This window comes from Bos javanicus, chromosome 9 (assembly GCF_032452875.1).
Source record: "Bos javanicus breed banteng chromosome 9, ARS-OSU_banteng_1.0, whole genome shotgun sequence".
NCBI lineage: Eukaryota > Metazoa > Chordata > Mammalia > Artiodactyla > Bovidae > Bos > Bos javanicus.
This window is the reverse complement of record NC_083876.1, coordinates 61698597-61770685: the sequence shown is the minus strand read 5'-3', so window position 1 is coordinate 61770685 and position 72089 is coordinate 61698597. Positions and strand designations below refer to the sequence as shown.

General features: G+C 40.1%; 1 protein-coding gene across 1 annotated transcript; it reads right to left on the bottom strand.

Annotated features, from left to right (window-relative positions):
* Positions 1–15710: 15710 nt before the first annotated feature.
* CNR1 (cannabinoid receptor 1) lies at positions 15711–45730 on the bottom strand. Its single transcript, XM_061427848.1, has 2 exons — positions 45224–45730; positions 15711–21277 (listed from the first exon to the last, which is right to left on the bottom strand). Exon 2 carries the CDS (start codon positions 21212–21214, stop codon positions 19796–19798), a length of 1419 nt encoding a protein of 472 aa, XP_061283832.1. The 5' UTR covers positions 21215–21277; positions 45224–45730; the 3' UTR covers positions 15711–19795.
* Between the last annotated feature and the right edge of the window lie 26359 nt (positions 45731–72089).

The window sequence follows — 72089 nt, the reverse complement described above, 5'->3', positions numbered from 1 at the left end:
GAATCTTGGTAAAAATCATAAGAAAGAAATCAATAACTAATTAGAGCCCATTTGATTTTCCCTCTTTAGGACCTCCAGGGAAATAGAGTATGGGTCTCTTTTTTCCAACAGGGGGCTCCACAGTCAGCCAAAAGAACAAGGAGAGGATCCCTACCCAGGATCAGGAATGAGCGCCACCCGTACACAAAGGTTAACTGCCCAGGAGAATTTATTCTGTGGGTCCCGCCCACTGTCTGGCCTCTTGTAAGCTTCCTGAAGTACCTAAGTGGTCGGTCATAAAGTATCTTCTAAAGAAAGTAAGTTCAGTCAATGACAAGACTTTTAATTTGTGACTGGGAATATAAATTGAAACAATACTACCTGTGGGCTTCCTTTTTAACCTTTCTTCTGTAAATAATGCTCACCCTTTATCTTGAACATATGTTGAAGAAATATTTAATGAAATTTCATTCCAAGGGTTGCTGAATGATTCATCTTCCCAGGACTACCCCACATCTAGGTCAGGCTGGAGCAAATGGACAGTTCTATGAAAATTTGCATTTAACCTTATTTATTCTGCAAGTTCAGATATGCATGTAGTGAGATTGACGGAATTTTCAATATATTGGTTTAATTGGAAAAATTCCATTAGACTGTTTCTCTCCCCAGTAGTCTCCATTCATTTTCCCCATCTCACCATTTCTGCATCATTAAAAAAAAAAAAACCACAGTGGCTAAAACACTTTAATTCCCAGATCTACCATGTATTTGCACACGACTTTAAGAGGAAGGAATTCTCCAGTGATTCTCCTATAAACATTTGTAAATGGCAGTATCTTCATGTGTAAATGGAAGGTAATGGCTTTTGCCTGATGGGTTTTTAAAAAGCAGTGTGTTTGTAAATGATTTGTGGCTTCTTTGAGTCAAAGAATTTTATCAATTAAAGCAGAAAGATTCTGACATAACAACACCAGTTATTCCTGAGAAATAGAAGAATGTCCCTATGGGATAAACCATGAAGCTCAAAGGGCAAATGCATTAATTGAGTGAAACTAATAAATTATTGGAAAACACTTTTCTAAAAGAGGAAAATGTCATAAATATGAACAACAGTGTTATTATTAACTCTAAAAAGAAGCAGAATGTCTCACATTGCAGCCTACCAAAGTCCTCTTTCAAGCATCTTTATTCAGAAACAATGACCTACTACAATGTTTATTTAGAAACTAAAATTCCCAGTGTGGAATAAGCACTTATTCATTGTTGGAACTCTAGAAGCTTAAAAGGCTTTATTAGATGGAGGTGGTGAAAGCAGCCTACTGGCCTTCTTACAAATGAGAGTAAGATGTGCCCAGGAGAATTACCAGAAGTGCCGAGGTCTAATCTGAAGAGGGAATTGACAGCAGTAGATCAGAACCTACATAGTTGACATGTATTATTGAAAACCTAGGCTTAATAGTATAGTATCATGTTGATTTTTATCATTTAGAATAGTGAATAGCCCAAGGTAAGAGAAGTAAAAGTGATTATTAAAATATATATATATAGTTGACACTATTATTTTAGAACATTTACATTAAGGTATAGATGATGGTAAGTTCAATGTATCATGAGGACATTTGCAGTCTAATACAAGAGCTTGTTAATCTGAATTCATTTCTAATTGGAGAAATCACAACTTCTCTCTCCCTAGCAGCCACTCACTTGCCTCGTTTCATCTATGAGGTCAATATCCTAAACCTTTTGCTGCCTTGCAAACTAGACCCATACGGTGTAAAATGCAGAGAATCAATACTGTTTCTTAGCTGGAAGTCTTCTATCACGTAGACTTCTCTATCCTAACACCTTTACAAGTGTCTTCGTATCTCATGGGACTTGGTAAAGATAGCCAATTTTGGAGGGAGAAGTGAATGTCAGCACAAACCAAATAGATACTCAAAATCTAAGAAATCCAAAATGACTACAGAGAATGACTTATATACTATAAATTATCATAGAACCCTATAACCTCTAAAGAGCTTTGAGCTGTTTTCCCAGTGTAGGTAAGAGATCTGCACAAGTGTTTCTTAAATGAATAACATATAAATCAACAAATAATCGGATTTTGTTGATTCATGTAAACTATCATTATGGAACAGAGTAAAACAATCTGGTCTTTGCACAGTGCTTTGGTTTGGCTAAAACCTCAAGAACAATGTAGCAGTAAACAATTATTCTAAAATACCATAACAAGACAGTTGAGAAGTAGGAATCATGATATAATCCTGTTTCTGAAAGTCAAACGGACGAGCTAAGTTTTTTGATCTGTATTCTCAAAATTAATTCCCCATATTAAATCTCAAATTGGCACTGAAATAGTGTTATCAATTTCACAGAGTTTCAAGTATAACTCTAAGTCCACTGAGAATCATCTATTTATTTTCAGTGTCTTCAATTTTTTGCATATATATGATCTTTGGGGAAAAAGTAATATCTAATGCAAAGAGTCTGACTTTACATATGAATTCTGTGCACAGAGATTGACTGCTGCTGAGTCACCCGGGAGGCTCTGGGGAGAGCTACATGGCACTGAATTTGATCATAGAAGACAGAATCATATTTTAAAAAGAATTTTCCCAGCAGTTCAGCTACACAGCAGAGATTTGCCATTTTTCTTTTCAGTCTTGGCTGCAAGTGCCACACGTGGGACAGAGTAGGGGGACTCTGGGACTCATGGGAAGGTATCTAGTCACTCTGACATGAATTGCACTACTGTCTTATTTTCTAAATGCTCCCAAATATAATGTGACATGAATGTAGCATTTTATAAACTTAACATGTAGTCAGAGAAACGATCCCATTTCATCACGATTCTAGCCCACTAGATTCTCTTCTAGTTCTGAAGAGCAACCAGGAGAAAAATTGCTGTTGTTCAGTCATGTCTGACTCTCTGTGACACCATGGATTGCTGCACGTCAGGCTTTCCCATCCTTCACTGTATCCCAGAGTTTGCTCAAACTCACGTCCATTGAGTCGGTGACGCCATCCAACCATCTCATGCTCTATCGCCCCCTTCTCCTCTTGCCCTCTATCTTTCCCAGCATGAGGGTCTTTTCCAATGAGTCAGCTCTTTGCAACAGGTGGCCAAAGCATTGGAGCATCAGCTTCAATGTCGGTCCTTCCAATGAATATTTAGGCTTGATTTTGTTTAGGATTGACTGGTTTGATCTCCTTGCAGTCCAAGGGACTCTCGAGAGTCTTCTCCAGCACCACAGTTTTAAAGCATCAAGTCTTCAGTGCTCGGCCATCTTTAGTGGGCTTCCCTAGTAGCTCAACTGTTAAAGAATATGCCTGCAATGCAGGAGACCCTGGTTTGATTTCTGGGTCAGGAAGATCCACTGGAGAAGGGATAGGCTAACCACTCCAGTACTGTTGGGCTTACCTGGTGGCTTAGCTGGTAAAGAATCCACCTGCAATGCAAGAGACCTGGGTTCGATCCCTGGGTTGGTAAGATCCCCTGAAGAAGGGAACGACTACTCACTCCAGTATTCTGGCCTGGATAATTCCATGGCCTGTATAGTCCGTGGGGTCGCAAAGAGGCAGACAAGACCGAGCAACTTTCACTTTCAGCCATCTTTATAGTCCAACTCTCACATTCGTACATGACTACTGGAAAAACCATAGCTTTGCCTATACAGACCTTTGTCAGCAAAGTTTCAGAGAACAATTACCGGGGCCCCATTGATGGGGCAGGAATGAAGTACCGCCAAGCTCAAACTAAGATATTAAGTCAGGCCTTGAACCTGGGCCTGGCATCCTTTCCAGGACAGCACAGTGTCTTCAAAGAGTCTTGGCAGCTTGGGGGAGCCAGGAAGCGGGCTGCTGCTTGATGACGATGGCCTTTCTGGAGAACCTTAGGAGAGGTCCAAAGCTGAGCACTTAGCCTCAGCACCCAGTGGATATGGACAAAATCACTGCTAAATGGATGTAAAGTCCCCTCTGGCTTGCTCCCATCTTGTTTATGTTCTTCTCTCTGCTACTTCGGAGCTAATTATGCGGTGTGCTGAGTGTCTCTGCTCCCAGATCTCATGCTGCCCGTTCTCTGACCGTTCGCCTGCCTATTATTTCTGTCAGTAGATAGAGGTCAGCCAGATAAGGCATCAGACTTTAATCAGCCTCCTCTCCCTCTTGTTAGCATCAGTAGAAAAATCTTTACAGAATGTTTCATATTTAGCTCTCAAGGATTGGGACATCCAGGGATTATTTATGGATTTCATTACTCACTTTATTCCATTCATATTATTGTGAAGAGCTGAGGTTTGCCTATATTCCTAACATAATTTCAAGTTTGCAGAGGGGTCCTATGCCCTAAGGAATTGAACGTACTCAGTTCATTATATCTGTCCACTCAAACAATTCTGCTTTACAGAATACGGAAGGATGCAAGAAATACTTGTGCAGGATTAGAGGGTAGGAAGAGTAAAAAAAAATGAAACTATAAATATCTTCCTTTGAACAATAGAGCTATTTCTTAAAAGTTATTAAGAATTGGATTTATGCAAGCTACAATGAGGTACCACCTCACACTGGTCAGAATGGCCACCATTAAAACATTTACAGAGACTTCCCTGGCCCAGGGGCTGGGATGCCATGTTCCCAATGTAAGGGGCCCAGGTTCGGTCCTTGGCCTGGGAAATAGAAATCACATGCCCAACCTAAGAGTTCACATGCCACAACTAAAGATTCTGAATGCTGCAACTAAGACCCAGCACAGCCAAATAAATAAATAAGTAAAAGTAAATATTTAAAAAATTATCTACAAGTAACAAATTCTGGAGAGGGTGTGGAGAAAAGGGAACCCTCCTACGCTGTTGGTGGGAATGTAAATAGGGAAAACAGTATGGAGGTTTCTCAAAAAGCTAAAAAGAAAGTTGCCATATGATCCAGCAGTCCCAGGGTATATATCCAGACAAAACTATAATTTAAAAAGATATATGCACCCCTATGTTCATAGCAGCACCATTCACAATACCCAAGACACGGAAACAGCCTAAATGTCCACCAACAGATGGCTGGATAAAGAAGATGCAGTACACATATGCAGCGGAATAGCACTCAGCCATGAAAAATGCCATTTACAGCAATGAGAATGGATCTGGAAATTACCATACCACATGAAATACATTAGAAAGAGAAAGTCAATTACCATATGATACCATTTATATGTGAAATCTAAAACGTAATACAACTGATTTGATCTACAAAACAGAACCAGACTCAGACACATAGAGAACAAATTTGTGGTTGCCAGGAGGAAGGAGGATTGGGGGAAGGATGGATTGGGAGTTTGGGATTAGCAGGTGCAAAGTATTATATATATAACGGATAAACATCAAGGTCCTACTGTATAACATGGGGGGTTATATTCAGTATCCTGTGGTAGTCCATAATGGAAAAGAATATGAAGGAGGATGCATATAGATATGTATAACTGAATTACTTTGCTATAGAATATAAACAAATACAACATTGTATATCAACTACACTTCAATAAAATTTTTTATGGGGTTTAGGAACATTTGGTTACATTTGAAATCCAGTAGAGGAGTTGACAATTCAAGGCATACCCTGCTATGAGCTCTTTTGCAGGTGCAAAGTATCTTTGTGAGGAAATAATTCCCTCCCCATTTGTCTTGTTTATGAATTTGAGTTTGAATCTATCAAGCTGTCTTTAAACACCTGTATAGCTAAATCTGCCAAGATGCTTTTCATTGACTACCTGGTAGATGAACAAATGCATTTTCTCGTGGCAACATGAGAAGTTGTTGGCCATTTCCACATTCAAAGGTGAGAAGTGCTTATCATAAATTGGACAAAAGACTTTTAATGGGCCACACCTGACTAGGTTCCAACAATTTGTGAACACTCATTCTCTGCCTAGGGGAGAAAAGTAAAGGGATCAGTTTATACAGCCACGTTTAGAAGCTTCTGCTTTATGTAATGTTAAATCTATTGGTTATTGTGTTTACATATATTTGGGTAGGAAAGACCCATTTGTTTTTAGGTTTCTAAATCTAATATCTTTGCAAATACTTTAATCACTCGCCTATGGAGTTTTCATTAGATTCAAAGGGTTATATAAGCTCATTTTCATTCATAAATTGCATACTCTTTTCTGCTCTTTATACCTCATTTTTACTTTGCTAGCTACAGGGGAAAAAAAACTAGTGTTTTTAGTTCCTGTTGTCCAGATAATTGCTATCTTTGCTGTCCTTGGTGCAAATGTCTTCCAAGTTCCAATACAAACACATCAGTTCAGTTCAGTTCAGTTCAGCCACTCAGTCGTGTCTGACTCTTTGTGACCCCATGAATCGCAGCACGCCAGGCCTCCCTATCACCAACTCCCGGAGTTCACTTAAACACGTCCATCGAGTCGGTGATGCCATCCAGCCATTTCATGCTCTGTTGTCCCCTCTTCCTCCTGCCCCCAATCCCTCCCAGCATCAGAGTCTTTTCCAATGATTCAACTCTTCGCATGAGGTGGCCAAAGTACTGGAGTTTCAGCTTTAGCATCATTCCTTCCAAAGAACACCCAGGGCTGATCTCCTTTAGAATGGACTGGTTGGATCTCCTTGCAGTCCAAGGGACTCTCAAGAGTCTTCTCCAACACCACAGTTCAAAAGCATCAATTCTTCGGCACTCAGCTTTCTTCACAGTCCACCTCTCACATCCATACATGACCATAGGAAAAACCATAGCCTTGACTAGATGGACCTTTGTTGGCAAAGTAATGTTTCTGCTTTTGAATATGCTATCTAGGTTGGTCATAACTTTCCTTCCAAGGAGTAAGCGTCTTTTAATTTCATGGCTGCAGTCACCATCTGCAGTGCTTTTGGAGCCCACAAAAATAAAGTCTGACACTGTTTCCACTGTTTCCCCATCTATTTTCCATGAAGTGATGGGACCAGATGCCATGATCTTCATTTTCTGAATGTTGAGCTTTAAGCCAACTTTTTCACTCTCCACTTTCACCTTCATCAAGAGGCTTTTGAGTTCCTCTTCACTTTCTGCCATAAGGGTGGTGTCATCTGCATATCTGAGGTTATTGATATTTCTCCACTAGACCATTCAGGTATGACCTAAATCAAATCCCTTATGATTATACAGTGGAAGTGAGAAATAGATTTAAGGGACTAGATCTGATAGATAAGAGTGCCTGATGAACTAAGAAATGAGGTTCGTGACATTGTACAGGAGACAGGGAGCAAGACCATCCCCAAGAAAAAGAAATGCAAAACAGCAAAATGGCTGTCTGGGGAGGCCTTACAAATAGCTGTGAAAAGAAGAGAAGTGAAAAGCAAAGGAGAAAAGGAAAGATATAAGCATCCTAATGCAGAGTTCCAAAGAATAGCAAGAAGAGATAAGAAAACCTTCCTCAGCGATCAATGCAAAGAAATAGAGGAAAACAACAGAATGGGAAAGACTAGAGATCTCTTCAAGAAAATCAGAGATACCAAGGGGACACTCCATGCAAGGATGGGCTCGATGAAGGACAGAAGTGATATGGCCCTAACAGAAGCAGAAGACACGAACACATGGTGACATGTAAAACGAGCCGGAAAATTTGTAAGGGTTTCCAGTATAGTAACGCTGGTTTTCCCCAGAGTTTTCATTTCTCTTGGCCCACTGCCTATCATCTGAGTATCCTAGCCCTGGACACATAGGAAAGAACTTCCTTTTTAGACTGGTTCGTTCCATTTATAGTCAGAGACAATAGCAATGAGAGTAATGACATTAAGCTCTGTTGCCAAGTCGCATAGTTCACGACTGTTTCTGGGCATTGGCATTCATTCTCCTCCTTTCAATTAAGATGAGAGGTCATATGTTGGTTACATGCTTAGTCATCCTTAGAAGCAGCCCTGGAAGCATTTTTGGTTGTCCTTCAACCTTAAGAAATCCAAGCCTTCCATAACGAGAACCATGGAAGCCAATTCCATTGGTGGACATAGCATTTTAACCATAGTATTGTCTGTTTCTAGCTTCAAACTATCAAGGGTGGTGTGTGAATATGCACATAAAACCTCAAGAAGCTCCCTGTTCTACTGCAGACATCTCCTGAGGCCACCTTGTTAAAGAATTCACTTTCATAATCAGTTTCTCAGAATCAATATTTCTTTTCTTATTTCCCTCCACTTGGACATAATGTGATTAGAACAAAGAACTCCATGCTTTGGGACTTATCAGAATTCTTGCTAAAGGAACACTGTCCAGCCGTCCTTCTCTCAGGTGTGAACTGAGCTGTATTCTCTTCTTGTGGACTTGGCTATGGCTATGAGAGCAAGAGAGCTTGGGACTGGGTCTCTAGGGGATGCAAACGTGCCCCCATTTTCTTGCAGGGGCCTCGAGAAGGGACATCTTGCGCCAAGATCCTTGTTGATTTATATTTGCTGTAACAGTCACATGCTCCATCTTGCTCATGTTTTCCTGGAGGCTGTCCTGAGGAGACAGTGGCATTTTGTATTAAGTGTGACCTATTCTGGATCATTCAGAGGAGATGTTTGTGCTTGTTGATTGCAGCCGTGAAATTAAAAGACGCCTGCTCCTTGGAAGGAAATTAAAGACAGGATATTAAAAAGCAGAGACATTACTTTGCCAACAAAGGTCTGCCTAGTCAAAGCTATGGTTTTTCCAGTGGTCATGTATGGATGTGAGAGTTGGACTATAAAGAAGCTGAGCACCAAAGAATTGATGCTTTTGAACTGTGGTGTTGGAGAAGACTCTTGAGAGTCCCTTGGACTGCAAGGAGATCCAATCAGTCCATCCTAAAGGAGATCAGTCCTGGGTGTTCATTGGAAGGACTGATGTTGAAGCTGAAACTCCAATACTTTGGCCACCTGATGTGGAGAGCTGACTCATTTGAAAAGACCGTGATGCTGGGAGAGATTGAGGGCAGGAGGAGAAGGGGACGACAGAGGATGAGATGGTTGGATGGCATCACTGACACAATGGACATGGGTTTGGGTGTACTCCGGGAGTTGGTGATGGACAGGGAGGCCTGGCATGCTGTGGTTCATGGGGTGGCAAAGAGTCAGACACGAGTGAGTGACTGAACTGAACTGAACTGAATGTTAGTGAATAATGCTGAAATACATAGGACTTCCCCTCTTGTTAGGAAATGAAGGACATTTTCTATCTCTAATTCCTTAATCAATAGGAAGGAATTAATACTTGAAAATATTTGCATTGGATGACCAAGTAAGACAAATTATTCATAGCCACCTATGTTAGAAAGATAGGAATTTAATAAGACATGCAATCAGAGGCTGAGTTGAACAAATAAATGGTCTCTGTCCCTTTCTAGAATAGTCAGAAATTTGAACAAAGCACAAATCAGAAAAATTGTTGTTAGTTTTATAAGTACAAGTAAATAAAACCTATCTTAAAATATGTGGCAAAGTCCCCCCTCCTCCCTTAAAAAACACAAAATGTCTGCGTAGATTTTGTGAACACAGATACAGTGAAGTGTTGACAAAAACCAAAATATGCAATTAATTTGGAAAAGGATTAATGCCAGAATACTTTAAAGCTTTATTCCCCTCCCTACAGCATAACTCAAAGATGTTTTCAGGTTTTTTTTTCCCTTTGAAAACTCAGACTCCTAATTGAAAAATACTCTGTAATTCAATATGAATGAAGTAACTGTGTTTGTATCAGGTGTAGGGTTGGGTTGCTTTGGACAGTTTTAAAAGATTCTCCCTTTTAGTTCTTATCTACTTGTTCCCTGAAGGATTTCTGTATCTCTTAGGGGAAACCAGGCAGTAGCAGCAGCAATAATCTTATTTGCAAAGAGGGCAAGAGGGCACAGGGTTGGCGGCCTCAAGGGCTGGTGTTCAGTATCGGCCCTGTCATCTGGAGATCACAGGCTTTGCCCCAGCCCAGGTGAATAATGACCAGGAATATTTTGTGACTGATGACTGCTCTGTTTGGGGAGCAAATTGATGTCCCTCAGTTCCTAGTGAATAATGTTCTTTCTAGCAGTGACAGTAATGTCATTAGTAGGGAAAATATGTTACCAGTTAATGAGGAAACAGGGTAGAGAGGCCCACCCTCATCTCTGGGTGCCCTACTGGGCCAAGCAGGAAGTCATACTTTCACATAATACACAATGCTTTGGAAAACAACAACAACAACAACAAAACTCTTTGAACCAGCAGAACTAGGGAAAAGGCTACCTAAATTCTGATCTTTTTTGGCTGATTATGAATCTGCTCAGGTCTCTGCTCAGGTCTCTGTAAATCACAGTGAGGTGCACCAAGAACGATGAATCTCCTTAGCATCCATTGCCCTTGGTGATCTGGTCCCTGGCCCCCATCCCTAATACTCTCCTCTAGGTACCACAGCCCAGCCACATCAGACTACGTGTCATTCTCTGGACATATCGCCTGTCTCCCTTAAATCTCTCATGTGTCTCTCCCACCCCACCCTTATTTCTCCATAGAGCATCCTTTATCTCTATTTTTCCCCTTTTCTTTTCTCCTGGCTAGCTCTTTCTTGGTCTTCAGTGTTCAGAGCAGTATCACATCTTCTTCCTAAGTTAGTTTCCTGGGCCTTTTCTGATTTTCCATAGCCTTGTTCTTTTTAGCTTTGGTTGGGTTACACTGAGGTCGTCTGTTTACGTGTTCACCTTCTTTCATTAGATCTTAAATATTTTGAGGACTTGTCATGGTAGATAGTCAATAAACACTGTTTGAATTGAAGAAATACATGCAACAGTATGTTAAATGGAGATTGGCTTAAGGCAATCAACTTAGTAACTCAGCCCCTCAGTAGGAGCTAAAAGCCAATCTGATCTCTACCACCCACTGGCTATGTGACCTTGGGCAGGTTACTATCTGTCCAATGGGAGTAATGATCTTGCTGCTGCTGCTGCTGCTAAGTCGCTTCAGTCGTGTCCGACTCTGTGCAATCCCACAGACGGCAGCCCACCAGGCTCCGCCGTCCTTGGGATTCTCCAGGCAAGAACACTGGAGTGGGTTGCCATTTCCTTCTCCAATGCATGAAAGTGAAAAGTGAAAGTGAAGTCGCTCAGTCGTGTCTGACTCTTAGCAATCCCATGGCCTGCAGCCTACCAGGCTCCTCTGCCCATGGGATTTTTCAGACAAGAGTACTAGAGTGGGTTGCCATTGCCTTCTCCGATAATGATCCTGGGTTGGCCAAAAAGTTCATTCCTGTTTTTTCTGTAGGATGTTTTGGAAAACCCAAATGAATTTTTTGGCTAACCCAGTAGTACTTCACAGGTTAGTTGAAAGGTTTAAATGAGATGCTGCATCTCCAAACAGGTGAGATAATGCTAACCATTACTGTCATTGCAAGGACAACATAAGTTCTTAGTAAATATTTGTTAAGTTGTATTTTAACAAGTTACATTTCATTTACTAAAAGAGTATTATTTCCTGGATGCCTTGTTCTTACAACTTAAAAATAAAGCACATTTTTTAAGTTAAAAGAATTAAAATGAAAACTGTGTGGTAGGAAGTGGCCAAAGAGCTTAGGGAAAATAAGCTACTATAAGAGGGATCAGAAATATATTTGTAGCACCCAGCTCAAGGGATAAAATCAATCAAACTTCTCAGTCACTGTTTCAGCTACCCACGGTGAGTGATGATTCATACTAGGCAAGTGATAACACAAATTTAATTTATTTTGATATCCAGAATTGGTTTGATAAAGTTTTGAACTGCTGCTGTCTGGAGAACAATGGAAGGAAAATGCAGATATCTGGTTAGAACCGTGCACCTGATCACATCCCACACAGCCTTGCAATGTGATGGAGGGAAAGATCCTGGGTTCAGAGCCCAAGGACCAGAAGTACCAGAGATTCAACTCACTACTCACTATCCATGTAACCCTAGGCAAGATTCACACCTACATATGTGGAAGTGTGCTGTAAAACACAAGAACTTTGGGCGTTTTTTGTACTAGGCATTCTGATAAGAAAAGTTAAGTTTTCATCTTTCCATTTCCTAGCACAGAGGAAGCTTTCCGTGAATACTTGTGGAATATACGGCTTTCAGTGAAGAATGGAGGATGAGAATTGGCATTGTGGTTTAATAAAATTAATATGGGCTTTAGAATCAAGAAGGCCTGAGTTCCATGTGTTCTTTACCTCACTGAGGTTTCTTCTCACAACTGTAATATGGTGCTAGTCATGCCTACATACTAGAGCTGCTGAATGTATATCATCATGTCACTATAAAGTGCTGATGTAATGCCTGTCACTCACAGGCACAACAAAATGTAGCTTCTTTATTCTTGATTATTAGCTAAAGGATTGGTATAGACAATAACTGAGTAAAATAAAATGAATTATTTGAACATGAGTTAATTTACACTTGGGCTGGTATAGTTCTTCATAGTTTTCAAAGCTTTTCAAAACACTTTACATCGTCTGATGCTACTGATATTTTCAGAGCTGGCATTTTTACTGATAAGAAAACCAAATCAGAGGTTGTAATACATCCAAGGCCAAATAGCACTAAAGTGACTGATTCAGCGCTTTCCTGGATCTAATGATTTCTTCTCCAGTGTTCTCACAGCACTATAGCTGCTTCCTCTGTCAGAATTGCATGCCTTTGACATTTGTCATGATTCTGATGTTAGCCAAAAAGATTTGCACGCTGGATAGGAAATGCTTGAAGATTTTCAAATGGATCAGACTTACCCCAAGAAGTTAAGAATTCTGTTATTATCATTATTAAAATAATAAAAAACTGAGTACTTCCCTGGTGTCCACTGGTTAGGACTCTGTGCTTTCACTGCAGGGGGTGCAGGTTTGATCCCTCATCAGGGAACAAGATCCCACATGCCACATGGTATGGCCAAATAAGGACATCTCTTAAAAAAATAAATAAAGTAAAAATACTAAAATAAATAAATGAGTAAACGACTGAAGTGCTGCATTTCCTTCTCCAAGTAATATAATTACTTAAGAGTTAAAAGAAAATTATTCCACTGCTTTACCAATATTTGAGTATCCATGTTCCAAGCAATGAATAGGTGCTGCCGTTAATTCTGGGCAGTCCTAGAATTTCATTTGGCTTTTAATATAAGATTGCATCTGCATATTTTAATTACTCATCCCTTTTGTCATTCCTTCCTGTCACTCTCTTTCCCGTTGGATATATCATAGGGAACTATATATCTTATAATCCTGTATATTCATTACTCAGCCTTACCCAGAAATTTGTGAAGTAGCTCATAAGTAGCCCAAGAGTATTTCTGAAAGGTTCAGAGACACACGTCTCTGTACATGCCATTCTGTACATATCATGGCTCCTAAGCTAATCAGAATGTACACTCCAAATTTCCCTTACCAGCATTCCAGGGACACAGAGTTGAAGAACAATGATAATGTTTACTGCTCACTTTCCATATTCCAAGAGTGAACAAAGAACTTCACATGTTATCACCTTCTATCAAGGAGTCACACTTACCACAGACTATTCTAGAGGGGATGGTGAAATTTTTCTATTTGGAAACATTTAGGGGCATATTGTGGAGTTTCTTGCATATCTCAATTGTTTTTCTGTTTCTACATCATTCTTAATTTATATTTCAGTACAGATGGCAATGCATATTACTGATGGGGGTCAGTTTTGAGTTTCAAGATGCTATATGAATATATTGAAATAAGTATTAGGTTGGTGCAAATGTAATTGTGGTTTTGGACCGTAAATTTTAAATCATTATAACAAGGCTCAAACACATCTTTATTAATCAAAATAGGAACCATTACAATCAACACATTTTTGCCAGTGAGAAATAAGTTTGTTTATTGCTGTGGTATAAAATCTATGCTTCGAGATTTGACAAACTTTTGGAAAGCATTTTCTGCCTCCTCCTGGTTGTGGCAGCACTTTGCCTGCAAAAAAGTTGTCGAGATGCTTGAAGAAGTGTAGTCAAATGTGAGAGGTCAGTAGGTGAGAAGTCAGGTGAAGAAGGCGGAAGAGGCAAAACTTCATAGCCCAACTTGTTCAACTTTTGAAGCACTGGTTGTGTGACATACAGTCGGGTGTTGTGAAGAAGAACTGGGGCCATTCTGTTGACCAATGCCAGCTGCAGACGTTGCAGTTTTCAGTGCATCTCATTGATTTGCTGAATATACTTCTCGGATATAATGATTTCACTGGGATTCAGAAAGCTATAGGGGATCAGCCTTACAGCAGACCACCAAAGAGTGATCACGACCTATTTTTGGTGCAAGTTTGGCTTTGGGAAGTGCTTTGGAGCTTCTTCTCAGTTCAGCCACTGAGCTGGTCATTGCCAGCTGTGGTACACAATCCACTTTTCGTCATACATCACAATCCTATTGAGAAATTGTTCATTGTTGTTGTGTGGAATAAGAGAAGATGACACTTCAAAAACTTTCTTTTGATTTGTGGTCAGCTCTTGAGACACTCACTTATCAAGCTTTTTTTGCCTTTCCGAGACACTCACTTATCAAGCTTTTTTTGCCTTTCCAACTTGCTTTAAACGTTTCGAATGACCATACAATGGCTGATGTTGAGTTCTTTGACAACTTCTCGTGTGGTTTTAAGTGGATCATCTTTGATGATTGCTCTTATTCAACTGTTGTCAAATTCTGATGGCCAGCCACTGCACTCCTTGTCTTCAAGGCTCTCATCTCCTTTGCAAAACTTCTTGAACCACCACTGGACTGTATGTTCCTTAGAAGTTCCTGGGCCAAATACATTGTTGATACTGCAAGTTGTCTCCACTGCTTTACGACCCATTTTGAACTCAAATAAGAAAATCACTCAAATTTGCTTTTTGTCTAATATCATTTCCATAGGCTAAAATAAGTATAAAATAAACAGCAAGTGATAAGTCATTAGCAAAAAAAGAATAAACCAAGAAATACACATTAAAATGCTGTGTAACATAACCACATTTATTAAGAATGTATTCCAATATCAAATGGCAAATTTCAACAATGTAAAAACCAGTTACTTTTGCACCAACCTAATATCTTATTCCCTTCAAACCCCAGTATAAAATTTAAGAATTAAGAACACATGTCATTTGCTCTTTGCTAGAAGCATTTAGCTCATGCAGTTAACTACAATGCTTACTAAGAGAAGAATTAAGAGTTTTAATTACAGTTATTTAAAAAATAAAGATGATCTATTTTCAAACATTTGTCAATTCATCATTTGAAAAATTTAAAAACTTCTTTCAAAATTGACTGCAAACATACTGTATTTCAGACAGTAATAATGTATAAACTTCACTGTAATGCTTTTTTACTTCATTATAAAATTTTCTATTTTCTCCTACTGTTCAAATAAAAATATGCTTTTATAAATAAGCTGAAAAGTAATTATCTTTTCACATCATTCAGGATATGTGATGCTATAAATTCTTTAGATTTATATATTTTACTAAATCTCTGAAGTTCAAATTTAATTTATACATTATGAGTAGTACATTTGCTCTAGCTTAGTGCAAAATCATTAAACTCTTTAATTAAATAATGATTTTTAAAAGGTATGGCAGGCTTTTCCCTTTATTATGTAAATGATGCTTTTTGCATTTTTTTCTATGTTAAAAATGAATATATTAATCTAATCTGTTCTCATTTCTCAAATAGAGTCTTCCTTGCTTTTGAGGAACAAATCAACCTTTCAGAACTTAAACCTCAAGTGTTTTGACATTAGACAGTGAAATAAGGCAGAATCCAAAGACACTGTGTGTTCTTTGTGATAATCTAGGATTTTTATTTGATTCCAGGTAACTTTGGACAATAGACATGATGGGATGTTTTCTCTTTGAATAAATAACAATTTAATTACACCACTGAAATAAAATATAGTGTGGGCTTAATACATTGTAAATATTACAGAAGTACTACTTCACTATAGTAATTTAATGACTGAAGCTACATTGAATAACAATCTTACTAGTACTTGTGTACAAAGTTTTATTACTAACAAAGATATTGCAGCAGTTGCAAGGATGTTACCAGCTCAACAAACATCTAACAATACAGTATTTCTCTAAGAGGAAAAGTAATCATGTTTGATTTACAGACAATAAAGAGCTATGTTTTCCACTTGAAACATTGGAAATAAGAATCCAGATCATCTGGTATCTTGATTCATATTATTACAAGAAAAGGTTTCCTTCCTTGGGGATGCCGATCATCCCCAGCAGGCCTAGTACATTAAATTGATGTGAAGATAGCTTTTAGGATGCCACAGCAGTGTAAAGAAACTCTCCTATCTGAAAATTACTGATTTGTAGGCCACTGCTTAAACATCTGACTTTTTGAAAACCTATTTACATACATTCAGCCCAAATCAGTAGATAAAATGTTTTGTCTATATTACAGTAGGCATTGTTAACGTTTCATCAGAAGGCCAGTGCAAGACAATTGTTAATAACCATTGCCCAGCATTTAGGAGATTTTTAAATATCATACAAATATACAGTTAGATTGTGAGAAATCTAATTTTGCGCATGATATTGGTGGTCTCTTTTACAGACATAAGATGGCAGAAATTAATCAACAAGACAGTAACTAGAATGCTACTCATCAAGGGTCTAATTCTCATCAGGAGGTTGGGCCTTTTCCTGCTGTGTGGGTTTAGGCAGCCACAATTCCATTACACTTAATACCACTTGGACTCAAAGTGATGGGGAATCTTGGGGATCATCTCAAGTGTAGGCATATGTCTGTAGCTTCTTCCAGATCTATGTTTCTTTTACACTTATTTCCTATGTAATGGAAAAGTAAGGGTTGTTAGAGACAGCCCTCTTTTTCTAAATGAAAATGTGGGTCTGGGATTGAAAGATTCATCATTACTCTGAAGAAACCAAGCAGGTTGGCAATTTGGCCCTTTCTGAAGACATATATGATGGTGAAATGCATGGTCAGGACCCATATGTCAGCCTTAGAGGAAAGAAGATAACTCTGAAGCTAGACCTTATAAAATGTACTGAAATCTAAATTATATTTAAATCAATGGATCTCATTAAGGGACTAATTAATGAATGGTACTAATGAATAATAATTCTAATGAGTATATTCATTGGGGAGAGCATTTGAGTCACTTGGGTTAGGAAATGATATTAAAAGTGTCAGAGTGAATCAAACTCATTTAAATGTTTTAAAATGAAGGTGGCATAACACATACAGGATGATATTTCACAGATATTTCTTAGAATATCAATAAGCACCAAGTTTAGTGCTGTCAGCCCCATTGTCCCTTAATTGATTATATATGATTAAGATCTTGTAAGCACAACACACTATAAAATCTACTTTGCATACACACAAATACAGTTTCAAAAATGAATCCCGAAATTTTTCTACCAATAACAAGAATTTCATCTTCACCAGGTCTTCAGAGCTGTGAAAAGAGCATTGACATTGCCTGGTGAGCTCATAGATATGTGGATTCATCTTCAGGGTAATTTGGGACTAAAGAGTGGCAAACTCTTCAATGGAAACTAGGAACCCTGGTGAGTTTTTTCATAAATAATCTTTTGTCCTTCTAAAGAGATCTTATTAATCCTCTAGCACCCTGAGCCCTCATCTGCATATGACAGAGAGGTAAAGTGAAGAAACCAGCAGGCAGATTCGAGCTGTACAGACAATTAAAAGCATCTCAGCTTGGTCCACAAGCCATATTCAGCCTTATACTGCAAGAAACGACATTGCCCCATCAGGCTGCTTGGGTACCACATAGCTAGCAATCACCAGATTAGCTAGCTCTCCACTTTACTTCAGGCTATGCAGGCCTATGCAGGCTACGCAAAAGCTACGTTTTATCCATTTAGGGAAAAGGTAGTCTGCAAGCAAAATTTGTCAGAGTCGAATGGCTTCTTCAGCACTATCAATGCTTACTGTGAAAGGGCCTAATTTGGAGCACCCATGGCACCACTGAGGATGAAGTGGAGGGTAAGAAGAAAGCAAGCCATGTTCATCATTATGCCTTAGCACCTCTAGCTAACCAGGAGCAGAGGACAGCCTCTTCCTTAGCCCGAACCTATACAGGCAAAGCTGCTGGGTTGTCACCAAGGGCATCTGCTTGAAGTACAGAAGCAACCACATGACGTCCAGGCCTCCATCCCAAGGGTGTCAGCTCCTCACTGCCCTTTTCTCTCCCAGTTGCTGTCTGATTGGCCTTCTTACCACATGAGCCAGATCTGGTAGTCTCACTCCAGTGAGCAAGGTATAGAGCTACTTAAACTGGGATCTTGCTGCCTACACATACAACTAAACTGTGTTACTACTGGCTTTTCTTCTTTCTTTTAGAACCACTTCCCTTATAATGACTTACATTTCCATGGACTTGATCGACATTAGGCAATCAGAAACCAAAACACTTCTATTTCCTGACATGAACACTATACAGACCGTGACTTGAGTGTTCATGGTCAATGATTCCTTGCTAAACACTGGTCTTATGAAATATCTAAAGGTCAGTTTAGTAACACTTGATCCAGTTTCAAAGGGGGAGGGTTCTGAAGGTTTATGGTCAGTGTTTTATCAACAAGATTTCCAGAAGAACTCAACTTTAGAAACTGAATTCATGTGCGAGAGTGCAGCAAGGGGAACAGCGTACACATGGTCACAGTTTTCTCACTTTAAGACATTACTAGAACAGTTACAGGATAGAATCACACACATACACACACATTTATATTCACACATACAGTAGAATTTTACTGATCCAGACAATACTTCTTTTCAATTAAGAAAAAATGAAGACTGTTGTTTGGCCACCCAGGCATGAAAGCTACCTAAACCTGGAATATAAGGATGCAGTACTCTTCAAGTAAACAGCGATTGCACAGTGCTAACAACTTACATTAAGATTGACACATGCTGTCTTAAGAGGTCCAGTAAGAGCTAAAGACTAAACAAAGTCAGTGATTTCAGCCAAAAGTCAATAAGTCGTCTCTCTTTTGTTCTGCCTGTAATCCATCACTCAGCAGAACAGTTAGAGTCCAGAAGATAATACGAGTCCTCGTATGAAATGCAGGACTAAGAAAATTTTAAGTGTCAATGAGTTCTGCTCAAGACTTTGGACAGTCTTAAAATTCTTCTTGTTGGATTAACAGAAAAATAAAACTTTATGGTTATTTCAATGTCAAGTTTTAATAGAGATTTTTGAAAAAATATTAAGGTTTCTAAAGTTAGATCATGGGCAATAATGCTTTAAAAAGTGGTCTCATTGGCATATATCCACTGCTTAGGTTCCATTGGTCTCATAGAAGCCCACCTTGCAGTTTCGCTGAACTAGACAAATATAAATAACACATAGTAAACACTAATACACATCTCACAGGACACACTGCATGTCACAAAATAGCTCTACTTTAGTCCTAAAACTGTTGTAAAAATGGAGATCTCTCAGATATCAGAAGTATCTCTGATATTTCTGGACAAGTACATTTCACATTATAATGAAAGTTGTGATTACGAAGGCATTACTCATTTAATGGCCTTTTTCTATGGGTACTTGGGCTTTCAACTGTGTAGCTGAAAGTGTCTCTCTTATTTCATTGAGACTCTGCAAGGACCTTCCAGTTCCTGAAGCCACAGGCTCTCTTCCCTGTAAACCTCCAGAGAACTGAGTTTGAGGACCTACACTATAGAGACGTTAGAGAACTGATAACTGATCATGGTGACAATCACCTTTTCACTGAGTGTGGTCAACTTAAAAAAATATAACCGATGAGAGGACAGACGCTTCTGGGTTTTGAGCTTTAAAAAAAAGAAAGAGAGAGAATTTTTTATTTTTTCTGTGCAGCCAGGGAAGTGTCTGGCTCACAGAGCCTCGGCAGACGTGTCCGTGGACACAGACATGGTCACCTTGGCGATCTTGACCGTGCTCTTGATGCAGCTCTCTGCCGCCCTGTGGACGCTGGCTGCGTTGTTGGCGTGTTTGTGCAGGCAGTCTGAGTCCCCCATGCTGTTATCAAGAGGCTGTGCGGTGCCTTCGCAGGAGGGGAACATGCTCCGGAAAGCATGTCTCAGGTCCTTGCTCCGCAGAGCATAGATGATGGGGTTCACTGTGGAATTCAGCAGGCAGAGCATGCTGCAGAATGCAAACACCGTCTTAATGAGCTTGTTCATCTTCCCAAAGACATCATATACCATGATAGCGAGCAGAGGGCCCCAGCAGATGATCAAGACCACCAGGATCAGGACCAGGGTCTTGGCCAGCCGAATGTCCATGCGGGCTTGGTCGGGCCGTGTCACCTGCACCTTGCCATCCTCGGACGTGTGGATGATGATGCTCTTCTGGGTACCACGCTGGATCATGCGGACAGCATGGCTGTGCGCCTTCCAGAGGATGTACATGTAGGCATACACGATGAACAGCAACAGCACGCTGGTGACCCCGATCCAGAACATCAGGTAGGTCTCGTCGATGAGAGGGAAAATGTCTGAGCACACGGATTGCAGTTTCTTGCAGTTCCAGCCTAGCAGGGGCAGCACGGCGATCACAATCGCGATGGTCCACATCAGGCAAAATGCCACCACGGCCTTAGGCCGTGTGACGATCCTCTTATAGGCCAGGGGCCTGTGAATCGATATGTACCTGTCGATGGCCGTGAGGAACAGGCTGCCCACCGAGGCTGTGAACGAGGCCGTGACCCCACCCAGTTTGAACAGAAACACATTGGGGCTGTCTTTGCGGTGGAACACGTGGAAGTCGACGAAGCTATAGACGAAGATGACGCTCCCCAGGAGATCGGCGACTGCCAGGCTGCCGATGAAGTGGTAAGAGGGCCGGCAGCGGAGGCTGCGGGAATGGAGGATGACGCACAGCACCAGCAGGTTCTCCAGGACCGTGAAGGTGCCCAACGTGAGGGACAGCACAGCGATGGCCAGCTGCTGGCTGGGGTTCAGGATCATGAAGCACTCCATGTCCATAAAGTTCTCCCCGCACTGAATGTTCTCATCATTCTCCTTGTAGGAGGACAGGGACTTGTTGTAAAATTCGGTGAGGTTCACCTGGTCTGCTGGGACCAGCTGAGGACTGTCCCCCGCAGTCATCTTTTCTTGGAAGGGACTTCCCCTGAAGGAAGTCAGAGGAAATTTCTGTGGGAAGTACCCTAATTTGGATGCCATGTCGCTTTTGATATCTTCGTACTGAATGTCATTGGCACCCACGTACAGGAGGTCTGTGGTGATGGTTCGGAAGGTGGTATCTGCCAGGCCGTCGAGGATGGACTTCATCCCCTCCGTCTTCAATCAGGCCACACACACAATGACTGAGAAAGAGCCCCTTAGCGGGGGACCCTGATGGGAGGGAAAACAGATAAGCTGAATGGTGAAAGAACCGGGAGAATTAAAACATACCAACCACAAAAATTCCCCCCAATGATGGTAAACATCCCAACAATGTACCCTCATGTTATTTTATTCCTATCTCTAAACATAGGTAAAATCCTTAGCCAATCATGGAACTGGGAGAATTAAAACACACCACCAACTGATGTTGGGGAAGATTGAGGGCAGGAGAAGGGGGTGACAGAGGATGAGATGGTTAGATGTCATCATTGACTCAACAGACATGAGTTTGAGCACACTCCGTGGGAGACAGTGAAGGACAGGGAAGCCTGGTGTGCTGCTGTCCATGGAATCACAGAGTCAGACATGACTGAGTGGCTGAACAACAACTAACAAAAAATCCCCGAAAATGACTGTAAACATCCCAACTGTGTGCTGCTGCTGCTGCTGCCAAGTCGCTTCAGTCGTGTCCGACTCTGTGTGACCCCACAGATGGCAGCCCACCAGGCTCTCCCGTCCCTGGGATTCTCCAGGCAGGAACACCGGAGTGGGTTGCCATTTCCTTCTCCAATGCATGAAAGTGAAAAGTGAAAGTGAAGTTGCTGTGTACCTTCATGTTATTTCATTCTTGTCTCAAACATAGGTAAAATCCTTTAACCAATCCAGTCAACAAAACAAGTCAATTCCTTAGTTGAAAAAGAAAAGCTGCCCAGAGAATTCCTTGGCGATCCAGTGGTTAGGGCCCCATGCTTTCACTGACAAGGGTGCCAGTTCGATCCCTGGTAGGGGAGCTAAGATTCCACAAGCTCACTGCTCCATGAAAAAAATTAAATAAAAATAAAGCCATGCACTTGATTAATGTACAGAAAAATATACAATAATAAAAATAAACACATAATTAAAATTTAAAAAAAAAAAACAAGAAAATCTATCCAAAGTTGATGAGGTAGAGCACACCCCCAACACATCCATATCTTTCATTTTGTAAGCTCTCCAGACTTGAGTCACTGTGTGAGTCCCGTGTGGCTCTCCAAGGCCTGGTTGTCAAGTGAAGGCAATGTACCTTGGGTGTGGCTATATTTCAGTTGTGTTAGGGACTGTCTGCCACCTGGCCTCTACTCTCTCTCACACACACAGTGTCCTAATGTTGGTGTAGGAGAGTAACCACAAGTCACATAAGCTCTGCTCTTGAAGACTTGACTGCCATGTCACATAGGTAAGACCAAGCATATAAGAAAACCAAAGAACAAGAGTGTAGTCAAGGATTGAGTTGGATGGCCTATGTGTTGAGTAGAAAGGCAGAGGAAGACATTGCTGCGAACTATAGGAAGCATGCAGCCATCATAGGAAGATCCAGGTTCTAGCTCTGACTCCACTGGGCAAGTTTCCTGACCCAGAGAAGACATTTGAACTGCGCCTGAGGTGCACTTCTACAATGTCTACACCAGCCAAGAAAATTGTTATGAAGGGCAAACTTGCACTGAGGCTCATGAAACTGCTTCCAGAGAGTGACCGCCACCAGTGGTGGGTGATACCAGCGTACGCTGGAGGATGGGAGACAGGCTTGATTGTCCAAAGCTTTCTAAGTGGATAACGCTGGAAATAGGATGGCTGAGAGGAAGAGTCGATTTTCAGGGCTCTTCAGTTCTCAGCTGGGCAATTTGGTTCTGTTTCAAAATAAATGGTCAGAGAATTGGTTTTGCTATTTATAAATGTTTGTTTAAAATGTGGCTTTTAAGCTCTTTAGCTTATAAAAATTATTTGAAATACTGAGGGCAGTCCACAATATATAGTAAGTGCACACAAATACTGTCTGATTTTGCTTATATGAGGTACCTAGAATAGTCAAATTCATAGTCAGAAAGTACATTGGTAGATGCCAGGGAGTGGGGGATCAGTGGGTGGGAAGCGGGCATGGGGAGCTGGTTTTAAATGGTGACAGAATTTCAGTTTAGGAAGGTGAAAAATTTGGGAGATGAACGATGGTGAGACTTACACAACAATGTGAATGTACTTAGTGCCACTGAACTGCACAGTTGAGTATGGTTAAAGGAGTATGTTTTATATTATGTGACTTTCACCACAATAAAAAAAATATTAAAAAGAAAATACTGAGGGCAGTCCAAGATGGCAGTGTAGAAAGATCTTCAACGCTCCTCCTACCACAGGGCCACCGAATCTACAGCTACAAATGGAACAATTCCCTCTGAAAAAGAGTTGAAAACCAGCTGAATGGCGCTTCACAACAAACCGTAAAAGGGCCACATCAAGACAGGTGAGAGAGTTAAATAATGATGTCATACTCCTGAAACAAACATAATGTTCAGTGCTAATGACTTCAACATAAAGAAGAACTATTTGTAGCCCATTTGGTAAAGAATCTGCCTGCAATGCAGGAGACCTGGGTTCAATTCCTGGGTCAGGAAGATCCCCTGGAGAAGGAAATGGCAACCCACTCTAGCATTCTTGCCTGGAGAATTCCATGGACAGAAGAGCCTGGCAGGATACAGTCCATGGAGTCATAAGAGTCAGACACGACTTAGTGACTGAAATCAACAACCAACATTAGAAATACAAAGTGATATCTATCCTCATTTCAAAAATCATGAAAGTCAATATTTTACTTACTAATTGTCTTTTTTGTGTGTGTTCCCAAATATATAATGCAGTTTTGAGGAGGGGAAAGATAGTCATTAACTTGGATCCAATTAAAATGCTGAAGAAAATCCAAAAGGGGGGAGGGGGGTGGAAATATGTGTGTGTGTGTATATATATATATACATATATGTTATTCACTTTGCTATACAGTAGAAACTAACACATCATTGTAAAACAACTATATGCCAATAAAATTTTAAATGTTTAAAAATAAATTATAAAAATTGTTCCCCTATTGAAAAAAATTCTATATCTGAACTAATAACTCATTAACTCATTCATCCAACAAATCATGGAGCACCCACCACATGCCAGGGCCTATATGAGGCACTAGGAACAGAACAATAGCCAGGGAGAGCCCCTGACTACATGAAGTTCAGTGTAGTAGAGGAGACAGGCAGCTGACCCTGCAAGTATGAGAAAGCATGGTAACAGCTACAGTCAAGGACATACACGATGCTGTGGGAGCAGCAGTCTAGGGGTTGAAGGCGGCTTCCTCCAAAACAGGATGTCTACACCAAGAGTAAGTAGAATTCATGTGGGTGTAGACAGGACACAGAGGCAGAGAAAATCATTTTAATGACTACCTTAAGTGTCCTGAAGTGCTTTTCATTGTTTAGTAACTGGAAACAGGCACAAAATGTGGCCCAAGTCCCCACCTTCTGCCACCTCCATGTCCAAGCCACCATCACAGCTCACCGGAACCTGAGCACCATCTTCACGGCTGGTTTTCCTTCCTTTCTCTGGACCAATCCCCTTTTGACCACTTCCCAAATAGCTGCTGTGTGGATCTTCATAAAATAGGTAGTTGATTATGCTACTCCCGTTTCAACCTCTTTGCCCTAAAGACCAAGTTCAAATTCATTCACAAGGTTTCCCTTTCAGGTTCATGCTCTCCAGACCATCCAACACAGCTCTTCTCTCTGCCTTCTGTGTAGGCCCAGCTGAGTGCCTTTCAGATCTGATTCTCACTCCCTGTGCCCAGAGTTCTCCACCTTCTGTTCTCCCTGAGCAAGAAAGATCTCCACCATCATCCCAACTGCCCACAGGACAAAGTCTAGTAAAAGGCTTCTTTCCCAAGGTCATCTAACCCTTGCCTGTCTCTTCAACGCTCCTCTCGTCACTTCTGGACTTGCCGCTTGCACCAGATAATTCGGCTCCATGAACACAGCAAGTCCACTGCTTTTCAACTTGGTGCATTAGTTTCCCCCGCTTTTCATACTCCTCTCAGCAAACATCCTTTCCCTTCCTCCATCTGGCCAAGTCCTTTCCTGCAATTTGATGTCACCACCTCCTATAGCTCCCATGATCAGAGGAAGTACCCTCTCTGGGGCTCCTAGAATATTCAAATAGAGTTCTGTCACAGCATTTACTTAATAGTCTAACATTTCTCTGTGTTTGCATATGTTTTGCCCCTCCTACCCAATTGACAGTAAGCTCACTGAGGGAAGGAATTTTATCTTATGTTTACCCACAGCATATAGTGTAATGCCTACCATATAGAAGGGGACTCTATATATGTTGGTTGATTGAATATACGTATTTCAAAAAAGGAAAAGGTGAGGGACAGATTCTCCCGATCACAATGGAATAAAGCATGTAGCTTGAATCAAGGTATCTTGCCTAAATCGCTACCCAATCTATATGCGCTAGAAAAATGCTCTATTTAGATGAGGTTGTTGATATTTTAGGGCTTCCCAGATAGCGCTAGTGATAAAGAACTTGCCTGCCAATGCAGGAGACATAAGAGACTCAAGATTCAATCCCTGGGTTGGGAAGATCCCCTGGAGGAGGGCACAGCAACCCATTTCAGTATTCTTGCTTGGAGAATCCCATGGACAGAGGAGCCTAAGGGGCTACAGTTCGTAGGGTTACAAAGAGCTGGACAAGACTGAGGCGGCTTCGCTTGACTTTGATATTTTAAATGAAAGCTGCCTTGTGTAATGATTGTGTTAGTTGCTCCGTTGTGTCTGACTCTTTGAGACCCCATGAATTGTAGCCCACCAAGCTTCTCTGTCCATGGGATTTTTCAGGCAAGAATACTGAAGTGGGTTGCCACTTCCTTCTCCAGGGGATCTTCCTGATCCAGGGATCTAACCCGGGTCTCTTGCATTGCAAGCAGATTCTTTACCCTCTGAGCCACGAAAGAAGGCCCATGTAATGATTACCTAGCCTAAATATACATGGGGAGCTTTGGCTAAATAGTGGTTAGCAAGGATATCAGCAATGTTTTATCAGACAGTGAGCAAAGTAAGTATGACAGGTAGGTCAGGAGGGCTCCTCCACCCCTTCCTGGTCCTGTAGCCCTTTTGCATGATCCCAGTGTGACCTGTACTGACAGTATGGAGACACCACTGGACCAATGGCCCTAAATCCTCCACAGTTAAATTCTGGCATTACTCAGAAACTTACAGCTAGCTCCTTTTCTGAGCTGGCTCTGTACTCCTTCCCGAACTGGCATAGGGCAAGGCACATGGGGGCTGGGAATGGCTTGACCAGAGGCAGGAGCACGAATGCACGGACCACACAGGGACACCCAGTGTGCACTGAGAGTCTGGTAAAGCCCAATCAGGTGTCCCAGGGAGGCAGGCTAGCTGCAGAGGCTATAATGGATGCAGAAATAAAAGACTGAAGTCCAACAGCCACCATGGTTGCCCACCGCTTCTTGATTCCCCTCTTCAAGTCTCTCCTGAGTTCCCATCTTAGCCTGGCTCCACCTGCTCACTCTCAAGTGTCCTCAGGTTTCCTGTTCAGCCATCTGTCTGTCATGTCCTTTCTCAAAGCCTCAGTTCTTCCAGAAAATGCCCTACGTGCGCCCACCATTGGGCCACAACTTTTGAGTCAACTTTGCTCTTTGTGCAAATTTACATTTGCTGAACAACTCCACTCACATATGAAAGTGTTCATGTAACAGGAGGGATAGAGAAGAGCGCTATAATCTGCGAGAGCCGTTAATAGCCCTGGCACATCCTCAAATCTCACTTTTGCTTCTCAACTCCCACCCATACTTAAAACACACAGCACACTGGCCTAGGAGATGGCTCTCTGCTCCTTGAATCACCCTGCACACCTTCCTCCTTTCCTCCTACCCCTCCCTCTGTCTGAAATACTCATTTCCAAGGTCTCTGTTAGCTTATCTTTCTGAGACCTCCTTGACCTGCCCTTCCCTCCAGGCAGAAGCAGTTCTCCCAATTTCCCCCTCTATTACAGACTTTATTACACCATTCTCTCACGAGTTTACATATTTATTTCCATAACTAGAATGTGCTTTCCAAACATAGGACTGGTGTCTTTTTTTTTATATGACTCACCAGCCTGACAACATGATAGCAGGTGAAGGAGGGGGATGGGGGAAGCTGGGCTCCCTTAGAAATCCTCCCACAAAACTAATATGGTGGCAGTTGAATTTTACTGAAGCATGAAAGCCATGATTTAAAAATATATATTTGCCTTTCCTTCAAATTAGAAGAGAGAAAGGTAATAAATTCAATGGACACTTGGCCTGAATACCAAAGCTTGAGCCCAGCATTTCTAAGCAGCTACTTGGGGCCAGTCCAAGACCTCCATCCGATAAGTCATCTTCTCTCAAGTAACTAATTCTCCCTTCACATTGCCTAATTAAAAACTAATTTCTTTGAAATTCTCATTATTTTTATGTGCACATTCTACTCATATAATTCAAAATGTACAAAGGGATATACAGCAAAAGAATCAGTCTAACCTCTCCCTTTCCAGTGTTCCAATCAACCAGTTTTCTTCTTTAGAGACAAGACATTTCTTGGTGCTCTTTCCAGAGATATTCCAAGAATAGTTAAGCAAATGCATATACATTTATTCCCTCTTTATTTTCCTTTTAACCAACACTAATATATACAGTGTTTTGCATGTTGATTTTAAAAGTGTACGTGAAGACAGTGCCACAGCAGTACACAAAACCTCCCTCCTCACTTAGCAGCTGCCTTGAGTACCTGTTAGATACTAGCGATACTAGATACTAGATACTAGCCTCCTAGCGAGGCAGATTTAGGTTATTTATCATCTCCCGCTGTCACAAATAATGCAGCCGTGTCATGTTTCACATTTCTTACCGTACTGTGAATCTTTCCAGACGCCCAAGTTCACATCCTAGACTTATCCTGGATTCCTCCTCCTTGGCCTCTATAAACAGGTAGACTACGACTTTTCCCTTTTTAGGCACATATGGAGAGGTTATTATGTGTGGGTGGTCCTCAGAGTTTCTGATGAAAAGTAGATGCCATCATCGTCCCCATTTTGTAGATGGAAGGTACAGAGAGGGTAAGTAACTTGCCATTCACACAGCTAGTGGGTGGCAGGGCCCGAATGAAATCAGATGTTCTGGTTCTAGAGCAATCCTGTCCCATAAAAATGGAATGCAAGCCACATCGGCAATTTTTAACTTTCCAGTATTAAGGATACTGTGTGGATCACCACAAACTGGAGAATTCTTAAAGAGATGGGAATGCCAGACCACCTGACCTGCCTCTTGAGAAATCTGTATGCAGGTCAGGAAGCAACAGTTAGAACTGGACAAGACTGGTTCCAAATAGGAAAAGGAGTACTTCAAGGCTGTATATTGTCATCCTGATTATTTAACTTATATGCAGAATACATCATGAGAAACACTGGACTGGATGAAGCACAAGCTGGAATCAAGATAGCCAGGAGAAATATTAATAACCTCAGATGCAGATGGCACCACCTTTATGGCAGAAAGCGAAGAAGAACTAAAGAGTCTCTTGATGCAAGTGAAAGAGGAGAGTGGAAAAGTTGGCATAAAGCTCAACATTCAGAAAACTAAGATCATGGCATCTGGTCCCATCACTTCATGGCAAATAGATGGGGAAACAGTGGAAACAGTGTCAGACTTTATTTTTTGGGCTCCAAAATCACTGCAGATGGTGACTGCAGCCATGAAATTAAAAGACGCTTGCTCCTTGGAAGAAAAGTTACGACCAATCTAGACAGCATATTGAAAAGCAGAGACATTACTTTGCCAACAAAGGTCCATCTAGTCAAGGCTATGGTTTTTCCAGTGGTCATGTATGGATTGTAGAGTTGGACTGTGAAGAAAACTGAGTGCCAAAGAATTGGTGCTTTTGAACTGTGGTGTTGGAGAAGACTCTTGAGAGTCCCTTGAACTGCAAGGAGATCCAACCAGTCCATCCTAAAGGAAATCAGTCCTGAATATTCATTGGAAGGACTGATGTTGAAACTGAAACTCTAATACTTTGGCCACCTGATGTGAAGAACTGACTCATTAGAAAAGATCCTGATGCTGGGGAAGATTGAAGGTGAGAAGAGAAGGGGACGACAGAGGATGAGATGGTTGGATGGCATCACCGACTCAATGGACATGAGTTGAGTAAGCTCTGGGAGTCGGTGATGGATAGGGAGGCCTGGCGTGCTGCAGTCCATGAGGTTACAAAGAGTCAGACAAGACTGAGTAACTGACTGAACTGAACTGATCAAGGGTAAAAATAAAAAGGTAAAATGTGAAATTAATCTTAATGGTATATTTTATTTAACCCAATGCATTCAAAATATTTTCCTTTCAACATGTGGAACTCACATTAAATAAGAAGCTTCGGACTTCTCTGGTGGTTCAGACAGTAAAGAATCTGCCTGCAATGCAGGAGACGCGGGTTCCATCTCTGGGTCTGGAAGATCCTCTGGAGAAGGAAATGGCAGCCCACTCCAGTATTCTTGCCTGAAGAATTCCGTGGACAGAGAATCCTGGTGGGCTACAGTCCATGGGTCACAAAGAGTTGGACACAACTGAGTGACTAACACACGTGGAACTAACCATACTTCAAGTGCTTAATAGCTACATGTGGCTAGTGGCTGTCATATTGGATATCACAGGTCTGGAGTTGCTTTTAATTGTTATGGTAGGTCATCTCCCTAACCTACCAACTGCCTGCTTTCCCCTACTGATTCCAACGAATCAAAGCACTAGTAATTAAGAGAACATTGAATTAGGAGTTAGTAAACCAAGATATTACTAACTCCTAATTCAAGCAATGGCACACCACTCCAGTACTCTTGCCTGGAAAATCCCATGGACAGAGGAGCTTGGTGGGCTGCAGTCCACGGGGTCTCTAAGAGTCAGACACGACTGAGCAACTTCACTCTCACTTTTCACTTTCATGCATTGGAGAAGGAAATGGCAACCCACTCCAGTGTTCTTGCCTGGAGAATCCCAGGGACGGGGGAGCCTGGTGGGCTGCCGTCTATGGGGTCGCACAGAGTCGGACACGACTGAAGCGACTTTGCAGCAGCAGCAGCAGCAAACCAAGATTAGTATCAGAGCTATATTTGGTTAAGTAGATAATCTTTCTAAGGCTCATTATTTGATCTGTAAAGTGGGAAGTGGAAGAGGAAAGTGGAGGAAGATGCCTCAATCACAGAATTGTTCTAAAAATTAAATGAAAGAAAACGTGCATGTAAAGTATTTAACATAGTGCCTGGCACAAAATTTAAGCCTGTAATAAATATTAATTATTGTTATCATTACTTAGTATAATGACTCTTTGCCATATATTATTAATTATACTTCCAGATAATTCATTGGCTTAATTAGCTCATAGGCTGCTTATTCAATTTTTAGTTTTCTCTCAGCACTTAAAGCAAATAAAAGATACACACATGGGTGAGAGCGGCAGAAGCTTTACTGAATGTCTAAGATACTCCAGGCATTTGAGACTCCGCATATATTCTATCAATAAATTGTCATAACAACTCTATCAGGTGCTTATTTATAATCCTATTTTGCATATAAGGAAATGGAGGCCCTTATGTTTTAAATAAACTGTCCAGGTGTGAAGAATCGTAGCTGAACCTATGTTTCTCAGACTCCAGAGTTTCTGCCTTTGGACTTCATACTCTTTTCTAAGGATGAACAATAACTGGGATAAAGGCATTTTGCATTTTATAGTATATTCAAGTCTTCCAGCCTCTTACAAGCACCAATTAAGGCATTTTGCCAGCAGTAATTAAGACTACCTCCTACTAAATCACTCTTTCCTATCCCAGCCCATCTAGGTAAATCTGCCTACTGGCATGTCCTCAAGGATGAAAATGTTAGCATTTGGAAGAGCTATAATGATTTCTCAGTAAAGACAAAGAATCATGGACCTTATTTCAATAATGCAAAACATGCATGCCTATGATTTACTCTATATTAAGATCATCACATATGTGATCACAATTTCCCATTTTAATGTGACCAAGTACTTTCATGAAAACAAACTAGCTTGTTAAAATCAGAGGCAGGGCATGGCATGGTTATGAAATATAGAGTAATTTCTGTCCAATGTAAGCCAACTTTATAATTAAAGAATGCAGTTAAAAATATACATGGATTTTGTGCAGTTCAAGAATCTTAGTAATGTCAAAATACCACTGTGCTCAGGCTATTTTAACAGTTAATGGCACTGTGGCAATAAGACTGTTCTCTGCATTTTTGCTAATTCTTTCCTTTATTTCTACATTTGGATTATTACAGCAATTTCCACCTGATTATTTTTTTTTGCAATGAGAGTGTTCTTTGAGAGTTCATTAGTAATATAGCTTAGGCTTTGTGGGGGATGCAGCTACCATTAATTTTGCTTTTGTTCGCTACTGGGAAAATCATAATTGCAAATTTTCAGCAAGATGCGTAGATGCACCTATTAAATAAGCAGTTGGTTTTTTATTACTATTATACTAAAAGAATGACTGAATGACATTTAAGGTGATTTTCTTAGAATTTTGCTTTTTTAAAAAATAAGCAACATACTCTAATTTAGGCTGTCATGCCTTATGCATACATGTGCAGTTGCTCAGTCGTGTCCAACTCATTGTGACCCTATGGACTGCAGCCCACCAGGTCCCCTGTCCGTGGGATTCTCCAGGCAAGAATACTGGAGTGGGTTGCCATTTCCTCCTCCAGGGGATTTTCTGGATCCAGGTATCGAACTTGTGTCTCCAGCATCTCCTGCATTGGCAGTGGATTCTTTACCGCTGAGCCATCTGGAAAGTCCTTTATAATAACAATAATAAAAATACTTTAATACATTGAATCTTATTATTTTTTAAAAATTTCAGTTTTTTAGAATAATATCACCTGTTCTTTTTTTCCATCTCTATGCACACCCACTTCTCTATCCACCATCTCCAAACTTATATATCAACCAGCAGCCTATAGTATCATCAAGAAATTTTCATGGGTTTAGCAGCATGGAATTTTTTTTAAAGTCTATTCAGAGTCCATATTTTTGCTTCTATAACCATTAAGGTATAAAATATCCATGTTCTGCTTAGGATGAGCATGGTGTAAGTCTTCAAAACAAGACTTAAAATAGTCTTTTCTGTATCAATATAATTTAATAACAGAGTTTTTTAATCTTCATTGCCCCACTGAGGACCTTCTTTGTTTTAGAATGATACTTAAGTCATTTAGATATTTGTCACTGTTGATTCTGGAGTCAAAATCCTTGTAGCATCTTGCGGGGTGGGTAGGAAGGCACTATACAGTATTAGATTCCTGCATGATGTCATATCCAGGAAGGCAGAAAATCCTCTAAAAGCATCAGAAACACTGCTGCTCCCACTGTAGTTACAGACTGTATCACCCCACCAGGCTCCTTTTCTAGATTCTAAGTTTGTAAATGCTTTAAGGAAACAATGCCAAGTTCATCGTGTCTAGATTGATAGGCATTCAGGATATTAAATATAGGAGCTCTAGGCCAATTCTTCATCTGCTTGGCTAACCTCATAAAAGATCATTGTGAATGGTTCAAGAGAAGGAAGGTGCCAGTGGATATATTTGTTATGTTCCATTCATTTCTGGGAACAAGTCTGGTTTGTCTTAATTTGATCAAGAAAAATAACTTGCTCATGTATTTCTCTAAAGTTAGTAGGGAAAATTTTAACTGCATTATGTCTAAGGCACGTCCTTCATATACACGGCAGATCTCATTTGCCAACATTACAACTAGATGAATGATGTTTCTGTTACAGTCGAATGGGCAACTGAGTCTTTTCTCACTCTTGCCCAACCAGTTGAGCTTTGGAATTATTAAAGTAGTTTTGTTACTTATTGCATCATCTTCCACAGCAAAGTCAAAGACTGACTTAATTATCCTGATGATTCAGGCAAAAATACCAAATTCTTCTTCCTTGTGTTAATGTTCTCTTTCTCATATATTAATATAAAAGATAATTCCATTATGCTGGTAATGCTCGGTTGGTTCTGATAGCTTTAGCTTTTCTTGTACTTTGTAATATACAGCAGAAGTTATTAAATGCACCCTTTTCTCTGGTCTATTCTTACTAACAATATGAGTGTTAGATTTTTCATAAAAATATCAACTAATATGAACTAAATAGCATTAGGATATTTATAAGGCTATATTTCAGTTCAAATTTAACCTTTACATATGCCTACTTATTTAACTTTTGAAGTCTTATTAAAACATAAAGAATTTTAGGGCTCAAGAAATGATGCCTTTAAACAACATCAAATTAAGCACTCACTATTAGGTGACAACGCTAGAAGGAAAGCCTACACAAAAGCAAATTAATGATACAAATGAACGGATTCCTTAGATTTGCTGACTTTTATAACCAATTCCATTCATCATTTAATTTTTCTCTGATATTGTGATGTTTCCTCCTACCAAGTGCCTTTGCATTTGTGGAGGGAGAGGTGCCTGGTGGTGGGGGAGATATCTTTTCTATATAAGCTGTAAAGAGGATAATTGAAGCAGTCATCTCTTAAAATAGAATCTGCAGCTTTTTTATTTCATAGAAGCCATGGTCCATATACAAAATACTCCATAAGAGTGTCTTCATCTGGCTTATGAGATTTGATCAATAAAGGCCAAAAGCAATATGCAGAACCCAGCAGGCAGGTTATCTTTACAGGTCATTGTCAAGGATAGCAATAACTTAAAATGTGCAACATGTTATCCAATGGAGCAACACACCTTTCCATTTATTCATTCATCTTTCAATAACAGAAAAAGTATCTTGTCTTTGAATCCATGGACTAAAGAAGTCCAACTAAAAATCAAGTCTTGTTTTCCCAGGCTCAAATCTCAAAGTGATTAGGTGACTAGGGTAATTAAATGCACAACAGTGAAAATTCCAATTCCCAAATATTTTTCAATCAGAAACATTATGTGCCAGGCATCATGCTAAGGCTATGTACTATTTTTGTTTAATATCCACATAAATTAGGTGTTATTACAATTCCCATTCTACATATTAGAAAACTGAGGCTTAGAGAAGTGAAATGCTTTTGCCCAGGGTTTCCTACTAGAAAGGGTGGAGTTGGAACTTCAACCCAGGACTGCCTAAGTCAACACCTCTGCTCTCAACTTTGAGGTCCAGAAACCATTTAATAAGACATTCCTCTTTCCATTTCTAAGGAAAAGGAAAGAACTAACTTTGAGAAAGGAGGTAATAAATACAGTACTTAATAATTTTACAAAATGAACAACTAACATCAGAAAGAAAGATCTGCTGACAGTAAAAAAGTTGCCCACAGCACTTGCAAATCATCTTTATCCCATGGGTTTTAGGGACAAAGTATAACAATTAACTATATAAATCTCAGCCCTGGATTAGCACCTTATTTGCAGTGGCTGTTGGCAAGTAATAAATAAAATCTAACTTGTCTTTGCCATTATTAAAAAAAAAAAAACTTATACAGACCTTTTTTTTTTTCAGTAGTCAATTATAAGGACTGTGGACAGTAATGACAGTTTCCACAACACCTGCAAGGAATGGAGAGGGCACTTTCTTCATGTCTGAACGAGACATGATGGTTGTTAGTTGACAAAGGCTTGAAACATCCATTGCCCATACAGAGATATTCAGACTCAGTGGAAATCACTCCACTTTCCACTGGGAGCAGAGTGGTTTTCTTAGGCCCAGAGAGAGACTGCCTTTCTGTGGTCAAGTTCTTAAGATCTCGCCTGGAATCCAGGCAGAAGAAATCCTCAGAAGGTCTCCAAACAGGGACAGCATGCGACTGACTCCTGGCACTCAAAGGCACAGGCACAGAGCTGTGTTATATGCAAGGTGGCAGATGGATATAAAGTTATAGGCCCTTTACATGCTTTGTGTAAAGTTTTATTGGGCATGTGCTCTGTGCTAAACAGTGTGTGTGTGCACGTGCTGAGTCACTTTAGTCGTGTCCAACTCTTTGCAACCCTATGAATTGAAGCCCGCCAGCCGTGCCTGTCCATGGGATTCTCCAGGCAAGAATACTGGAGGGGGTTGCCATGCCCTCCTCAGGGGATCTTCCCAACCCAGGGACTGAACCTGTATCTCTTAAAGTCTCCTGCCTTGGCCGGCGGGTTCTTTACCACTAGTGCCACCTAGGAATCCTACTGAACACTGCAGAAATTATATATCCATGTATCACACCTAGATAATGGATGTGGGTCAAGGAAACAAGGGAAACAATTTTCCCTTCCAACAAACCCTTCAAATAAGGTCCATTCATCTGCTCTTCCCCTCCCACAGAAGACAGTAGTGAGTAGGATATGAATACACGTAACAGGCAGATGGTACTTCATCATCAAACAGTACTGACTGGGGTAAATCCCCTTCCTACATGTGCTCTGAAGTTTTCTTCCTGAAGAGATGATAGGCAATGCTGAATCATTCTATAGCAGTCTTTCTTGTGTCTAAACCCTTCAGATCATGAACACCTTGAGAGCAGAGTAAGGACTTGGAGTATATGGTCTTGAATATCCTCTGCCTGGCCCTGTGCCCGGCATTTAGTAAACAAGCATTTAGAATGCTTGTTTACTAAATCAATGTTGGCAATACAGCAGGACTATCCTAGCAGAATGACTTTTAACTGTGGCTAGTTTTCTTTGGCATAAAGTCCGTTGATCATTAGGGAAGTAAACCTGAGCCTTGGTCTTATACAAACATCCATCTGAAAAGAACTGCCCAGATGTAAAAGTTACATGGAAGACATCAACAACTATTTATCCCAGGATCTTTGATCTCAGTTTCAAACAGAAGTTATATTGATGGCGAGCAGAAGTTCTGGACAAAGGTCAGGTATTTACTTTTTATTCTGATCCTTGTTCAGCCTGGTGTATTATGAACCTCAATGTTTTACCACATAAAAACGATGTATAAGGAGATTTTTTTGAGATGCGCAACTGTGAATGAATTCTAATTATACACTGTTGATAGACCTTTAAAGACAATATATAAAACTATGATTATAATGGACTTTTTCCTTTCCTCAAATGCATACTATTATGCACTGATTTTTCCCAAGTGGTTTCTCCATGTGTAAGTGTGTTTTCAAAACAACTTGTCAAGAGAAGTTATGTGAAAATTCAGCCACTAGATGGAGTGGCTTTTAAAAGCCCTCAGGAATCAATTTGTTACTCTGTTCAGTGGATATAGTTCTTGCTTTGGTTGAGCAACTTCTGCTACAACATTTTATGCGTTTTACAACTGAATTAATTTAAACATATATAAGAAAACATGTTAGAGATGGTTAAAATGGGTTATTACTATTGCCTACAAAAACAAAATTTCTAATTATTTTTCTGAGGCAAAAGGGCATTGAGAAAATTTAATATACTGATAAAAATTAATTGTAAGTATTTGGAATTCTGCCTCAAGAAAGTAATTAAGAATGAGTAAAGGAAAGTAGTTATACTGAAAACAAATGACATGTTTATGCCAAGAGATGCTAAAAGTAAGAAGGGAATATCTTGGGAGCCCAAAATCAATTCTAATAACAAACTCAACTCATTTCTATTTTATGAAACATTTGGCTTTCCAATTTTCAATTATGAAATCACCAACACAGGTCATAACTCTGTGATGAAAAAGAATGGAAAATTATTTTCTATTCTTACAGAAGCTAAAATGGAATATTTCACAAGAGAAGTTAGTATCTGTTCAAATACTCATACAAATCAAGGATACAGTAGCTTTCTAAATAAAGCAATTTCCTTCCTATCATTTTCTTGCTGGAATAATTTTAAACATTTTTATTAAGTTCAGGGTTCCATTTAAACGTGATTTTAAAAACTAGGTACTTACAGATCACCTACTTTAGTTGAAAATCACCTACTTTAATAACAAAAATTTCAGTGTGTATGAGCAATACTTGATATAAGCAGAAAAAAATATGCTTTCAAGATGCAAATTATAATGTACAAACAGAACTAGAAGAACTTGGTTTCAATAACGATATAAAAATATGTTTTGGAAATGTAACAAATTGTATGAAAGGTCAGAATTTTCATGCCATTGAAACCATGAAGTAGTTCTATTATACTTATTTAAGAACTTGATTTTGATTAAGGTTTGTGTGATACAGCTATATGATTTTGAACAGAGTTGAGGAACTAAAAGCATTGAGAAAAATGACATGAAGATAAAGAACTGGGAAATAAGATAGTTGAGCACAGGCTGGACATCTCGGCATACATCTTGAAGAATAGTCTGATAAATCACATGTGGTCTGGAAGTGCACACCTAGTTAGTTTATAAGTTGTACATGCGAGCTCAGTCACTCAGTCATGTCTGACTCTTTGCTACGCTATGGACTGTAGCCCTCTAGGCTCCTCTGTCCATGGGATTTTTCTAAGCAAGAATACTGGAGTGGGTTGCCATTTCCTTGTCCAGGGTATCTTCCCGACCCAGGGTCTCCTTCATCTCCTACATGGGCAGGCAGATTCTTTACCACTGAGTAACCTGGGAAACAATTTTATAGGTCAGTGGCTCTGAAGGGATGCTCTTCAACCAGTAGCATCAGCATCACCTGGGAACTAGGGAGAAATGTAGTCGCAGGTCAAACAACAGACCTACAGAATCAAAAACTCTGTGTTTCTGAGTTGGGGCACTTTTGTGCCTTCACAAGGCCTCCAGGAGAGTCTAAGACAGTCTGAGGTTTTAGAACTACTGTTAAAGATGATGGAGACCTGTGAAAAAGATTAGATGAAGGAGGAAAACAGAACTAACCTTTCAGAAGTATTGAGGTTAGATAGGAAGAAAGAATATTCTATGAGTATAGGTTTTTCAATCATTGAAATGGATTGCGAAGGAAGCATAAAATAAAATAACCTCCCACAGATCTTTAAAACCAAGCTTTTTCTATTTGATTGAAATAGAACAATGTAGTCTAGCCTGAAAATGAGGGAAAGGAGTGAAGAATCTCTCAAGGATTTTCAGTCTCCAAGCTTCTCTGCACTTTTTCAGGGAACTTATTTGCTAGATCTTTTGTCCAGCAAAGGAAAGTGGCTTCAAGACATAACACGTACTTATTCAGCTGCAGATATAAATTAAAAACTGCATACCATTTTTTCTTAATTCTATTTACTCTGTGATACATTATTTTATGGTTTGGGGGAAAAGAAGAGCAAACAGAAATATTTCCAGCTTAAAAAGAAAATAAGCTAGAGTGTTACTTTTATTTTTTCCTGTTCTTTTATGCTCAGTAATCGTTGAGTTCCTTCACAATGGTGTTGAAAGACGTGGTTAGCGATCCTATCAAACTTCGCCTCAGTTCAGTTCAGTCGCTCAGTCGTGTCCAGCTGAACTGACGCAAAGTTTGAGAGGACCGCTAACCACGTCTTTCAACACCATTGTGAAGGAACTCAACGATTACTGAGCATAAAAGAACAGGAAAAAATAAAAGTAACACTCCAGCTTATTTTCTTTTTAAGCTGGAAATATTTCTGTTTGCCCTTCTTTCCCCCCAACCATAAAATAATGTATCACAGGAGATGAACCCAGAAAATGACAAACTAAAATGGAAATTTTGCAGCAGGCCCAACTAATGCAAATCTATTGCAAATTATCTTACAGAACTACCCCGGTAATTATGCAATTTTCACTGCTTATAGCTGGCAGAGATCTTTCAAAAATACCTACAAGTTATAAATACATGGAAATATATTCCCAAACACTTAAATATATGACTCTGGGCAGACTGTTTCCTCTATAATTATTTCATCAATAAAAATGGATCACAGATTACTCATAATTAGTTTCCTTAGTCGAGGACTAAAATCATTCAAAGATTTCCCCCTTTTCTGGTGTGTATGAACTTAGATCTAATTTTCAGAAGTAGTTGTATATTTTCTAAAGTCATATTCCCACATAGGCAAAAACACAGAATTCTTTGGGCAATCATTTGCTTACTTTGGTTATGAGTTAAGTTGTGTAACTTTTTCAAGTCTTTTTTTCATTTTTCTTCATGTGCATATCACTTGTTCCCCACAACTTGTACAAAAGCTAGAGAAAACATTTGGAAATTCTGGTAGCCATGCATTGAAATGAGCTGAAAATATGGTCCGTTTAAGAAGTAATGCTGGAATAAACCAAAATACACAGATCACAGTGGTATTAAAATAAACTTCCCTTACAAAGGAATAAATCAAGTTGATTTAAATATAACTGAGTTAGAAGTAAACAAGAGTGACAAAGGCATACCACCTATGATATTGGTTCACTTGCTATATTAAAAACACCTTTTTTTAGCCGCCTGACCAATAGAGTTAGTTAGCATTAGTCGCTCAGTTGTGTCTGACTCTTTGCGACCCCACAGACTCTAGCCCACCAGGCTCCTCTGTCCGTAGGACTCTCCAGGCAAGAACACTGGAGTGGGTTGCTATGCCCTCCTCCAGGGGATCTTTCTAACCCAAGGATCGAACCTGGGGGTCTCCTGCATTGCAGGCAGATTCTTTACTATCTGAGTCACCAGGGAAGACCAACAGAAATCAAGGTTATAAAATTTCCCATTCAAATGTCTATATGTGAAAGTGGAAATTTGGTTTTATTTTTTTAAGCATACTGGAATTTATCACCAATTTAAAGGTAAGACTCCTTTTAACTCAATTTACAGAACTCATACTGACTCCAATTATCTCCTCTAAATATATGGCCTAAAGAATGGATAAACAAATGATAAAGGAAAGAGGGGAACCCTCCCATGTCAACATAAACTTTGAAAAACATTCTTTCCTAATTACATTTTTTAAAATTATATTTAAATATACTACTGACATACACAGTTTGTGAAAGCATTTGCCAGTATATTCAACTCCCACAACAGATTGCCTGGCACGTCTTTGAAAAACGCTTCTGCTTTTCTTTAAAAAGCAATAGCATAGAATTTGCGAGTGGGAATAAAAAAATAGATATTACACTGCTGAATTTTGGAAACTATGCTGTACTTTATCTCCTGAAGTGAAGAAAACTTTTAATGCTATTCAGAGTTGATAATGATGGTAAGGAATCATGCCAAAGGTATCCAATTTCTTTTCAACGAATCCAAACTCTAAACAATTAAAAATCCAAATCAGAGTGGAAAAATAAGATATTAGATAATAAAATATCATACTCCTAGGGGAAAATTATTTTCCATCTGTGTTAGAAGAAAAAGGAACTTAAATCCTTTCATTCAAAAATGCAAAATTTACTTTGAGAGGCTTATTCGAAAGGACAGACTATAATGCAATAATAGCACTAGGGGGTAAAAAACAATGAGTCGGCCAAAAAACCAAAAACACTAATTTCCATCTGACCAGTCTCAACTCACATGTTCACTAACAAAATAAAACAAGCAAAGCAAAACTTTGAAAGCTTTCCTAAAGTGCAGGTGTGAACATTTCCCCAGCTGGGGCTAAAACGGAACTCATAGTATTTCAGTACAACTGCAATGACTCTGCCAGACCCATTTGCTCAGATTAGGGGAGTAAACAGTTCTTTCCTCAAAAACCCATATGAATGCAACTCTGAACCTCAGAATTCCATGCTCCCTAAATTATGAAATTAACCTGTCCTAGTGAAACTTTCAAATTAGAGGAGATTCCAAAGTTGTTCACCAATCATCTATATGAAAAGTACTTCAAATATATGGAAAGCAGCCATGAAAATTAGATCAAGAATATATTTGTCATCTCAACTGCCCTAGAAAAACTGTTACAATGAAATGTACTTCATTTTCCATGAGGCACCCTGTTCAGTAAAGAAATATAACCTGGGAGAGCTTTTTAGTAAATATTTTATGGTAAGAACTGGAGGTAATCACACTGATTGCTTGAGGCAACAACTTTGACCTCTGATCACTGGTATGTCATAGACATACCTATTATCCATGCAGGCCTGTTTGAGATAGAAGTTCATCTAACCTCAAATCATTTGAGGAGTACCAAGAGAAGCACTGGAAAACCACTAAAAGAGGCTTCCCCTTTTCTCCTCACAAATTTCCCAAAGTTTTAACTTACTTGTAATAGCATTATAATGTGTTTTATCCAAGAAATATAACTATATTAATATGCATCTTGTGACACAGTGATAATTTTGTATGTGTATGTGCATGCTCAACTGTGTCCAACTCTTTGTGATCCTGTGGACTGTAGCCCACCAGGCTCCTCTGTCCATGGGATTCTCCAGGCAAGAATACTGCAGTGGGTTGCCATGCCCTCCTCCAGGGAATCTTCCCAACCCAGGGATGGAGCCCATGTCTCTTATGTCTCCTGCACTGGCAGGCAGGTTCTTTACCATAGTGTCACCTAAGAAGCCCATAATAACCTTGTGTATCTTCTCCGAACTTTCTTTCCAAGATTAATAAACAACCAGTGAAAACTGTGTTAAACACAACAGTCAATGTTTACGAGAAAACTATAACTGAATGTGGTTCTGCCCATCCTGGCATCTTCATAAGATTCTTAGAACATAGGAGACTGGAATAGGTTTCTACTCTCCTGGAAAATAAGAACAGTCTTGTTTTGATTCAAGGTGGGTACTTCCTTTGGCCTTGAGTTGTCCATGTCCATCTGCACAGTTCCCTTGAATTTGGACATTTCCCCAAATTCATAGAATTTATTTAAAATCTGAATCATATGTTCAAATATATCAAGGCAACATGTCTCAATTTTTAATTTAGTTGTGATTATACATCCAGGAAAAAATTTTGTTCATATACACATATAGAGGTATATTTATACATGCTGTCTTCTTAAATTCTGCAATCTATAATTTGACATTACATATACTCTGGATAATATTTATTGTTTCTTTTAGTCCAGAAAATATTTGGGAGAAAACTAAGTTGATCTGCAATATGTTATGAGGTTAACCCAATCTAACCTAAGAATATAGATTAGTGGATAAATGGTTATAAAAACATTAAAGAGCAATTTAGTTACAAAATGCTGAACCTTCCAATCCCTCAAAAACAGGATTCATGTGGTTATACTGTAAAGTTAACATTATCATGAGAACAGGATTAGGAAAGAGCTGGAGACTCAGAGGGAAAACAGGAGGCTAAAATTTTACCAATGCAAAATATATCCAGTGGTTTTCATTTCCTCATTAACTTTTCCACCAGCCTTCATCCATGGAAAAAAAAAAACTCAGCAGAGTTTGCGGCCCCTCAAATATAGATATGCAATATAGAAACCTGGCCTTGGCATAGTTTTTCAAACAATGTTGGGTCCAGGTGATTTCAGAGTCAGAAGCAAAATTATAAATAATTTAAGCCCAAAGGCTGGCTTCACTCTAATTTGTTAGTTCAATTAGAAGATGATGAATACAAAAATAAAAGAGACAGACTTACACGGTGGTGACACAGCATCCCTTTTTGCAGGAATGAAAGCTCTCATCTATGTGCTTCACGCAACAGAGCTAACATCATTACCCCAAGAATAACAGGCAGCAAACTAACAGACAGGCTCCATCTTCCTAACCAAATTCAAGATGCTATAACCAAATCTTGTTTTACTCATCACATGTTGTTAGGTATTTCCGAGTTTGATTTATTACTCTCTTTTGCAACATTCCTGGAGAGCTAATTATGGGAAATAATTCTTTGCCTTATTAGGCCAACTGTTTTCTGGGAAGAAACATTTGGTAAGCCCGGTGAACTAAAAACTGCTATGAGAAGTTCCATTTCCTAATAGTTTATTCTGATAAGCAGAGTATTCCCATTCTAATTCCACCTAATAGGCAAGACAACCTCGGAGCCTGTCTAAATTTTCTGGTGGTGAATATTAGTTCCGGGTTAAAGCAAAGAAGTATGTCACACAATTGTTTTGAAAGAGTTTTTCAGGCTTTGCCTTAGTAATTTAATAAGCTGACACTGCATACTAAACACATATCAGCACAACCACTGGGATTGCTGCTTTCTTGAGAAAAGAGGTAACCCGATTCAAGGAGTTTTCTTTTGGAAGAGGCTATGACAAGCCACAAATATAGTGGTTCTTCTGGAGAATTTCATTCCCAGCAGTTTCGTCTTGGTAACATTTAACAATTTCACTATTTTAACATTTTGAAATGCCAAAAAGAACACAGTGATCCTGCAGCTAGGCTTATTAGAGAAGAACAATCTCACAGGCGAGACAGGAGGCACGTGGTCCACTGGGAAAAGGGTAACAGAAAAAGACAGAAAACAGTGGGTAACAAACAAAGCCAAGCACTACTCCAATGTAAGATGGGACTTTTTTTCACCGGAAGGTGAATCTTCTCTCTCCAAAGTGAATAATGTCATTTACAGCTTCTTTTAAGGGACAGGGCATAACATTCTTTTTAATATGCATGTATACTGATGCTGTCTATTAAAAGAGGAGATATGAATATAATGTGCCTTTTAACCGTGAGTATGAAAGCATAGTAATTTTCTTTCTGAAAGGTCAGAACCAAGCATTATCCCACTGTGGCATTATTTTACCCCAGAGAGGCTTAGGAACACAAGGAACACCAACACTTTCCCGGTCAAACACTTGATACCTACCTGAGCCAAGACTGCTCCTTGCCTGGAGTAGGAGACATCTTTAGAATAAAAAGAGTTCGTTTACAGTAAGTTCTCTTGATAACCTAAAATAGTTTTTAAAAACCGTATCCAAGTGTCTTGCCTAACTGTGGTAACTGTTATTGCTCCTACAGTAACTGCCTGCAGTATGCAATGTTTAAAATTCTGGAGATGCATGGATGCTATTCATGTATAGGTAATCAGAAAATAATCTGTGTCACTTAAGAAACTATACACAGCCTTTCTGAGAACATTGCTCCTAAATGAGTTAGAGAACATAGGAGGGCAAGGAGTACCAGGGAAAAAAGGACAGAGAAAAAAATCAATCAGTGTATCTTCTCCTGCAAACTGTCAGCAGGGTGGGATTAGAAAAACAACACTTTAAATCAGATAAAGTCCTATGGGAACCTTAAAGGTTGGTTACTCTGAGCTTCTCAGGATTCTGCAAAATAGGTTGATGGCAGTGGTCACCCATTGATACTCAGTGTCCACTGAGTTTCCCCAGAGAAATTGCATTTCCCTCATTGTTCAAAAGATATTAACTTGGTAATAAAAATGAGAAGAAGTTATGGAACCCACTGAGATATATTTCAACACCTTTAAAACCAGTAGATCTGTTCTAATCTCTTATTGGATTAAATGCCTGAGGATGCTAATACGTGAAGAAAGCAACAAAGCCAAGAGCAGCACTTATCTGAAGGAAAATAAAAAAGATGCGAGACAAAATAACGAATAGGTGACTCAATTTTTTCTCATCTGTTCAACTGAAAACTAAAATCAGAAATATGCATGATGCTTTTAAACTTTCAAATGACCAAATGACAGTTTCTCACGTCTGTCACAGCAAACACATTCTCATTCACAGGAGCTGATCATTTGTGATTGTGAGCCTTGGCAAGAAATGTCTTTTAAACAGACAACATCAACTTTTTTTCATCTAATGGCTACTTCTGAATTCAATGGTTCCATCACCATTCAAATTTAATTATCAGTTAAATGCTAATTTCTTTTTCCTCAAATAAAAGTGGTTTCTGTAGCTATATTTTTATATGTAAAAGTTTATTACTTGATATACATTTCTTTATATGACATTTAATAATCTGACTTTGGACAGCTTCTAGGTTTGGTGCAGAGATCGATGTATTTCTTCAGGAAGACTCAGCTGCTGATAGGGTTTAGAGACATTAAGCACCAACTCAAGCACCCGTTTTTCAAACATGCACAATTACACATTTTCCACAAACAGACATCAGTGCATACAGACAGCCAGGTGCTCACACATTCAATAACTAGTAAATGGTAGAAACCTCCAGAAGTAGCACAGACCACAGTTAACAGGCTAGGGCTCTACGGCTTAGTAAACACCAGTGCACAATTCGCTCACACGGAATCAGAACTCCACGAAGGACACTTGGGAACCACACTGGTCAGCACCCGAGGGGGCGGGAGGCGGAAGAAGTATTTACAAATGCAACTCTACCAGGTCTTACCCTTCGCATCCCCCGGTCCTCGCGGGAGAAGCTCCCTCGCCACCTCTCGCCCAGCGCAGGGGCTGCTTCTCTGCTTGAACGAAACGTCCCCCCACCTGACTCTACGGAGAGCTCTGCCGGGAACCGAGGCGCCCCGCCCGGGCCGGGGGAAGGCACTGGCGCCGCGGGAGCCGAGAAAGAGGCGGAGGCGGAAAAGAAGTGGAGAAGGAAGGGGTGGCCGAGGGAGTAGCGAGAGGGAGGCGGCGCCGGCGCGGGGATGCGGGCGAGGAGGGGTGGGGTGGAGCGGGGTGTGCCTCCGTCGGTCGGTCAGGAAGTCAGTCGGTCCGCTCAGCCCGTGCGCCGGCGTCCCCTGCCTCCAGCGCCAGCCCGCGACGGTGATCGGGACTGGCGCCCCCTGCGCTCGCGAGCCTCGCCCCTTGCCGGGGCTCCTCGCTGGGTCCTCCCGCTCGCCCCGCCTGGCCCGGCGTGGGGCCGCCCGTTTCCGCCAGCCCCGGAGCCCGTCGCCTCGCCCGGCGCGCGCGGTCCCCGACTCTCCCTGCGCTCGCGCTCTGGCTCCCTCTCGCTCCGGTCCCATTTATGAAGCGCGGTCCCATCACGTGTTAATGAGCCTTTGTCCTGCCCTGGCAGCGGCGGCGGCACAGACCCCGCCGAGGGAACTGCGCGGGGAGGGACCGGCGCGCGGCGCCCGCGGCTCCAAACTTTGCTGGCGCGAGGGGACCCGCCGCTGGCGCCGGCCCCGGGGCCAGAGGGGACGAGCCTCTCTGGCCCGCGTCACCTACTTCTCTTCCTCCTCCTCTGCCGCCGCCGCGGTCTCCGGGGGCCCCACTGCCATGACCTGGCTCTCCTTCCAGACACTCTCACACTCTGGCCGAGCCAAGAAAGGGCTCGTGCCTGCACGGTCCCCGACCTCGAGGCCATGAATCACGCGCGCCCAGCCAGCGCGCAGCGACAACACCTTGCGCGGGGGTCACGTCTGGGCCAGCGGGCTGAGCCGGAAGGGAAGGGGGAGAGGAGAGGGGAGACTAGGCGGCGGCGAGCCCCACCCAGACCCCCCCAGTTCCGGGCCGCTTCCGCGGCAGGCGGCCACTAGCCAGGCCCGGGGTCAGGCGAAGCCCGGGGACCGCGCCGCGCAGCCCCCGAGTCCCCGTGCTACCTGGCAGAGGCCACGCGGCCACCTGTCCTCCGCCCTCGGGCGCCGCCTGGTTCTGCGCCGGGCGCCTCCTGCAGCCTCCGCCTTCCCCGCCCGGCGCGGACCACTCGGGCGCGCCCCACCCGCCCGGCCCCGGCTGCAAACATTTGGGCTCCGTAGGCGGCTGGCTCTGCGCCTTCCTGCCCGGCGCGCCCCCTCCCCAGCCGGGGTTGGGGGGACCCCGCGCCTCGCACCTTCTCGCAGGAAGAGGACGCCCCCTTCCAACGCCGGGCGGGGGGCGCCCGGGGCTCGCGGGCAACCGCGGCAGGCGCCTGGGGATCCGTGGTGCACCCGGCTGCCGCGGCAGGAATTAGGGGACATGCTCGTTAATTGGTTCCACTATCAGCCGCTGTCTGCCTCCCGTGTGCACGGATCAAACCTTAATTGGTCTTTACATTTATCATGGTGAATTGCGAACCTACAAACAAGCCCCAGCCGCTGTTTCAGCAGAAAAGGCCCTCCCCCTTTCCCCAGGGCCGGGCAGGGCTGTAGCGGCGGCGATCCCGGTTATTTAGACATCTTTATCTCTCCGGAGTTGGGTCGGGGGAGGACTGCCTGGTTTCCACCTGATGCAGCCAGGTCCTCCGGCCCCAACAGCCCCGCGGAAAAGGCTTGGTTCGGTTCCTTCCCAAGCTCTCCTCTCCTTGACAGCCTCAGCGTTCGTTTTATGACACCCCGCTAGGATCCAGCAGTTTCTACCCAGTCCTCATACTGCACGCGCTCTGGTTCCGATCTCTAGTCTCGCCTTGCCCAAGCCCAGAGCTCAACAATCCGAACAGATTTGGGCCCCATATTTGGACTACGTGATGAGAATCCGGAAAAGCGAGCCTCTCATGGAAAGGAGGAGAATTGGTGCGGAGGAAACCCATGGATGGTGGGTTCAGAGTCCTGGATAAGGGGAGGTTGTTGAGTGCCTTTTGGACATCTCAATCCAAATCACAGAAAATACGCAGGGCTCCACTGAAGTCTTTGAAGATCCCCTAAATTGCTTTAGGCTAGAAAAAGTATTTCCTATTTCCCTATCAGGGAAATGGACATTTGCAATAGAGTACACAGCGGAAATGTTTACTTTCTGCTAGGTAGGTAGACGGAATAAGTTATAAACAAAGATCTGATGGACCGGTCAATCGATGGCGAGTGGGTAGATGCGGGATTAAATCTGATGCCTGAGGCAGACTCTGCTTCCGTCTGAAAAAGCCCTCTTCAACCACTTGCGACGGGAAGACAGCTCTACCTAGAGATTTAAAGGGGGGCGGCGGGGGGGCATTTGTTCCTTTCTTTCTTTTCTTTTTGGGGTCATGGTTGTTTATTTTACTTTTACCTTACACCCTTGTCAGGAGGATATATTTGCAAAGTTTTGCCCCCTTGTGACCTTACAGACTTTAATGTCCCAAGTGACCTGGCGATTTGATAAGAACTAGTTTGCCACTTCCTGGTAGTGTAGGTTCAGAGGTTTGCTAGTAGGATCTAGACAGCTCTTCTGATGATGATGAGGTCGTCTTTCGGATGACAAGAAAGGCTAGGGAGTTAGGCTTCTGGAGGGCTCTTAGGCAACAGGGGTTTGTTTCACATGGGAGCTGCCACCTTTCTCTGGAGCATGATGACCTATGCTCTTGGGGTGGCCGAGGTGTTTAGTATCCTTTGGAAATATGACACTGACACTTGCTGGGGTAGCCCTTATAAGACATTCTCCCAATTACCAGTTTGCCCCTTGGTGGTCAACCTCAAAAATTTAAGGGTGGAAACCATTTATAACCTAGGGAAGGAATTCCATGGAAATCTTATATCTCAACTCAGCCACACCAACTTTTGCTTTCTCCTAAAGAAGAGCAATCTAATTACTTTAATTATCTCTAAGTCATCCTATAGCTCTTTTGATTGATGGTGGATCTCTTCACTGAATTCTGAAATTCCAAGCAGCAACCGAGGATCCAAAATGACCTGAAATCTATTTGTTGAGTGACTGGCCAAAGTGACCTGTAGACAGTCACTCATTAAGAATCTAATCAAGTAGTGACTCCAGCAGCTATAACTGTTTAGCATGTTATTCTGTTGTTGTTCAAGATGAGGCCTCGGGAGGTCGGGGAGAGAAGGCTGGAGTCTGACAGCTGGTGAATTGTACTCACTTTCCATTTAGAGCTCAAGGATAATGCTCAATAATGGAGTCAAAATTTGACTTGTGACCTGGCATTTTATCACCACGAGTGAACGCTTTGTTGGAACTGAGAGAGTTATTATGTTGTTTAGAAAATGCCATTCTTGTAGGCATGCTTGTCTATCTTTAAAATTTAAAATCTGTCTTCAGCTCATCAGGGTGGTAGACTGTCAGTCAAAGAATGGCTATACTTTTCCCTTGAAGCTGGAAGATGGGCAGACGGCTGATAGTGTGAAAGCAAGATGCTCCTCTGTGCCTCCAAGTTCACATTTGGCAAGGATCACCTTTATATGGGAGGAAATGATTTGGTTTTCACATGTGGTTGGCCAGCCACTGCCCTCATAAGAGAGTCAGCAAGAATGGCAAATAAAAGCTGTCAGCATCCCTTTCAGGAAGACTATGTTGAAGGCAAACATACATTTAACCTAAGACATTGGATGATCCTTGGTTATCACAAACCTACATTGAATTTGAACCTATGTCCTTCTGGGGAAAGACACAGAGTGCCCCTTAGTGGGTTTCACTAGTCCTTGCATTGCTACATACGAGGCTGTCTGGTTTTTTAGTTCTTTATCCTTTTAAAATTAGAACAGGGCTATGATGAGCCAATTTACTGCCGTGCTGTGTAATTTAGGTTATTCACTCACTGAAATGTAGAGGATGAGAGAACAGTGAAGACTGCATATTTCAACTTCAAAGAAAGATAGATCTCAATTTATTTCTGCCAAAGTATTGATAGTTATATTGGACATAGAACATTAGAGAAGCGTGTTCTGCCTCCCTAAGATAGACGCTGATCCAAAAGGAGCCGTAATTCACAGTTTCTTTTTATACTTGTTTTGGTTGGTGGTACCTCTCTCCCATTCCCCAAAGGAGTGATCTGTTGGGAATGATGAGTAATGGTTTACCAGTTTGGGAACTGGAAGCAGAAACATCACTTTCTTTTAGAGTTTTGAGAGTTCTATCTGAGTTCGGGTTTCACGTATTTGTTTTGTTTGTTTGGCCCTTTTTTTTTTTTTGGTATTTTCAGTGTGTTGCTCACACCACAGGGCTGGAACGCTCTCAGATTAAAGACATTTTCAGAATGATGTTATGACGACACAATTCATTCTCATTTGGAGCATTGCTTTAGAGTTCAACAGTTATTATTGGGTCTCCTTTGAAGCATTAAAGCAGGATGTTTTTCAGCGGCTTTGCCTTGTGAGATGGGAATTTATTCTTTATTCCCAATCTAAAAGGTGATTGACAGCAAGCCTGCAGACTGGGTTGAAGCTCTGTCATCCCAAGCTTGAGTTCTGAAATGTTTGTTCAGGAGATGCTCGATCAGTGATGCAAGCAACCTAAAGACCCTCCCGCACCACTTCTGCATGTTTCTCAAGAGCTACCAGCTGGTGATGGGGAATGACATTCTATCTCACTCCACCATTAGAAATTAAACTTCATGAAATCTGTTGTAGATGGAGAAGCTGGTTGCTAGGGTAGGAAATGAATGGGGTGAGGAAGGAAAGATGATGGGCTTCTCTGACCTTGGGGGACACTGCCTTATGTTAGGCACAAAGAAAATCACTGCCACCTCTCAGTGATCTTTCCATATAACAAAACACATTCTCATTAGGGCTTTTTTTATTTTCACCTTCTCACCTTCTTTCATTAAACCCCACTTTTAAACATCCCAGCTGAGCAGCAGCAAGGAAGGCTGAGAAATGACAGGAAGGCATTTTTCCTTTGTTCATATGTTTTGTTTTGTTTTTCATCACCAAGCAGAGGATCAGTAATGAGGAGATGGATCATCCTTTCATTTCAAATCATATGAGGAGTATGTTCTAACATATAATAAATAAGCACATGGTGCAAATAAGGGAAGTGAGAAAACAGGTTAATAAGGCTTTTGAACCCCCTTGATTGGCAAAATAGTCATCAAAACTCTATAATTTAAAAGGCTGCAAATATTATATGTCTAAATATTTCCTTTAAAACAATAGTTCAGGCAGCAGTATTATCACAACAAAATATGGCAAATAATAGAAAAATAGTGCTAAATAATACGTATGTCTTAAATAGTCATCTGGCCTGCCTTCTAAGTAAACCCTTTTCCCAGTATTCTTCATGGTTCTTTCAACTTCAGGTGGGAACATAGAATTGACCATCTATCTTGGATTATGAAAGTTAGGAGAAATAATGAACATAAAACTCCCAACCTGGTGCCTGAAACTGAGGCTCTCAATAAACTGTCTTGCTTTCTGTCATCACTACTGTTGCATTGTAGTTGAATTTGTATTCACTGTCTGGAGAGGACCGCAGGATGGCTGGAGGCGTTGAATTCTCAAACCAGAGGGCAGGCAGGCAGCTGATTCGTAAGCAAAGTGCTCACATTTGGTGGGTTTCTTCAGGCTCAGCTGTGACTTCTTTGCTGTCGCTCCCATTCTAAACAGATGCTGTAGATTATCTGCCTTACACGGTAGTCTGGATATACTGATTCCCATAGAAGTCCCCATTAGCCATTGCCTGCAGTTCACTAGCTTTTCCTTGAAATGCAGCTGCTAGTAAAAATGAGAATTGGCGAAAGCCAATGGGGTGTATGATTAGTCTGTGGATTCGTTTTCTGTTGAATCTAAAACATGTTAAAGAAACAGTAACAGCTCAGACTTTATTGTTTCAACAGTATTGAAGAATTGAAAGGATCTTATTGTTTTCTAATTTTAGTTTAAAGAACTATTGATTTAGACAGGATGTAGATGAATTCTGAGAATAGAACATCTTAAGGATATAGATTTGAATCCCTAGTTATGGCATCAATGACCCAGGCTATCACTTATCCTTCTAGACCTCACTTTTCTGTTCTATGGGATGGGAGTACCACTAACCTTCCTTAATTTTTTTAAACTATTGTTGAAAATGGTTAATAAGACAATAAAGGTGGGAACAAAATGGAAAAAGCTTTAGGTAAAATTCAACGAAAGATTTTATTACCCTTAGTACTTTATCTGTTGTCATGGTCCACTGATTTCTTAGCTGTATAAAATTATGTAGAATATTTTAGTTATTCTGCTCATGTCAATAGACAGTAATAAATAATGAATCTTAACGCTCCAAAGACAATGATTTTGTATTTAAAGCCCAGAGAAGAGGATGTAGGGTGCTAATAACCAAGTTGAAGACTCTTAGGCAAGAATACTGGACAATGGATAATTATGTACATTGAAGAGAATTTCAGTCCCTGGCATGATGGTATGTTTCTCTACACTGGTAAATTGATGGATGCACCCGTGCTTATCGATACTGCATGATGCAAATTGTTGCCCACTTTTTCCACTCAAGGGGATATACTTTCCTGATGCATAAAAATCTGGAAAATGTGCAATTTACTACTCCTTTAAAATGTAATTTTTCTCAAAACTGATTGCTGAGTGTTAAGGCAACATAACTTATATCCTCTCTATTGTAGCTATTGAGTAAAATAAGAGTAACTTCATCTTTATATAGTGTGTGGTTTTCAGGCATCAGAAGGACAACTGTAAGGGTAGAAATCCCATATAAGAAGCTAATGTAGAAGCTGTTAATACTTTTTCAGATATGATCGCATTTATCAATTCAACACAACAGTCTAGAAAAAGAAATCATGTGGCAGTTTTACACTGTCAATGTTATGGAAGAATATGAAAGGGTACATCGAACCATCAGTAAATAGCATCTTTAAAAAACCCTTCAGTTCTGAAGTTTTCTATCATGATCCACTATGAGGAGAACACCAGTATCAAGGCCATGCCTCCACTCTGTCACCTTCTGGAGGAAGGTTTTCATTTCTTTCTCTAGTTCTTTCTTCCTTTAGTAGATGCTTTTGTTAATAAGGAGCTTGTCGAGTGGGAAGGTGGGAGAGATAAGAAAGGAAAAAGAAATAAAAGGAAAAAGAAACAGGAGGAAAGTAGAAAGGAAAAAAAGATTTCTCAAGGATATCACTATCTCTTAGAGTTCCTTAAATACTGAAAATGAGAAATTTGAGATGGTCTGTGAAACTTGTGATCTGACACTTTGCCTAATATGAAGCAGTAATAGTCCTCAGCTTTCACCGGCGGCCCCAAGGGTCTGACTTTGGAGAATTCCTGGCATATTCTGTGAGGGCAGCTCTTGACTAATTTGTTTCTACTCAGAGGCCTCAGAGAAATGACCTGGTATAGAAATAACCCTGAAAGTGAAGGCACAGTGAGCTAAAATATGGACATTTAATTTTATTTTATTAAGAAAATGATTCAGACCACACAATGTCAAGACGACATCTTTTAGTGACATCACAGTAAAATGTTGGATCTAATGTACTCAGTGGGTTAGATCACTACTCAAGCTGATCATTTCATTCTCAGCCTTTATTATTATTTTTGAGTAAAAGTAGCATTTTAAAAACTACTGTTTTCATAAAAGTGAAACATGTTCATTATAATTAAAAATTTTGTGATAGAAAGGACAAAGTCAGAGTTCCCACCTCATACTCCAATTTCCCAACTCTTTACTCAAACGCATTTGCTATTAAGGGTGATATATATCCTGTTGTCCATTGTTTGTATATTGTCCATTGTTTGTATATAGAATTGGTTAAGTGAATGAAAGGACAAAGTCCTAGGAATGGAATTTAGGAGTGAAAGTTTTGTGTATTTCAAACACTGTAAGAAAATGCCAACCGTATACTGAGCCTTTTTTTAAAGATTTTTTTTTCATATGGACCGTTTTAAGTCTTTTTTGAATTTGCTACAATATTGCTTCTGTTTTATGTTTGGTTTTTTGACCTCAAGGCATGTGGTATCTTAGCTTCCTGACCAGGAATCGAACCAGCATCCCCTGCATTAGAAGGCAAAATCTTTCCACCAGACCGCCAGGGAAGTACCTATACATACTGAGTCTTTTAAAATGGGCATAATCAATCATGTATACACACAACTGGAGTGAAGTGAGAACCCAGTCTTGCACCATCTCTCCAACAGCATGGAACCTATTCAAAGATGGTAGGCTGGTACTGCACCCTAGGGGCTTTGGAAATTTGTAGGAAGAAAGTTATTCTGTTGTCACCATGATTGGAAGGGTGGAATGGGGCTTGGAACATTAGACATGCTGCAATGCATAGGGCAAGTCTCACCCAATGAACAATTGTCCTCTGTCCCATACAGTATACAAATGTTTGGGTGGGCATTCATGTTGATGAAGAATCTTTATTATCCTGGACCCAGAGCCTGGCTACATTTTACATATAAATTCATCCAAAGTTTTTTGTTGCTTTTATTCCTTTGTCATGTTTTTAACACACATGGAATTTTCCAGGAATACAACCACCATGTAAATACAGAGTTAAACATTTTGGAAAATTGCATCACTGTGGCATTTTAAGTCCTAAGCCAACATGTCTTTACTGGTCTCTATTTATAACTGGTGCGTGCACAGTGATTCTATGTATAATCTGACTATGCCACCACTATGCCCAAGCTTCTACATAATGATATATATGATTATTATATAAATTACTTGCCTTTTGGTTCTTTTTATGTTGTACTTAGGGCATGATGTTCATTATTTTTAAAAAGTGAGGGACTTCCCTGGTGGTGCAGTGGATAAGAATCTGCTTGCCAATGCAAGGGACATGGGTTCTGTCCCTGGTCTGGAAAGATTCCACATGCCTAGGAGCAACTAAACCCATGTGCCATAATTATTGAGCCTGTGCTCTAGAGCCCACAAACCACAAGTACTGAGCCTGTGTGCCACAACTACTGAAGTCCGTGCTGCCTAGAGCCCACATGCCACAACTACTGAGCCCACGTGCTGTGGCTACTGAAGTCCAAGAGCCTAGAGCCTGTGTTCCACAGCAAGAGAAGCCACCACAGTGAGAAGCCCGAGCACCTCAATGAAGAGTAGCCCCCACCTGCCCACAACTAGAGAAAGCCTGAGCAAGGCAATGAAGTCCTAATATAGCCAAAAGTAAATAAATTGTTTAAAAATTATTTTAAAAATAAAACAAAAACCATGTGTGCAGTGAATTATATCATCTATGAATTTTTATTTCATTTTACTTAAGGTTTTACTACAAAATATTTGTCATTAAAAAACACTATGTCTGCCAGGTATGGAAACCCACAGTGGTAGGGAACATCCATGTTCCTCTGATCAGGTGGGTTGGGCTCAATTATCTTCTGAGCATGCTTAGGTCTGGGATGCCTTCTTCACCCTCCAGGCCCCAGAACCCACAGGGAGAGAGTTACTCCAATCCTACCTACACAGCAGCTCCAGAGAACCAACCCAGCCAGGACAGCCCTGTCCCTGATCAGAAGGACAGTGCAGTTCGTGAGCAGAAGAGCTTCTCTCTGTTTCTAGGAGAAAGCAAATTGGTCAGCCTACTGACCATGAGTGTACTGAAGAGAGCAAATAACATGAAGACGCTTACTGCCCTGAGTCTCGCCCAGTACATGTGTCATGGTCACCCAGGGGACAAGAGGCTGCATAGATCAGTGAAGATTCTCACCACTACTAGGTAGGTGGGTGGTAAAATCTTATAGGCAATAGAGAGTTGTTGCTATTATTATTATTTTCAACTGGAAATAGTGCCATCAATTTTTTTCATTATAAAAGTAATAAATGCTTACTGTAAAAATGTAGAGTATAAAAAGTATGAATAATAAAATCTAAAGTAATTTATTATCTGGTTACCCAGAAATGATCATTAATATTTGGAGCATATTTGTCTAAACTGGTTACTCTACCCCTGTACGTAATTGTACGTGTCTATAAGTATGAGTAATATCGTACAGTCTGATTTCACTTTAAAGGGAATGTATCACCTAAAAATAAGTCCTGGATATTCATGTAATTATATGTTAAATTATGTATGTTAATGCCATTAACCTACTGTGTTATTTTTTTCCTTTGTGGTTGCTTCAAGTTCATTTCACGCTTATCGTACTTCTAAAAATATTTATCCATGTTTGTCTAAGTTCCCTAAAATTACATGTTTAGTGCAAAGACAATTCCTTTTTATTTGTTACATTCCCCTAGAACATAAGTTCTTATATGGAAGTAGGAATCTTGTAACCTCAAAGTCTAGAATAGAACTTGCAAGGAAAGTATTCAATAAAAGTAAATGAATCGAAATATATGCATCTATTTCCCCCCAAAGCAAGACACTGCATTTCTTATATAAGAACATAAGGAAATACATTTCTTTTATCTCATATAAGACAAAACTTTTTTTAGTCATGAACAAAATCGACATTTTATGGAAATGTCTTGATTCCATGTGAGAAAGCTTAAAAAAAAAAAGAAAAGAAAAAGATATGATGTGGAATGAGACTGAATATTCAGGGTGGCAACACCTTGATGGAGAGCCCATGGGCTATATATAGTCTGACCCTTAGCTCTGCATGAGAATGAACACCAGGTTGTCCTTGGGTCCTTAATTGATCTAGATCCCCTAAGAGGTGCTGTGTTATGGTAACCAAACTCACAACAGACTGATGTATGTATGCTAAAATGACAGTGAATGATGAGAACTGCACACTTGTGATTCTTCTGATCATCACAGTCTCTTTCAAGGCACAGAAAGGTAAATGGCTATCAGAAGGGAATTGGTAGGCATGAGAACCTAGAAAGAAGGTTTGTTGACCTTGTGCTGTGCTTAGTCGCTTAGTCCTGGCTGATTCTTTGCAACCCCATGGTCCCCACCAGGCCCCTCTGTCCATGGAATTCTGCAGGCAAGAATACTGGAGTGGGTTGCCATTCCCTTCTGCAGGGTGACCTTACTAGCAGCTATCATGAACCTAAGGGAGCCTAATACACCCACACCCATTACAAGCAACTCCTGATGGAATGAAACAGCCCTGTTAGCTGTCCAGGGCATCTCTCTCCTGGACCACATTCAGAGAATCCATTCTTGTTCACACCTCATGAAGCTGCCCCACTTTCTGGTAACAGAAAGAGAATATATGTGATGTAAGTAAATTAGGGAACATTATTAAAATAAATACTTATGAACATAGCTACCCAACTTAAGAGCCAGTCAATTTACTTTTTAAAATGTCCGTTTGTACTCTTTTCCTGTCCCATATGCTGTCTCCCCCATCAGAGTACCTGACATTTGTATTATTCTGCCTTGCTTTTTTCTTTTTAAGTAAGTGAAGTTGCTCAGTCATGGCCGACTCTTTGCGACCCCATGGATTGTAGCCCACCAGGCTCCTCCATCCATGGGATTTTCCAGGCAAGAACACTGGAGTGGGTTGCCATTTCCTTCTTCAGGAGATCTTCCCAACCCAGGGATTAACCTGGGTCTCCTGCATTGTAGGCAGACGCTTTACCATCTGAGCCACCAGGGAAGTTCTTTTTAAGTAAACTTTATCACAAATTTATCACCAAAATTACTGTTTTCAGTATTTATAGAAATGTTGTGGTACTTTATAGATTGCTTATTTCCCTCAGTATTAAGCAGACAAAATTCACCCAGCTTGGTTTTCTTTTTTTAATACTTCTGTTTATTTTCACTTCTGAATAGTATATCTTTTCATGAATATACCACAATTAGTTTAACTGTTTTCTTTTAAAGGATTCTTGTTGCTACAAACATTGTGTGCATATCTCCAGATAACAAAGAAGAGTTTCTCATGAATAAATATACCAAAAAATAGAAATGCTGGCTTATAGTATATGGAAATATTTGACTTACGTTTATAATGTTAAATTATTTTCCAAAAATGTCTGTATACTTCACTCTTCTATATTCAGTGTAGAATATTTCTACTTGCTTCACATCACTATCAAACCTTGGTGTTGTCAGATTTTTAATTGTTTTCTAATTTAGTAGGTATATATTTTTCTTAAAATTTTTCATTTTATATTGGAGTATAATTCATTTTATATTGGAGTATAATTGATTAAAGTTGTGTTAGTTTCGGGTTCACAGCAGAGTTAGTTATACACATATATGCATCTATTCTTTTTCAATATGTTTCATGTTAATATGATTTTTATTGATTACAATTGAGGTTGAACATCTTTCATATGTTTATACATGTTTATATTTCCCCTTTTGTGCATGACCTGTCCATGTCTTTTGTTCATTTTTATTGTATATTAGATAGCATATTCAAAAGCAGAGACATTACTTTGCCAACAAAGGTTCATCTAGTCAAGGCTGTGGTTTTTCCTGTGGTCATGTATGGATGTGAGAGTTGGACTGTGAAGAAAGCTGAGCACTGAAGAATTGACGCTTTTGAACTGTGGTGTTGGAGAAGACTCTTGAGAGTCCCTTGGACTGCAAGGAGATCCAACCAGTCCATTCTGAAGGAGATCAGCCCTGGGATTTCTTTGGAAGGAATGATGCTAAAGCTGAAACTCCAGTACTTTGGCCACCTCATGCGAAGAGTTGACTCATTGGAAAAGACTCTGATGCTGGGAGGGATTGGGGGCAGGAGGAGAAGGGGACGACAGAGGATGAGATGGCTGGATGGCATCACTGACTCGATGGACGTGAGTCTGGGTGAACTCTGGGAGTTGGTGATGGACAGGGAGGCATGGCGTGCTGCGATTCATGGGGTTGCAAAGAGTCGGACACGACTGAGCAACTGAACTGAACTGAACTGAACTGAAGATATATAAGATATAGTTTGTTGTTTTCTTATTGATTTGTGGAAGAGAGATAATGAATGAGAGAAAGAAATTGGTTCTGGATAATAATGCGTTACAGGTTACATGTGTTTTGACTACCTTCTTTCATTTTGTAGCTTGGTTTTTTTTTTAACTTTTTTTTTTTTTTTTACAGTCTTTTAATACACAGAAATTCTAATTTCACCTAATTTCATAGGAATGCCTTGGGTATACTTCATTTTTTGCTTTCTGATGTACATTTTAGAATTAGCTAGTCAAGTTTCTCTATATAACTTATTGAGATCTTGAAAGAATTATATAGAATCATTAGTTTAGAGAGAATTAACATCCCTATTATATTGAGTCTTCCTCTCTATAAGCATGATGTATAATTCTATTCATTTAACTCTTCTCTAATGTATTTCACTGTTTTATAAAGGTCACCATAAAGCCCTTGTACATTTTTGGTAAATTTCTTCCTGGGTATTTTATACCTTTTACTGGTACTGTAAATATCTCTTTTTTCAAAGAATTACTTTTTCTGTGTATTTATAGAAATGCAATGAATTTTATATATTGATTACATACCCAGTCATTTGGGTAAACCTTCTTATTTAACCTAGTAATTTGTATTTTCTTTTGGATTTCCTATGTAGACAATCATATCATGGCAACCAAGAGTGGATTTATTTTTTTTAATTTCTAGTCATGCTGCTTTTATTTTCTCCTCTGTTGCCATACCATCTAAGATTTCTGATTCAGTTTTGAATGCAAATGAAGTCTTCCTCTTTGCTGGATACCTAGTTCCTATCTCCAGAAACAGTCATCATTTGTGACTTTTGTTTATCTTTAAAGACATTTTATACATAGAAATGTATAATCTCACTTCCTATACTAGTTTGATCATATTATTTGTGATTCTTTACCATGCTTTTTAATTTAATACTAGATTGTAGAGATTTTCCTTATGAGCAACTGTAGCTTTGTTGTTATGTCTACAAATATAATTTAATTAATTTCTGCTCTTATCTATATTATCTCTCCCTGTCTGCTTTATTTGAATTTACTTCTTTCATCTTCTTTATAATGGATACTTAACTTCTTAATTTTCAGTCTTTTTTTCCTAATAAATACTTTAAAGCTATATATAGTTCCTTTAAAATACATACTCAGTGTATCCCAGAGGCATCAATATGTTATTTTCATTATCTATTTGTTTTAAATTTACATTTTAATTTTTTGTGCTATGAGTTTTTAAAACATTGTTTACTTACCAAGTTTAAGGATGGAGAGTTATAAAAATTGATCTTTTTGTTATGGATGTCTAACATAATTGCATCATTTGTGGTCAGAAAACCTGATTACATGATACAAATTCTCTGAAATTTATTGAGACATTCTATGGCATGCAGTTCTCTCCTTAAATGTAATGAAAGCATTCCATTTTAAAACCAAACTGTGATGGGTGATGAAAAGTGTATGCTGTACTGTATTGTGGAACAGAAGAGATCTTGGGGCAAGTGAAATGAACCACCACCAACCACATCAAAGGCCGGTCTTCACCCAAAGAAGGTGATGTTGTGCATATGGTGGGATTGGAAAGGAGCCCTCTATTATGAGCTCCTTCTGGAAAACCAAATGATTAATTCCAATAAGTACTGCTAGTAATTAGACCGAATGAAAGCAGCACTCCACAGAAAGAGTCCAGAATTAGTCAACAGAAAACATATAACCTTCCATCAGAATAATGCAAGACCTCGTGTTTCTTTGATGACCAGGCAAAAACTGTTACAGCTTGGCTGGGAAGTACTGATTCATTTGCCGTGTTCACTGGACATTTCACCTTACAAAATTCTCTTAATGGAAAAAATTTTAATTCCCTGGAAGACTTTAAAAGGTACCTGGAGCAGTTCTTGGATCAAAAAGATAAAACATTTTTGGAAGATTGAATTATGAAGTTGCCTGAAAAATGATAGAAGATAGTGGAACAAAACGGTGAATATATTGTTCAATAAAGCTTTTGGTGAAAATGAAAAGTGTGTCTTTTATTTTTACTTAAAAGATAAAGGAGCTTTTTGGCCAATCCAATAGCAATATTGATTCTTCCGATCTAAGAACATGGTATAGCTTTCCATCTGCTTGTGTTGTCTTCAATTTCTTTCATCAGTGTCTTACAGTTTTCAGAGTACAGCTGTTTTGCCTCCTTGGGTAGGTTTATTAGTAGGTATTTTATTCTTTTTGATGTGATGGTAAATGGGATTGTTTCCTTAATTTCTCTTTCTGATATTTGGTTGTTAGTATATAGAAATGCAACAGATTTCTGTATATTAGTTTTGTATTCTGCAACTTGACCAAATTCACTGAAGAGCTCTAGTAGTTTTCTGGTGGCATCTTTAGGATTTTCTATGTATAGTATCATGTCATCTGCAAATGGAGACAGTTGTACGTCTTTCTTTCCAACTTGTATTCATTTCTTTTTCTGTTCTGAGTGCCATGGCTAGGACCTCCAAAACTATGTTGAATAACAGTAATGAGAGTGGGCATCCTTGTCTTGTTCCTGATAATAGAGGAAATGCTTTCAGCTTTTTGCTGTTGAGTATGATGTTAGCTGTGGGTTTGTCATGTATGCCCTTTATTATGTTGAGGTATGTTCCTTCTATGTCCACTTTCTGGAGAGTTTTTTTGGTCATAAATGGATGTTGAATTTTATCAAAAGCTTTTTCTACATCTATGAAGATAATCATATAGTTTTTAATCTTCAGTTTGGTAATGTGGTGTATCACACTGACTGACATGCAGATATTGAAAAATCCTCACATCCCTGGGATAAATCCCACTTGATCACGGTGTATGAGCCTTTTAATGAATTGTTGGATTCAGTTTGATAGCATTTTTTGAGAATTTTTTCATCTATGTTCATCAGTGATATTGGCCTGTAATTTTCTTTTTGTGTGTGTGTGTGATATCCCTGCCTGGTTTTGATATCAGGGTGATGGTGGCCTCATAGAATGAATTCAGAAGTATTCTTATATGTAATTATTAGCAGCTTGATCTTGGCCCTTAATATCTCTATAAAATGTGGATAATTATGGTGGGTTGAGGAAGGGAATGGCAACCCACTCCAGTTTTCTTGCCTGGAGAATCCCATGGACAGAGAAGCCTGGCAGGCTACAAGTCCATAGGGTTGCAAAGAGTTGAATACACCTGAAATGACTTAACAATGATGGTGGGTACTGTAAAGGATTATTTTGAGAATCCATTGGTTAATAAGTAAAAGATATTCAGCATATAATGAGTGTTATATAAGTGTTAGGTGTGGTTTATGAGTTAAATTTTCCTTTATTGAAAATCTGCTTGTGGTAACTTTCTCAGTTTCTGTTTGTCTGGAAATATATTTATTTCACTTCCATTTTTGAAAGACAGTTTCCTTGCAAGATAATCTGGTTGAGTACACAATTCACTCTAAAGGTAAATTACACTGTCATTGGCTTCCATTTGCTGTTGAGAAGTGTGTTTTGTCTAGTTGTCATTCTCTTTTAAATAATTGTTTTAAAGGGTACTTTTAAGACTTTTTATTTTCCTTTGATACTTGTATGAGTCAGAAGTCTCCAGATAAGAGAACTAATATAATTCTAGGAACTGATCATGTAATTACAAGGATGAAGAAGTTCCATGATCTGCCATCTGTAAACTGGAGAACTAACAAAGTCAGTGATTCAGTTCATTCTGAGTCCAAAGGCCTGAGAACCATGAGGTTTGGACAGCAACACTGTTAAGTCCTGGTCTAAATTTGAAGGCTTAAGAACCAGGAGCATCGAAGTCCAAAGGCAGGAGAAAGTCATATCCCAGTTCAAACAGAGACAGTAAGTCACTATTCCTCCACCTTTTTGATATTTTATGGAGAAGGCAATGGCACCCCACTCCAGTACTCTTGCCTGGAAAATCCCATGGACGGAGGAGCCTGGTAGGCTGCAGTCCATGGAGTCGCTAAGAGTCTGACACGACTGAGCGACTTCACTTTCACTTTTCACTTTCGCCCATTGGAGAAGGAACTGGCAACCCACTCCAGTGTTCTTGCCTGGAGAATCCCAGGGTCTGGGGAGCCTGGTGGGCTGCCGTCTATGGGGTTGCACAGAGTTGGACAGGACTGAAGCTACTTAGCAGCAATACCCATTCACATTGCTAATACTTCACCAATTATCTGGGCATCCCTTAGCCCAGTCAAGTTGACACATAAAATTATCCATCACACTATTCTACACTTACACTGCAGTGCTTCTAGGTATGGACTTATTTGTTTATTTGTTCTATTTAAATTATGCCTTCTCAACTCAAATTGAAGTGACAGATTACCAGGTCATTGTTAATGACTCACTCTATTAAGAATATATACATTTTTGTAAAGGAAAAGCATCTGTAGATATTTAATCAGTACTATATTTCTGTTTTGCAGAGATAAAATGCTGCTTAGAGATCTCTTTAAATATTTTTAATTTTTGTGCTCAAAAATAGTTTCTGTTGATCTATGGAATGTTCTGAACCATATGGCTGTACTATTGGGCTAGATACTTTTGTTTTTAAAATCTGGACTTAGCCAAGTATATTTGACCATGTTAAAAATAGTATCTTTGTTATTAAATTTTTGATTGCATGAGAAAAAAATAAATTATGCCTCCTCTTTTTGTGGGTTCATGTCTTTCCTGAATCTGGGAGTTTCTCCAACATTATCACTTCAAATATTGCTTGTCTTCTATGACCTCTGTTCTCTGTCTGGGATTCTAATTAGATGAAGGTTAGACCTTATTCTATCCTCAAAATTTCTTAATTTCTCTTTTACATCTTCTAGCATTTTGTTTCTCTGTGCTGCATTCTGGGTAACCCCACAGATGTATATTTATGTCAACTCATTTTCTCTTGAGTTGTGTCTAATCAAAAGTGTAGCTCATTTATATCTGTTTTTATTTATAATTTTCATCTAGACATTGTATTTAGTTCTTTAAGTATACTTTGTGTTTTGGACAGTCTCTTCCTTTGCTCATTTTTTTTATTCCACTTCCATTACTTAAACATATTAATCATAATTATTTCACATCTGTTACCTAATAGTTCTCATATCTAAAGTCTTGTATGGCCAGTTATCTTTTACGTGTCTTTTTTCTTTGCTCACTTTCGCTCATTGCACTTTGTCTCCTATGGTTTGTTTATTTTTAATTGAGAGCTCATATTCTATAGAATCTAATCTGAGGGAATCTTTAGGACCTAAATTGAAGATAGTTTCCTTCAGAGAGGATTTGTTTTAGCTTTTGCTTTTACTAGAAGCCAGGGAATGCTACTGATTTAGATCCATTTTAATCCTCTTCTAAGGTCCTGGCTTAGCAGGAAAATCTTGAGTTTTGCTTTCTCAGTCTACAGGATGTCTAAGGCTCAGTCTTTAGATCTTAAATACCCTCATATATGATATCCTCATAGATAGATGATAGACATATCTCTAGATCTATCTATCTACATATTGAAAGAGGTTATTTTTCTTCAACTTATGCTGTGCAATTGGTGTTTTTTGTAGTTTTAGGTATGAAAGAGAATGTAAGTGCCCGATATATATGGTTTACTATACAAGGTACTAACTATAGCCCAGACTCTAATATTTTTAGAATGAACTTAACTTTTCATTAAATCACATAATTAAAATATTCAGTTGCACTTTAAATATTTTTCAGCCTCTCTCTGTCTTATCCTCCAAAGATGATCTATTATTGTTTCTTTTTACATAATGTGAAACTTTTTTCGCTAAAATGTTGACTATCTGTAATACTACCATAAGACTCTAAAATTTAAAAATAAATTAAGAAATCTGTAACCATCACCAAAATGTTAGTTCCATCCACCAGAATGTACATACCAGAACCAAAGTTCTGTATGTACAGGGTTCATATGTTTGTTCATTATTTTAGTCCCAGCTTTCAGAACAGGGCCCACAAGGTTTTCAATAACCTTTACTAAGTTAATGAGTTAATGCATTCAATAAGGAACCTTTTCCTTCTTTTGGAATTATGTTGCTCTCATTCACCATGCAACTATGCTTACATTTCAAAGATCAAAAATGGTTCTGAATAAACTTTTATTTAAACCTGAGCTACTAATCTACTCTAATGGTCATAAAGAATCAGTGTGGTGCTGGAATGCTGATACACAGAAATATTTCAAAGGGCTATGCATATTTTCCTAAATAAGTATAATCTAGGATTAATGGATATCCCTCTTATAGCACTCACTCTTGATACTGGTTTTGTTCTGCTTTTCAGTCTATTACAAACCAAGTCTGTGATTCTTTTTGCTCTTCTAAAGCAATGTAGAAACTGAAAGCCCTTCTGTTTGATGACGTCAATAACATGGTAATTTATTGTTTAGGGAGTTTTGGTCCATCGGCTTTGTCACCTGTGTTCAAGAGTGCCCTAGAGTGTGTCAGGGAATTTTCCTCAGCCTGTACTGTTACTGGTACTTTTTTGCAGTCTGTTTGCTGCAAGGAGAATGCGCATAGCAGTGGACAGTGTTCTCAGACTACTCTGCTTTATCAGAAGTACATGTTTGAAAGGCTGGTTGTCCATACTTATGGTAGATAACATATTCTGTGGATTATCACTTAAATAAAAAAAGTTTGAGAAAGAGTATTAATTGATGCCAAAGGAAATGGAAAATAGCAACATTTTCCCTGTGTGTCTTCTTTTATCCACTCAAAGTCAAGGACTCTATTCCTGTTTCAACTTCTTCTTGTTTAAACCCACTTCCTTTTGTTGTATCTTCAGTGCAGCCAGAAACCATTCAGGATTTTTTTCTTATTCTTGAAGTGTTTCATGTTCCTTTACTTTATAACTCAAAGGATATTTTGTTTAAAATTAATGAAGTATATGAAAATATAATAATAACTACAACTAAAATTTGCATAGCAGCATCACAGTTAAAATGCACTGTTGTCTGCTTCTTTTGACGTAGATAAGGTAGATGTTTCAGATAAGAAAACTAAGAGCTTGTTTAAATAATGCACACAAGTTAAATGGCTAGAATGATGGAAATGGGACTTTGGTTCTACTCTCACGAATCAGTTTGCTCTTTTCTTGACACCACCATGCCTCCCTTGGCCTATTTGCAAGTCAGATGACTCATTTGCATATTTGTTTTCTCCAGTACAGAGAGAAAGAATATTGATTCAAGACTTAAGAAATAATGACACTTTAATAAAAATGACACTTAGGACTTAAAAACTTTAAACTAATCTTTTCTTTAAACCCACAATTTTGTAGAGTTGACAGTTTGTTAAAATAATGAATATTTAAAAGTTTGGATTTTTAAGTATGGAAATTTCTTTCAGTGACTACTTTAAAATCTCTTGAACTTTGAACTCATTCATTCTTTCACCCATCCATCAAACTTGTTTTTAACCAGATATTGTGCTAGTAATGCAAAGAAGAACAAGCAAAACATGGTTTCTGGCAGCAACTCAGGCTCCAGGTCACTTATGACTCTTTCCATTCTGGATTCTGCTGGTATCATTGGATGCCTCTTTTCCTTTACTATTTTAATCTAGACCCTGATGGCCCTCTGAATGAAGGATTTGGACATAAATTCACACCAGTCTCTGATACAACCTAAGTTTTGCTTAATTGTGAACCAAAACTGGGAAGCCTACAGCACTTCCCTGAATGATGAGTAAACAGAGAAATATCATATTGCCTATAAAGATACATTTAAACCAAAGAAAAGTAGGGGGGTAATCCAGCTCAGAAAACTGCCATTTTCTGTAAACCACTTTGAAAAATATTTGGTTTGTCTAAGTCATTAAGATTCAAGAGAGATGCCTTTATGTAACTTGAATAAACAATCATGAAAATTTGAAGTAATGAAAGATTGCTTGAATTTGAAAAACACAACTGCCAAGTTTAAAAGAGATGGAAACTGTCAATAGAAGGCAAATGTTGCAGGAAATCAATTAGTGAAGTAGAAAGAATTTGCAAAAACTCTCCCAGAACTTAGAAGAAATGGATAAAAGATTAAAATGATGATAGAAGTTTTTTTTAAAAAAATGGGGAAAAGATCATAGAGATTCAACCAAGGAATATAGAACTCCCAAAGGAGATAACGGAATAGATGGGCCAGCAAACAAGATCAAAGAGTTAATGAAAAAAAAGTGCACTGATCCAAAGAAATTCAGCCTAGACATCTAAAGATCAAAGTATGAATAATATTCCTAGTCAAAAGCCATAACAAAACAATAAGACTCAATAATACTTGACAATTTTCACTCCCAATAGGGTTATGTAAAAATTCTAGGCATTTTTCAGTTACCCCCCTCACATGCACACGCAAAATAGAACAAACAGCAACAATACACCAAGTTATCTACTGTGTCAGTTATGAGCAATGTAGGAAACAGCAACCACTTTTGATGGTTCATTGAAGAGACTTTAATAAAGAAATCACTTATAGAGAGAATCAACAACAAGGTGGTGGAGTAGGAGGATGTGCACTCATCTTCTCATGTGAGAACTCCAAAGTTACAACTCGCTGCTAAACAACCATCGAAGGGAGAATGACGGATCTCACCAAAAAAAGATAACCCACATCCAATGGCAAAGGAGAAGCCCCAGCAAAATGGTGGGAGGGGCAAAATCATGTTTGGAATCAAACCCCATACCCACCAGAGATGCTTGGAGGGCTCAAACAAAACCTGTGTACACCAGGACCCAGAGACCCCCACAGAGACTGAGCCAGACCTGTGTTTGACTCTCCTGTGGAGGTACAGGTCAGAAGTGGCCTGCTGCAGGGGCAGGGGTTCTGGGTACAGCTACCTGGGTCACATAGCCTGTGGCGTAAGCCCTCTTGGAGGAAGTCACCATTAACCCCACCATAAAGTTGCCGAGCAGATGTCCCACAAACTGCAGAACAATTATATCAAAGAAATTCTTGCACTGTTAAGAAAGTTCTAGGACCCACAGCAGAGTTCCCAAACGGGATCTGGCAAAGGGACTGAGAAAATCCCAGAGAATTTGACTTTGGAGGAAAGTGGGATTTGATTACAGAGCTTCCACAGGACTGGGGAAACAGACTCTTGGAGGGTACAAACAAAACCTTGTGTACACCAGAACCCAGAAGAAAGAAGCAGTGACCCCACAAGAGACTGACCCAGACTTTCCTGTGAGTGTCCAGGAGTCTCTGGAGAAGGTGTGGGTCAGTGGTGGCCAGCTGCAGGGTCGGGGACACTGAGTGCAGGAGTGTATGCATGGGACTTTTTGAAGGAGGTCACCCTTATCTTCATTACCTCCACCATAGTTTGGTCTCAGGCCAAACAACAGGGAGGGAACAGGGCCACACCCATCAGCAGAAAACTGGATTAAAGATTTACTGAGCATGGCCCAGCCCATCAGAACAAGATGGCAGTTTCCTCCACAGCCAATCTCTCACATAAGGAAGCTTCCATAAGCCTCTTATCCTTATCCTTCAAGAGGGAAGACAGAATAAAAACCACAATCACAGAAAACTAATCAAACTGATCACCTGGACCACTGCTGCTGCTGCTAAGTCACTTTAGTCGTGTCTGACTCTGTGCGACCCCATGGACGGCAGCCCACCAGGCTCCCCGTCCCTGGGATTCTCCAGGCAAGAACACTGGAGTGGGTTGCCATTTCCTTCTCCAATGCATGAAAGTGAAAAGTGAAAGTGAAGTCGCTCAGTCGTGTCTGACTATTAGCGACACCATGACCTGCAGCCTACCAGGCTCTCTGTCCATAGGATTTTCCAGGCAAGAGTACTGGAGTGGGGTGCCATTGCCTTCTCTGATATAAAAGCTAGAGACATAAAAATCAGATGACCAAATGAAACGGTAAAGTTTTTAAAAACATCTTTCAATACTCCCACTGCTCCATTGAGAAACTTAAAAGACAGAAAGTCAAAACTTTATAAAGCATGTAGGTCATAGGAAGTATGGTACAATATTTACTATATTCTTGTGCCATAGCTACAGAAATTGGGCAATAGCATCCACATTAACAATATATAACCTGATTCCACTTCAAAGTGGACCACAGCCTTGTCTAACTCAATAAAACAATGAGCCATGCCATGTAGGGCCACCCAAGATGGACAGATCATGGTGGAGACTTCTGACAAAATGTGGTCCACTGAAGAAGGGAATGGCAAACCACTTCAGTATTCTTGCCTTGAGAAGCCCATGAATATCATGAAAAGGCAAAAAGATATGACACTGAAAGATGAACTCCCCAAATCAGTAGGTGCCTAATATGCTGCTGGAAAAGAGTAGAGAAATAACTCCAAAAAGAACGAAGAGACAGAGCCAAAGCAAAAACATACCCAGCTGTAGATGTGACTGATGATGGAAGTAAAGTCCGATGCTGTAAAGAGCAATATTGCATAGGAACCTGGAATGTTAGGTCCATGAATCAAGATAAATTAGAAGTGGTAAAGCAAAAGACTCATGCTGGGAGGGATTGGGGGCAGGAGGAGAAGGGGGACGACAGAGGATGAGATGGCAGGATGGCATCACCGACTCAAAGGACATGAGTTTGGGTGAACTCCAAGAGTTGGTGATGGACAGGGAGGCCTGGTGTGCTGCAATTCATGGGGTCGCAAAGAGTCAGACACAGCTGAGTGACTGGACTGAACTGAACTGAACTGAAGCAGGAGATGGCAAGAGTGAACATCAACCTTTCAGAAATCGGTGAATTAAAATGAAATGGAATGGGCAAATTTAACTCAGATGACCATTATTTCTACTACTCTGGGCAAGAATCCCTTGGAAGAAATGAAGTAGCCCTCATAGTCAACAAAAGAGACTAAAATGCAGTACTTGGGGGCAATCTTAAAAATGACAGAATGATCTCTGTTCATTTCCAGGGCAAACCATTCAATATCACAGTGATCCAAGTCTATGCCCCGACCAGGAATGCTAAAGAAGCTGAAGTTGCACTGTTCTATGAATACCTATAGGACGTTCCAGAATCAACACTCAGAAAAGATGTCCTTTTCATCATAGGTGACTGGTTTGCAAAAGTAGAAAGTCAAGAAACACCTGGAGTAACAGGAAAATTTGGCCTTTGAGTACAGAATAAAGCAGGGCAAAGGCTAATAGAGTTTTGCCAAGAGAACACACTAGTCATAGCAAACACCCTCTTCCAATAACACAAGAGAAGACTCTACACATGGACATCACCAGATGGTCAATACCGAAATCAGACTGATTATATTCTTTGCAAAGATGGAGATACATTCAGCAAAAACAAGACTGGGAATTGACTGTGACTTAGATCATGAAAACTCCTTATTGCCAAATTCAGACTCAAATTGAAGAAAGTAGTGGAAACTACTAGACCATTCAGGTATGACCTAAATCAAATCCTTTAGGATTATACAGTGGAAGTAACAAATAGATTCAAGCAATTAGATCTGATAGACAGAGTGCCTGAAGAAATATGGATGGACACTCGTGACATTGTACAGGAAGCAGTGATCAAGACCATCTCCTAGAGAAAGAAATGCAAAAAGGAAAAAATGGTTGTCTGAGGAGGCCTTTCCTAATAGCTGAGAAAAGAAGAGAAGCTAAAGGCAAAGGAGAAAAGGAAAGACATACCCATCTGAATGCAGAGTTCCAAAGAATAGCAAGGAGAGATAAGAAAGACTTCCTCAGCGATCAGTGAAAAGAAATAGAGGAAAACAATAGAATGGGAAAGACTAGAGATCTCTTCAAGAAAATTAGAGATACCAAGGGAACATTTCATGCAAAGATGGGCTCGATAAAGGACAGAAATGGTATGGACCTAACGGAAGCAGAAGATATTAAGAAGAGGTGGCTAGAATACACAGAAGAACTATGCAAAAAAGATCTTCATGACCCAGATAACCATGATGGTCTGATCACTGGGCTAGAGCCAGGCATCCTGGAATGCAAAGTCAAGTGGGCCTTAGAAAGCATCACTATGAACAAAGCTAGTGGAGGTGATGGAATTCCAGTTGAGCTATTTCAAATCCTAAAAGTTGATGCTGTGAAAGTGCTGCACTCAATATGCCAGCAAATTTGGAAAATTCAGCAGTGGCCACAGGACTGGAAAATGTCAGTTTTCATTTCAATCCCAGAGAAAGGCAATGCCAAAGAATGCTCAAACCACCACACAATTGCACTCATCTCACACACTAGCAAAGTAATGCTCAAAATTCTCCACACCAGGCTTCAACAGTACATGAACCGTGAGCTTCCAGAAGTTCAAACTGGGTTTAGAAAAAGCAGAGGAACCATAGATCAAATTGTCAACATCGCTGGATAATTGAAAAAGCAAGAGTATTGCAGAAAAACATCTATTTCTGCTTTATTGATTATGACAAAGACTGGTTATATAGATCACAACAAACTGCAGAAAATTCTTAAAAGAGATGGGAATACCAGACCACCCTACCTGCCTTCTGAGAAATCTGTATGCAGGTCAAGAAGCAGCAGTTAGAACTGGACATGGAACAATAGACTGATTCCAAATCGGGCAAGGAGTACATCAAGACTGTACGTTGTCACCCTGTTTATTTAACTTAAATGCTGAGTACATCATGAGAAATGCTGGGCTGAATGAAGCACACGCTGGAATCAAGACTGCAGGGAGAAATATCAACAACCTCAGATAAGCAGATGATACCACTCTTATGGCAGAGAGTGAAGAACTAAAGAGCCTCTTGGTGAAAGTGAAAGAGGAGAGTGAAAAAGTTAGCTTAAAACTCAGCATTCAGAAAACAAAGATCATGGCATCCAGTCCCATCACGTCATGGCAAATAGTTGGGCTCCAAAATCACTGCCGATGGGGACTGCAGCCATGAAATTAAGAGACACTTAGTCCTTGGAAGAAAAGTTATGACCAACCTGCTGCTGCTGCTAAGTCGCTTCAGTCGTGTCCGACTCTGTGCGATCCCATAGACGGCAGCCCACCAGGCCCCATCCCTGAAAAGTTATGACCAACCTAGACAGCGTATTAAAAAGCAGAGACATTAATAATTACTTTGCCAACAAAGGTCCATCTAGTCAAAGCTATGGTTTTTCCAGTAGTCATGTATGGATATGAGAGTGGACTATACAGAAAGCTGAGTGCCGAAGAATTAATGTTTTTGAACTGTGGTGTTGGAGAAGACTCTTGAGAGCCCCTTGGACTGCAAGGAGATCAACCAGTCCATCCTAAAGCAAATCAGTCCTGAATATTCATTGGAAGGACTGATGCCGAAGCTGAAGCTCCAATACTTAGGCCACCTGATACAAAGAACTGACTCATTGGAAAAGACTTTGATGCTGGGAAAGATTGATGGTGGGCAGAGAAGGGGATGACAGAGGATGAGATGGTTGGATGGCATCACCAACTTGATGGACATGAGTTTGAGCAAGCTCCGAGAGTTGGTGATGGACAGGGAAGCCTGGCATACTGTAGTCCATGGGGTCACAAAGAGTCAGAGAGATGACTGAGCAACTGAACTGACTGACAGAGAGGATTCAAGTTCAAAAAAAGAAGGTGAATCACCCATAGATTAACAATAAGGGGAAATTATTCAATTTTGGCTGAAGAAGCCAAAGGAGAAAATGTAGTTAGCGAAGTTCCATGAGCTTGAACCCTGGAAGGGGTTTTTTAAAATTGCGACACAGCTACTACCAGAGATGCTGCACTGAGCTGGGTTGGCAGGGGTTGGGGGGTGGGGGGTGCAGCTAATTTTGATCTCTTTCTCTCTCTCCCTCCTACCTTCTGATCTCCTGTTGGTTCATTCATTGGCCAAATTCCATCAGGCCACAGCCAACAAGATTGCCAATGGGGGCAGAATGCAGTTGTCAGAAAATGGTGGTCAGAAAAGGGTAGAAAAACACAGAATAGATGAAGAGAATG

Bases quoted from the DNA above. Each gene is read 5' to 3' on its own strand.
- CNR1 (XM_061427848.1), bottom strand. From the start codon at position 21,214: ATGAAGTCCATCCTCGACGGCCTGGCAGATACCACCTTCCGAACCATC.